At 32.0% G+C, this 72,089-nt stretch overlaps 3 protein-coding genes and 1 long non-coding RNA gene across 5 annotated transcripts; all 4 read right to left on the bottom strand.

The window, feature by feature from the left end:
• Positions 1-4,636: 4,636 nt before the first annotated feature.
• On the bottom strand, positions 4,637-6,033 carry LOC145934350 (uncharacterized). The gene is made up of 2 exons (XM_083034708.1): positions 6,019-6,033; positions 4,637-5,602 (listed from the first exon to the last, which is right to left on the bottom strand). The coding sequence occupies exons 1-2, from the start codon at positions 6,031-6,033 to the stop codon at positions 4,637-4,639; spliced, it is 981 nt and encodes a 326-aa protein (XP_082890834.1).
• An 18,419-nt stretch (positions 6,034-24,452) lies between these two features.
• On the bottom strand, positions 24,453-30,995 carry LOC145933668 (uncharacterized). Of its 2 annotated transcripts, XR_014424911.1 has the most exons (6): positions 30,786-30,995; positions 29,921-30,007; positions 29,351-29,617; positions 28,803-28,961; positions 28,180-28,400; positions 24,453-24,633 (listed from the first exon to the last, which is right to left on the bottom strand). XR_014424911.1 is itself a non-coding variant. In XM_083033632.1 (5 exons), exons 1-5 carry the CDS (start codon positions 30,853-30,855, stop codon positions 28,252-28,254), a joined length of 732 nt encoding a protein of 243 aa, XP_082889758.1. In that variant the 5' UTR covers positions 30,856-30,995; the 3' UTR covers positions 28,099-28,251. The 2 variants fall into 2 exon arrangements, 1 of the variants encoding a protein (XP_082889758.1); XM_083033632.1 differs by lacking the exon at positions 24,453-24,633 and having other exon boundaries at positions 28,099-28,400.
• Positions 30,996-31,189: 194 nt separating this feature from the next.
• Positions 31,190-34,372, bottom strand: LOC145933667 (protein takeout-like). Its single transcript, XM_083033630.1, has 5 exons — positions 34,259-34,372; positions 33,904-33,990; positions 33,376-33,648; positions 32,763-32,924; positions 31,190-31,783 (listed from the first exon to the last, which is right to left on the bottom strand). Exons 1-5 carry the CDS (start codon positions 34,332-34,334, stop codon positions 31,635-31,637), a joined length of 747 nt encoding a protein of 248 aa, XP_082889756.1. The 5' UTR covers positions 34,335-34,372; the 3' UTR covers positions 31,190-31,634.
• A 33-nt stretch (positions 34,373-34,405) lies between these two features.
• Positions 34,406-35,942, bottom strand: LOC145934349 (uncharacterized). Its single transcript, XR_014425016.1, has 3 exons — positions 35,862-35,942; positions 35,528-35,614; positions 34,406-34,437 (listed from the first exon to the last, which is right to left on the bottom strand). It is a non-coding gene; the product is annotated as an uncharacterized LOC145934349 (long non-coding RNA).
• Positions 35,943-72,089: the final 36,147 nt, after the last annotated feature.

The raw sequence follows: 72,089 nt of genomic DNA, 5'->3' as shown, positions 1-72,089 counted from the left end.
ACCGCCAACATTAGCATTATCCGATGGGCACTACGGGGAAGTTGCTGGTCGGATTTTGCCCATCGTGTGTGTGTGTGTGTGTGTGTTGGGGCAGGGATATATGTTCGTATTTAAAATTGTGTATTTCTGCCTCGTCTTCGGATGACCTTTTATGGGAAGATGGCTGCATGATTTTGAAAGACTACCAACCAATTTCCAGCAATTGGAAGCAGCCCTACATCGAATATGGTTCGAAATTCTGCAAGCCACAATTAGAGCCTGTATTAATATGCGTGAGCGCCTGCAAGAGGTCATCCGAAGACGAGGCAGAAATATACAATTTTAAATACGAACACAATATCCCTGCCCCAACACACACACACACACACACACACTTGCAATAATTTTTTTGACGAGTATATTAATCGCGCATTAAATAGATGGCAATAACTAATAGAAGCAATAATAAAAAGAAGACAGAATATTCGTGTTAGAGTCTGTTGCTAAAATCTCAGAAAAAATAATTCGAGTAGCGTGCCCTTGCATGCTAATTCATTCTTCGACTTGTGTTTATGCAGAACGAAGAGTAGTATATCATTTCCACGTTTTCTTTCGCCGGCATAATATTTTATATTCATATAACGATATAAATTCTAATCGATACTCCGATTGAGGCGCTTAATCCTATAACTTTCATACGGATGTCGTTTCATTGTTTACGAGTCTAGCGACGGCGTGTTTACGGTATATTTTACCGTTTCAAAACAACCAATAAAACTTATACACTCTGTTCGCCACGCTCGATGAGCTTGTCGATGGCTAACTGAGAATAGCCTGCGACACTGCAACCAGAACTGCGGCTTCGCGCCGTCATTGCAACCGAAAAGATGGTGATCAGCTGCATCTGAGGTCGATGTCGCGATAAAAAGGTAGCCTCGGCGGGTTGCCAGGGTCGGCTAGTTCAAAAATATCGACATTAACTGCCGATTCGTCTGACTGAGGGACCAAGGAAGGGAACGCCGCGTTCGATGTTATGAAATGGCGATCGTAAATAGCGAGTTCGCGTCCCAAGCATAAAACCCGAACGAGCCGACCGAGCTTAAGGCAGAGATAGCCGTTTATAAAAAAAAAAAAAAAAAAAAAAAACAGCAGCAGTGCTTACAAGCATGGCTTTATAAGCGTTATGCGCATATATCAACCACGTTAACTGCCGATATAAAATCCAAGGAAAAAGATTCTGACACATGGAATACGTGCCGTTCGACTACGTGACCCGAGTAGATAGTGTTACGTTATTGCAATTAAATAGACGACGTTCGTCTCGTGTGTCAAGATGATTTATTGCCGCTAGACGAGTCATTTTCATCTCGTGTCATTAACACTTTACGGTGCGCGACTTGCCGGTCCAGATTGCATCGCCGGCGGTATTGTGGCAACAATTTTTCGACTTCGTTCTGCTACATTACGCGACTCGAGTCCCGAATCTCGGCCCGAGGCGCGATTTATCGTCCCGCCGATATTTCAGCCAAAAAGGAGCGCGGTACCACGTCCGCGAATCCGGGGAACCAACGTTTTTCGTTGCCTTTCCTCGAATAATTTCGTGACATTTATTGTTCGTGACTGCGGACGCTCGTAAACAGCGAAGCCTTATTTCGTATAGGTATATCTAAGAGCGTGCTATAAAGCACAGCTCATGAAAAGAATTCCGCGCTCTAGGATACGTTTAATGATGGATCGTAAAGGGCGAGCAGTAAATGATAATGATAGCGGATCGTTCTATGGAAACGTTACTTGCTGCAAATATCTTGGCAACACGAGACTAATTTCTGTTTTTTTCCCCAGTGCGCCTTACGTAACGCGAGAGGGGGTGCTGCGAGAGATGCCTCGGAATCTGCGTAATTAAGCGAGGGTCTCGCGAATAAATTTACATCGTCTGTAAATCCTTCACATTAGATAAATGCTCACAATTAGCTACGCTCCTGCTGCGCTCCGCGCGTTTCGAATTCGCGAAGGAGGTTTTGTTTTGGTGATTAAATAATGTTTCACAAATGTTATATACATATATATATGTATATATATATTTTATATATGTATGTATATCATTGCATGGAAGAGCGTCCCTGTACTATTAGCGATATATTTACCTACATCTATTAATTATTACTTAAATTATCATATATGCGAGCAAACGTTAATTATAAATCTGTGGTAATCAACAAGCTCTACGTTAATTAAATCATTCAATATTCAACGATCCCTGTGTACGAATTTTTCGTGAACTATTTGTGCAAAATAACTTCCACACTAACATCAAAGACGAGGAAAACTTTTCGAACTTACGAAATCAACCAAAATATCTCTGTTTCATTATTATTGAAAAATTATATAGGATTTTTATATAGGATCTGAAATTTTTAAGTATAAAAAGAGTTAAAGCATCACGAGTAACATATTAAATAAACTCTATTAACTTTAATAATACGCTCCATACTTTTTTCTTTGCAATCTTTATCTTTATATGATTCGTACCGAGCTACTTTTTTGAAAAAATAGTAAGAGATAGACTTCGGAATGATATCAGCCACGGCGGTTTAACGACACCGTAACCCTGGCCGTAGAGGTAGAAGGAATGCACTTCATTTCTGGACGGGGTGCATAAACGACCGTTCTTGTACCTGGAAAAGCTCGGGTTAATTCAGAGGCCCGGCGAAAGTCGTAAAATAGTGCGTGACTACTGGTCTTCCTGCAAGGAAAGGAGAGAATGCGCATACGTATACCTAAAGTACATGTGGGTGTATTTGCAGAGCGTGTGGACCTTTCTAGAGGAACCTCCGTATACCGACGTGTGTGCTCAATATCTGTATATACTCAAGTATACAAAATGTCTCAAAGTTACATATTTTAATTTATATTATCTTCTTTTACTTTATTTAAAGAATATCCTTTAAATACAAAATAATAAATTATATAATTTGTGTTTCTCAATAATTCAATTTTATTATTAAATATCTCAGTTACAAATTTTATGTTTAAATTCTATTAAAATAGAGTTCTTTCAAAATTAAGAGTAAAATTTTTTGTTAGCTATTTGTACTCTGGTTAAGTTTTAATTTGCTAAAATCTTAATTTTTAATAAAAACTTAGAATTAAAAAAATTATTTATATATATATTTCTGTATAAATACATGTATGTATGTGTAAAATTATATATGGTGATTTTGAGACGTCCTATATACATAAAGTCTAATCTTACCATGGATTTGGAGGGTAGGATTCTACCGTGAGCACGTACATCTTCTATGACTACAGATACCATTACGAAGATGACGGTAGGCAACTGAAAAAGCACATAACTATTTAGGTTTTTTATGCAAGACGCAATTTGCCAAACGTTGTCAATAGGACATAATGTTAATATACAATTTCCTATATGTATTTTTTCCTATATAAATTTTTATGGTAACTCAAATTAAAAGTTTTAATTTGCATAAATTTGGCTTGTCAGAAAAAAAAGGCAAAATGAACAAAAAACTAAAACATAAGAGCAAAAGAATTTGTGTGCTTAATTTTATTAATATCACAGTAATAATCATTAATATTTTCTATCAGTTATTTCATCTTTTCGCGATATTTTTTTATAAAAATGATCCAGACGCGTAATGCAAGCTAGAAAGGGCGAATCGAGCATACTCGAGTAGAGACCTGAGATCACAGCCGGAGGCGGTACGAAACGGTTATGTGGTTGTCGAGTCTGCTAAAGCACAAGGTCAAAGTTTCGGCAATTTGGGATGCGATGCGGGTAAGGAGGTAGCAACTTTAATCACTTTCGAATCGGAGTAAATCTACTCGCGTATCTCAAACCCGCAGGATCATGTGGCGTGTAGTTATTGCTTTACTTTAGAGAAAATTCAAGTATAAGAATATCATATTAGGAAAGGAACGATCAATGATAGTTATAAATTAACAAATCAGATAAGTCAAATTTATTTATTTCCAAATATATATAAAACAATATACAATGTTATGTGTACTTATAATTATATTTGAATTTATTTATAATTATATGTAATTATAATTATATTTAATATTTAATTATAATTATTTTTATAATATGCAACACGGAGATATTTTTTGGCATATTTTCGTGAATATATAAAAGACGAAAAATTACAAATAATTAATCATAACATTCCGTTTGGAATACGAGTCAGCTGTAATCTTATAAACTATCATCTTAAGAGAATTATTGGCAACTTTTTTAGCTTATGCCGAATTACCATAAATTACCATAGAAAGTATCAAATATAGATTCTCATCTTTATCGCACGCTTTACATAATTATTTATCTTTTCGGCACCTCACTTAACATTATGTTACTTTCACGTTCTTAAAATGCACTACTTTCTCTTTTCCTTGTCATCGTCGAAAAACGCGAAAGTAAATACTGATATATGATATAGCCCAATCTCTTTCGTTTTGCGGTTTTAAACGGAATTTTTAATTGGAATCATAATTTCGCGTTGTGTACAAGCCTAATAAATATCAAGTGAAATGCAGGATGGGTGTGACTCGGGCCATGTATACTGTATGTTCTGAGATTTCGAAAACGGTAAATGTATGATGTATCACCCGCAATAAATTTCTTTGAATGCCTAGCTTAAAAGAATTTTTTTGCCGGTACCGGATATGAGTATCCCTCGCCGGATTGATCGCTCAAATTAAGTTCTGAACCCGGTAGACCCACAAAACCAACGGACGGATCATTACCGTTCGCGATATCGCTGGTTATGGAAAATCCGGAGTTGGCTTCGCCACCTAGTATAGGTCCGGCTCCTCCATTTACTTGTTCAATCTGGATGGAACCAATTGGTTGGACGGTTTGAGCAGGCGAGACAGGATACGAATCGGAACCGATCTGTAAGGGTTGAGAAAACGATACCGGAACCGGATGCGGAACTGGGATTGGCTGCGGCACTGGTTGCGACACGTGCACGGGTTGAGGGACCGGCACTGGTACGGGACGAGGCACATTAACGGGGTAAGCTCTAGTGACGAAGACTGGGACCGGATGAGGTACCGCGACTGGAACAGGACGCCTCACTTCGACAGGTACGGGATGTGGTACCGGTACGGGGATCTTGCGAGTGACGGGATAAGGTTGAGGCACGGGAACTGGCACTGGGACCACGCGATCCACGATAGTTCGGTGAACATGATGTACGGGTCCATGTCCATGTCCTCCACCAATACTATAACTTGGTGCGTATAGTCCATTGCTTCCCCCGACAAATCCGACTCCAGGACCGATTCCTACACCAATTCCATTCCCGTGCCCATATCCGGGTCCATATCCAGGCCTATATCCGGACCCATATCCGGGCCCATATCCGGGTCCGTATCCAGATCCATATTCGGGTCCATATCCAGGCCCATATCCGGGTCCATATCCAGGCCCATATCCAGGTCCATGTCCATGTCCATGTCCATGTCCGTTCCCATATCCGTGATCATGCAATACAATTTCATTGTGACCACTGCTCGGTACGAAACCTCCTTGCAGAACATGTTTCCTCTCCGATACATACGCATCACAAGCGATGATAGAGATAATCAGCAAAGAAATCTGTGTGAAAATTAACGGTTTGCAATTACTATCCAGAAAGATATTATCAAAACAGAAAATTAATTTTACGGAGGCATATATTTATCTATTACATATATTACGTTACATATATTACGTACATATATACATACATTTATGTATTTGAGATAAATTGTTACTAGTAAAAGATTAATTAAAAAAATTAAAAAATAAACAAGATGTAATATACATATAATTAAACAAAAATGTATAATATTAATCGTATTAAAATGTATTTAATAATGAAAAATAATTGAACAAGATAAACTGCATCTTTTTACTTGATATTATACTGATATTTGTTATAAACAAACACTACAATTTTATATCTTATTTTGATAAATTCGTGCTGATATACGGATGTTTAAAAATTTGACGAAAAAAATTTCACTACTCACTAGGAACGCCCTCATGGTGAACGTGCTATGAGAAGGTGAGACTCTGAATGTGCTTCATATCATCGATTCGTCCGTTTTTATACGGATGCCCAGACGACATTTTACTTTCACTAGATATTCACTGCAATACGCCCTCTGATCTGGACCCATCACATTCGAAAAAACTTCTAAACTTCCTTAGTTACGTAACTGATCACACAGCTCAAATATTGAGAGGCAAAGAGTGAGAAGAATATTCATAAGTGATTTTGACAACGCGCGCCCGTTCTTCGTCAAATCATATATAAAATTTGTTACTTTGATAAATTTAAATTTTTATTAACATATTTATGAATATGATATTAAGTGATTTATATTTATATAATACAAACAAAAATTAAGGACAAATGAATTTTTTCTCTTTAGAAATTAAATCAGATTTTTATACATACGTGTAAGCCATACAGTTAAAATAACGCTTTCATTTGTTCATATGATGCAAGTGAAAAGATTTATTGTTTCCATTGTGTTGGTTATTATAGCAAGTTTTGTTAATTGGATGACACTGTGTAGGATTGCTATCATCAACAGTATTTTTTCTGAAAATGTCATTTCCACGTAATACGATTGTTTTCAATGTCCACCATACAACAATACATATTTACAGAACGCAAATATGTTTCACAGACATGTGTCAGATTATACAATTTTATCGATTATTGCGTTTTCAATAGAAGAGAAATCGTATGCATTGAAGAGTTTTAAAAATTGACGAAATTTATGTATCTCTTTGAATATAAATAAAATATTAATGCAGGCAGGTTGCCAATCAAATTATACATCTTATTATATGTCTTCTTATACGTTTTAATTAATAAATGCGTGATATACGTATCATTAAAGAATCGCCTTCCATTAAAGCATAAAAATCTTTGTAAATGTATAAAGAGTAACAAAAGCCAAATTTTATATAAAAATTGTGCTTTGCTCTTTATTATTTGGAAGAAAAGAGATAAATCTTTCGCTGTAAACTTCTTTTGAAACGGTATACATGTGGAATCTACAATAATGGGTACAGGAGACGCGTTACTTAACACTATAACAACCACCTGCATTAATACCTTTCTCTAGTCACTTTATTTGTCGCGGTCAACCGGTAATTGCTCTTTTACTTACAGTTCAGACGTCGGTAGTGCGCTAGCCTAGGGCAATAAATCGGTAACCATACGGCGACAATTAGCAACGTCTCGTTGAGCGCGTTGTGAGAACCGCGCGCCGTTTCACAGTCGTAATCCTAATTTCCTTACTTGAGAATTAATTGGACTCACCGCATAACGATCCAATATTTCTGTGAAGTATGTATAGTTCAAACATAAATGAATATTATTACGACATTCTCTGCATTTTAATTTATTTTTATGCATTCTCTCTTTTAGAAATATAAAATGTAAATTCGTGGCACACAATGCGAGTAATTTTATTAAAATATCCAGTTCTTTAGAACATTTTCTTACAATAGAAAATAAAATTTTAATGAAATTAGAGCTGGTGCAATGTAAAGCAGATAATGCCAGTTTAATATTATATATATATATATTTAACTTTATATATATATGTGTATATATATATATATATATATATATATACACACTACCGTCAAAAAGTTTAAGACCAAAATAATTTGTAAATTTAATTTATCATTTCTTCCCAAAAAATAATGCAAGCTATTTTTACTTTTTACATGATCTTCTAGCTATTAATAAAAGAAAGAAACAATCAGCGGAATGTCATATTTTAACGTGTAAAAATAAATTATTTTCGCGAGGATCTTTATTTATTACTTTGGTCTTAAACTTTCTGACGGTAGTGTATATATGTCTATTAATTAAAATAATTTAATATAAAAGAAAGTCTTACATGTATAATTAATTAATGAATAAGTAGAAAATTAGTTAAAATAGATCTGTACTGTATTTTCGTAGAAGCTGATTATCGAATACTGATGCATTAATTATATACGAGCAATATTACTATATAAATATTAATTTTTAAAAATGACAAACATATACAAAACTTTCTCATAAATCAGATAGACTATTACGTTTGAACGCGCGTGATAAACGCACATTTTGCTGCTAGCCAAATGCCTTTTTGTAATTAGTAATTTCCATAGAATTTTCACTAAGAGTCCCCTGCTAATAGGCACTGTGCCGCCAAGATTTATCCACGTCATCCTTTTTATTCAGGTATTCGCGAGCAAGCTGCCGAGAAAAAGAGCAGAAAGTAAATGGAGACATATTCCTGTAGGAACGCGCGAAGCACAGTCGATGCAGAGCGGGAGCTAATGTCAGAGATTAGAGGTAATCCGTTCTCGCTGGCAATCGTCGAGGAGGATCCTTCTCGTTCGCAACCGGCGCAGCTTCAATCTAGATACTGCAAGCACTGTCGCAGCGCCAGAAGTCTCCTTCCACCTTAACCGGGAACTGAGGGTCCTTCCGTCCCTTTTTCGCCGGCAGATACATTAGAAGGAATTACGAAAAGAGCGTTTCGAGTGACGCGAGCATTAAGACCGCGCAAGACATGGCACCAGCGGTAATTACACTAATTACGGAGTCGTTAGGTTTCTTTATAAATACTGCACCTTTCCTGCATCGTCTTCTATTTTTCTCGCAAGCGCTTCGAAGACGACCGCAGAAGGAGTGCACCAACAGCTTTATGGAAAATATTTTGTTCCTCTACGATTCTAGCCTCTCACTCTCTTATAAGTTAAATCAATGAAAATGTCTCTGATTAAAGTAGTGACATAAAATCTGACCGAAAATGAGTAAGTGATTTTCAATGAAAACATTCACACTTTGCTCCTTCGTCTTATATCTTTGATAACAACATAAGATTTCACTGATACTAATTTTATTTGACACTAATTCTATTTCATAAATAAATTCTTTTTTGCATTTACTATTATGAAAGTTAAAATATACATTGACACGATACAATGCACAAAAATTTTGTCTTTTTTTCTACATTACGATTTTTTAAAATAAAATTACATAACAACTTCCTATACTAAAGAATAAGTCCAAAGCATATAATTATAATCATCATTGAACATTATAAATAAAAAGAGTTCGAATAAATTAAATATAAACAAATAATAAAATCTTATTCTTCGTTTAATTTACAATTGATTTAAATTAAAAAGAAAGTTAATTTGTAATTTACAAATTCATTGGTATATTAAAAATTCAAAAAAAATATTACCTTTAATCAAAGTTCGAACTATCTTCACATTTTATATATAGAATGTCTGTGAATATATTATTTTGAATTAAAACATGCAGAAATTCTGGTCGTTGACCATTAAAGTAGATCTTTTTCATTCAGATTTAAATTTGGTGGACACACATCGTAAACTTTCGTGTTTCTCCACTTTCACTAAACCAGTCTCCAAGGAAATCAAAAATATGCACCTGTGAACTCTTCTTTTCTCTTATTAAAATCGACTGTGATGTTCACCAAATACATGAATAATTAATCTCGATAATTAAAACGACGACTGTGTTAAATCGATTACCATTCACGAAATTCAATGCAGTCGTAATTTAGACACGATTTCGCTTATAAAAATATTGGATATCTTTCAAATATTCATATATACATATATATGTATAAGAATTGAAGAGAAATATATATATATTTTATTTCAAGTTTGTGGTGATAATTTTAACAGTATTATATAGATAGAGAGCTTATGTTTAAAAGCAATTTTTTTTATTTTTCAAGCTATAACAAATCTCACTCTCTTGAAAAAAATAAATATTATACTTGTTTTAAATTACTTTACAACGGAAGTTGAATAAAATTGCAGTATCAGAATGAGATAGATTGTACAAATGCTTGCTTATAAACACAAATTTAATATTTATTATATAATAAACACATTTAATATTAATTTAATATTATATAATGTGCCAATAAATCAAGACACTTATAAATTCATCTTCTAGAAATGCGTTTTCTATAAATCAGGGACGATTACACGACGAAATATTGCGCGACGCTTTCGGGAGCGCCTTGACACGATTTCCATTCGTCAGGAATAACGTACTTTCGTTGCGTGCTCAGAAGTTCGTAAACCTCTTTCGCGAATTCGTACGACGACATTGTTTTACGACGCTCAGGATGGTAAAGAGATGACGACGAGACGAAGAAGCGATGGGCGTCGTCGAGTGTTTAGAGCAAGTCTAGAGGAGAGAAAGTTTACGGGAACAACTCGATTTCGCGATCGCCGAAAATAAAATCTTTCCTCGCCGAGTTTTTCGCGCGAATCTCGAGCGCATTCTCGTGTGGTCCTGACATTCTAGGCAAATTGCAACCGCCGACAATCAAACTTATCCATCGTGCGAGATACTGTAAACACGGCGGGGAATCTCGGCAACACGTCCGTTTTCATTGTCAGGGAGATTCGATCTTGGCGAAAACGATTTTCGCCGTGAATTTTTAAGTATAACGAGAAAAACTCGCGCTCCAATCGCTGTTCCTCGACATTTGCAAATGTGTGTAATTCATACTGCAATTATCTGTTTACAAAATCCTCCGCCGACATTTTCGATTTGAACGCAAGCTGCTTCGGCTATAAAAATCGCGAGCGACAGTAAAACGGGATTGCCGAGATGTAATAAAGTAAAATACTTTGCAAAGATAAACAAAAGTTATAGGTTTACCCGATTGCAAATATCTAATATCGATACTGAAATTGTCTTTTACTCTTGCAAAACATCGATCAAATTAACAAGATCGAGAGAAAAATGTACTTTGCAGTATCATAAATTTTCTGTAAAATAATTTGCATTTGTACATATTTTTAAATCCGACTGCCATAATGATTATTATATGTTTTATTTCTTTTTCAACTATTGTAAATTTATTTGAAAGCATTTGTGATTGTTTGATATTATCTATTTTTTTATCAAATGTAAAATGAAGTATAAAAAATATATAGAATATTTTTAGGAAACAATATATTTAATTTTGTTCTTCGTAGATAAATTGATTCGAGAGGGCATCGTATTTTACGATTATGTCATGGTGTGTGGTTGAGAATCTTAGAGACTCATTCTAATAAAAGGATGTACACGTATAAATACGGCGCCGTCTTTGCAATTTGGGAATACTCGCTTCTATACAGTTTTTTATCGGGTCTGCACCGCGAATTGGTTGGTCTCGACGTAAGAAGCGGCAAGTTTTCGTAAATTTGCCAACAACTCGCGGAATTGCTCCATAACCGAAATGAATTCTAGGACGCTGTTGCCATCGGGGAGGATTTACAAAGACGGCGTAGAGCGCGACGCGAACTTGCATCGGCTGGTAATCGTATTAAAAGGGGTGAAGCACCCAAGATCGAAACTTTCGCGAGCAAGGTAACGCGTAAGAAAGACGGGAGCAAGAGGGAGATAAGCGATAAAAGGGTGAGAAAGACGGAGGAGAGAAAATAATGGAGAAGAAAGAGCCCCGACGAGGAACGACAGACTTGCTCGCTTTGAGTCCGCGCCCTGAGGACTTCTTTCAGGAATTTCGTCATGGCGGAGCCGCCCATCGTTTTATCCGTCGTGACTAACGGAGCGTTAATCCTCGAAACGAATCGCTAAAAAACAGTTTATTTTACGTGGCACGGAGTTCTCAATATTCTTTTACAAACGAGACTTGACGATACTCGATAAAAAGAAGAATGTAAGAACGGATATTGATTCTTTAATCGTTTAAACCGGAGCCGAAGAGAAATATCTCTTTTAAAATAATATTTCTGTGCATTGGTGAGAAAGATATACATATATATATTTTACATATTCTCATATCTCTTTTATATATATGTATATATATAAATATTTGTATGATTATAGAATTATAGAATTTTATATTTACTATATTATTAATTTTTATTATTAACGATTTTTCTTTACATTTTGGTAGTTTATTGTTTTTACTCTAATGCAACTAAAAATATTTATTTTATTGTAATTAAAGAAGCTCATATTTTTAAATAAATGCCGGATTATGCTTTTTATCTAAAATTGCTTGGAAAAAATGTTAATTTACGCTTATAAATTATACGTAACGAAATCTTTAACACATTGTTGATACTCCATAATTAGTTGTATACATTTCGCATTAATATACGTTAATTTCTTCCCCGATGCGACGAGTAAAGAGATGCTCGTGGGAAAATTCGGGAAACTTTTGGCGAGAGCCCGCATTCTCTCTCTGGTGTTATACCGTTAGAACTCGTTACAGCATCTACTATCATGAGAGCTCATTGTCAAGCTCTGCACCCTAGACATCGTGGACTGATGCCTCAGCTTAATTGGAGTGTTATATGTTCCGTTTTCCCTCAGTCGTTCCTTGCTTTTCTCTTGTTGCGTGAGCACGAGCCGTGTGCCAGCACCCGTCTCTAAACTTGTCACAAATTCGACGAGGTGTTGCTATCTCCTAGATCTAGAATAATTGTATAAACGTTTAACTTCTATCTTGCAACTCATTATCTAAAGCACGGACTTGGAGAACGCGAGAATCATGATCTTACAACACGATGAAATAACTCTTGGCGCAAAGCATTATATTTGTAAGCAAATTTTGCATTTGTATTTTTAGTGTCAGATGATTAATGCTAGGTACACATGCAATTAACTTTTTAATTGTGATTTGAGACGCAAAAAGTATAGCTGCACACTCTTTTTTTATGCACAACGTTACACAATGTGTTGTGTATTTCACATTTGTTTATAATTATTAAGAAAGAAAGTAATTATTTTTTGAGTAATCAATTAAAAATACATAATAATCAAGACTATTATAATATACGAGATCTGTTTCTGTTACTTCTAAAGCAAAAAGAAAACTCTTGAATACAACAATTAAGATTTGCAATTATTGTAATATTTTATTATGTAAAAATATTTGTAAAATATCTCAATATTGCCAACTGAATGATGATTTATTGTTGCACAGAAGCTAAAAGACATATATTAATGTTTTTAATGCCACCAACAGAATTTATAATAAAGAGAGTTATTTTTATGTCTAAGAAAAATTATATTAAAAATTATGAATAAAAAATGTATATAATAATCTTATTTCTTATTTTATTGTTTTTGTTTAGATTGTTTAGAAATTAAAATAAAATAAAAATAATGAGATCATTACGTTTTCTCGCAAACACAGTACCAACATAAATTGACGTAGGTATGACTTTTTTTCAGCACAACCCTTAGCGTATTTTCAACCGTTTGAAAAGAGTAAAAAAAATGTCTCGCAGACGCATAATTAAAGATTCGACACGAGTCTGAAGATATCGCTTACCTAAAAGAAGAAAAAAGAAAAATGTCGAAATTTTTCGGCTGTGGACTCTTTAAGGGCCTACTACGGGTCTACAGAAAAGAAGAAGTACGTTGTGCGACGACAACTCGTTTTAATTAAATGTCTGTAATTACGTTTCCCGCTAATTGCCGCGCACTGCCTTTAGGAGTGTTATACCTTTCGGTCAAAAGAAAATTGAGATCTTGCCAAACTTTTCATCTGGCTCTGTTTTTTTTCTATGTTTAGAACAGTTCGCAAATATCAGGTTTTTTTTACAGATGTTTAAAACGTCAGGTCGCCAGCATATCTCATTTTGCGCGTTACATAAAACAAATTCTTTCAAATAATTGAATTTGTACGTGTACAGAATAAAAAATTATAATCAAATCATGTGATATATATATTTTCAATGATTTGTGTGAGAATGGCTTGTTAATAATTTAAATATTTCAATTCTTAAGTATTATGTTAATATCCTCTCTCTTTCCTTGTCTTTCTCTCTTTCTCTTGGCTGTTTCAAGAGACGAAATACATAAGATTACATGGAGTGTTATATACCGTTCCGGAGTCTCCATTCCAGAGACAACACTAACTTGGATTCCATTTAACACTCTAGATGATACTATTCTGCTTCGCTTCCTTTCTTCATCGATCTATTACGCGTTCTATGGCGTACAATTACCAGCAGAAACGGACTGGTTTGCCTTACTACGTGCATAAACTTACTCTTGCATTAATTGTCGGAAATAATACCGTTCACGCTATAACAACTAAATCACGAGAACTGCTTCCACCATTTGTCGATCGTTAAAATGCTCAGACCTAACTCTCAATCATTAATGCTGAAATAGCTATCATTAACATCTCTCAAATACTTGTTTATATGATACAAAATACAGATTTTGAAATTATTTAAATATAATAAATGATAATAGAGAAGATTAATTTGATGCATATTTTATTCATCGAGAGAATTTGGAATAAAATTGCAAGACGACACGACATATTTATTGGAAGAATTAAGATTATTTAAATTATGAACATACTTCAAATGCGTTTTATAGCTAATTTATTAATCTTGCAAGGTTCAGTAGGTTCACGCATGAAAAATGAAGCCAATAAATATGCATTTAGAATATTAAATAATCCATAGCAATAAGTCTTGATAAATAGAAACAACTTTTACCTCGTGTGTCGTAGAGATATAGGCGACATTGCGTGACTGCTCAGAGCAAATTAAATGTTAATTCATGGATCCTGGAATTCGTGAGACAACAGGAAACTGAAATTAAAAAAAAAAATTCAACTTGTTAGATCAATTCTGTATACTTATACAAGTTTGATTATTTTTTATAAATTATTTTTTACTTACACGCCAAAAAAGAGTACCATTCTATTAAATATTATCCTCAAATTCTTGAGGATGTTTAGTGTTCCACAAAATTATAGATGATGCGACACAATTCTCGAGAGGTCGAAAAGGTAGGGGATTAGGCATACCAAACTCGTTCCGAAGAAGCAGTCGAAAGTGCAAGCAGATATTCATGTATGATCGACCTCCGAAATGCGGAAGTTCACGAATTCCGCATAATTTGTGAAAGTAATTCGCACAATTTGCACACAGTATCCATCGATAATCACATAGTTTCGTACTCCAGGATCGACCGCATTACACCGCATATTTGGTCATACGTATAATAGCAGCCTTTATTGAAAGCAACCTCGAACACATAATTAATATGATTAGATAAATCATTTTCGTTTCGTACAATTATTGATATATGTACATATATCTTATGTAATAACATATATGATAATATGTGTTTTATAGTGCGAGAATTATTGTCTCGCCTTTTGTTACAAACACACAAAACAGTACACTATTGTTCATTTGTTGTATGTACATTATTTTGCACAATAAAAATTATTATCAATCTTATCATTATTGTTATTGTATAATGTTTAAGTATAATTTTAATTTTAAACGTTATATGACAAGATATATAAGATATAAATTTATATATCCGATTAATATTTTAAATATATAGATCTCTAATAAAATAAAAACTGTAAACATTTATTAATCAAATACAAATATTTACCAGTTTTTATTTAATTAATTGATTTCATGCATAATCTGCAAATATTGTAATATTATCTTACAAAAATATTTTTGAAACTGCATTTAAGCGACGACTATTTATGGGGTCACTGAGTTTTGTAATGATAAAAGCGTGTAGAAACCCGTTTCTTGGTATATGTTTTATCGTAACAGTGGGGCGCGGAAAGTTATTTAATTCTGCGATAACAAGCGGAAATGTTCATAGAAAGCGTTGGTCTCAAAAAAGGAAAATGCGAACCCGACAGTATTTTAATATAATTTATGGGAGATAAAACCGCCCGAACGCGCTAAACAAAGTCTTCTAATGTTATATATACAGAAGTCATCTTTTGAAGAGAAATATAGTAGTCCCAAAAAGTATGTGAATCTATTTAGAGTTTAGCGAATAAGGTAAATGTCTTTTTATAAGAATGTATATAAATTTAAATTATATAGCTGAGAGGAGATAATTAACAAAAGAGAGAATGACGCAAATCACATCAGATATGTCACCAACTTTTGTACATTCTGCCGTATTACGGATCTTTAGAATGTAAGAAAAAATTCGATCAAATATATTTCGCAAAATCGTAATATTTCTCATTTAGCCAATCTTTCAGGTTTTCAGTTTGACAAACTCAAGAACGCTTTTTAACTCTGGTTTCCCAGGAGATTTTCGCGCAGTAGTGAAACGTTAAAAGGGTTTCGCAAATGTTCTTGTTCAGCATGCGAAATGTCAGATATTTCTTATGTCAACATACTTAAAATGCAAATGGCTAACGACAATTTCTGAAAAAGTACGCTGTTTTTAAACACATTGCACAACAGTTTTTTTTTATAAAAATTGGCGGAGAAAGTATCAAATTTATATTACAATGTCATTTTCATAATAGAATACCACATCTTCCAAATATAAGAAAAAACTTATCGGAAAAAAAGTTAAAAATCTATTTAGTGTGCGTTTTGTTATAGGTAAAGTAGTTGAGATTACTTGTAAATCTTTTATAAGACTAATTTTAAAATTTTTTAGATTGCTGCGAAAATTGAACAGTATCACTCAATATTATATAAATTTTTCAGATAAATATTTTCCTGAATTGTTGAAAGCTTTTACTTTTTCTTTAAAAGCCATAAATATAAAATTATCAATGCAAGACAATATTAGTAAAGCGATTCGTGGATATTGGCTGAAATTGTTGATGTCAGAATTAATAGCTTAAAAAGTAACGTGCTCTATTCAATAAACGAGATAAAGCAGATATAATAAAAGTAGAATGCCTTGTGCGATGTCCAAGAAGCCGGACACCCTTAACGGGTTTTGAAAGACATTTAATCGATTTAGAGACTCGTCCTTTCTTTAACTCATTCTTTCCAATTTCCGCTAACCGTCCATTTCTCTCTTTCTCTTACTTTGTACTTTCAAGGAGTCTCGTTTCTTTCTGCGCATCGTTCAGTAAATCCTTCAAAGGGGATCGTCGTATGCTGGGGCATAAAGGCGCACCGGCACGAGCTTGTTTCCGGTGGTGTGCAATCTTAAAAAGATACGTCCGAAGATACGTTGCGAGAATTGCTCGGGAGGAAACTCGAGTTCGGGAGCTTGGTTATATGTATATAAGATAATAGTCGCACGTGGGGTCTTGGGTAGGACGAGGTGGCCTTTTCTCAGCGACACCCAAGGGACAGATATATTATTACTAAAGGGTAGGAAATTTAGGAGCCGCGAGCCCTCGATGAAGTGCAAGGGACTGTGCGGCGGAGAGAAAGGGCCCCTGGAAAAGGGACGGATGATACGCATATATACTTGTGATAGAGAGAGAAGGCCACAGGACAGCGGTGGAGGGTTTTGCATTAGTAGAGTGCGGTAGCCACATTGCTCCTTTGAGACTAAGGCGGTTCGCGGTTCGTGGTTAATGCGTTTGTTCCGGGGAATCGATAGAGAACGTAAAACCGACGACGTGCCACGGAATTACGTCATTCGCAGTATGTACAGATGTTTTAAAGTCGTTATTATACTTTGACGATGCTATCTGCTAAACTCTTTCTTTCTTCAAGATTGTCTCGATGAAGCCTCGCCCACAGCTGCGAAGATCGCACCTTTCAAAAGCGAGTTAAATGAAATTAGGAACTTACTTCAATTAACAGTTAGTGTGCTTTATTGACAATTTTTTTATTGTGTCAGAGATAATTGGAAGAAAAACAACTCGCTCGCATGCGGTGTTAATAAAAATTCTTTCTAATTTTGCATTCTTATTTTATCGCATACTCCGCCCTATCATTTATTATGATGTAATTTGAAGTTTCTTTTTCCTAAACAAACAAGATATATATATGAGATTAGGTGACGTATTTTAAATTAAAAACTCGCACTTTATTACATTTACATTCGTTCAAACTTGCATTACTAATTCTTCTGGCCATTATTAAAGGAGCTCCTTTCAAATTATCTTATAATTTTTCTTTGTGATATGTTTCTTTTTTATCTAATTTTTCCGCTTGTTTATTTCTTTTATTAAACTTTTTTTTATATATAATATAAACATTTTAATTAAAATCTTAATTTGAAATTTAACTGCTTTAATGATTTATTAAATTCTAACTGCATCCAACTGTGTTATAATTTGTCATACGATCTCTATTGTAGTAACAAATAAATTTATTTAAAATTTTAACTCAGTTCCTTAGTATTAGACGAACCATTAAAACCCAGTTATTTTTTAAAATATGAATATAGATTAATAAAATGAAATAATCCGAGATGACTGTGAGAATAAATGTACCACACGTAGTATCAATCGTAAATTGTCATTATTACAGTAGTATTGTTTAATACAAGCGTAATAAGAAAAAGAGAATTGACTTTGTAAAGTATGTCGAATGGAAAATTTTTATATATAAATATCGAACAATTCGTTGTGTGCTCGACGTATTATATTGAAGATATCGATCTGGGATAATGTCGTCTCTCTTTTCCCTAGGGCCACATTTTGAAATGCGTTTCATCAGTTTCGCTGTTCTATGATTTAGTGCTGTGGTCTTCCCGGAACTGCTCGTAACGGAATAAAAGAAAATGTAGAGTGCAAATAAAAGCTACAATAGCGAAGAGATGATATGTGAATATTCAGATGTCTCTTGCGAGATATTCTTTGCGAGTCTCGCCATTCAAAGTAATGTTATACGTTACACAAAGATATATTCGCTTTGTTGCAATGTCAATGCGCGAGAAATTTAATCTAGACGTCGTTGTAACCAGACATATCAAACGTGAAAGACACTGCTTTTCCTTGCTGCCTTCTTATTCATTATACTAATTGTTGTTCTGTGTGCAATTCTTACATTCTGCATTGTACTGCAATTGTATTATAACATGGAGAAGAATATCGTTTGTTTTAAGAATAATATTATATAATTTCTTCTCTTGTATATTTTTTATAATTACAAATTAATTTTAATAGATTACTAAACAATATAATTCTAAATTTTGGTAAATTGATAATTGATAAAAAAATACATTGAGTTCTCGCTTTATAGCTTATTATCGAACATGCAGGATTCTCCCTAAAGATTTAACATCTACTTCTCGAAGCCTTTTACAACCGTAGAGGGTTTCGAAACTCACATAAACTTACAAACCCCTCCACATTACTCCCTAGGGCAATTCTAATTTTTACAACGTCAGATTTTTATGACCCACGGGTTGCCCAAGATCGCAGTTTCGCACGTACGAACAATTTCGATGGTTTTTCACACAGTTCAAGGTGAACAGCATTGAGTATCGAATCTTTACAGCAGTTTCTCAACTTGCTGTACACGTTCGATACTGTGATAGTCCGAAAAATTTATATGGCCCACATTTATTTTCAAATAAATTTGTTATTAGATTTTTTTCCATTTCCATTTTTCCATAAGAAAGTTATAATGACACTGTCCGTTTAGGTATAATAAATGAAAAACGAGTTTTAAAACAAATGTAGAGAAGCTTTCAGCTTTCGATCAAATAAAGGATTACTTTTAATTGTGAATTACTATTTTTGAAACGTCACATAAATGTTATTTGCAAGTCTAATTATACTTTTAATATACCGTTTCATTCGTTTTACAAACCTTTCCACAAGCTTTGCTACACTTGTTTTAAAACTCTTTTCTCATTTACTATAAATGAATAGTGTCATTATAACTTTTTTATGGAAAAATGGAAATGGAAAAAGATAGAATAGTGAATTTATTTGTAAAAATAAATGTGCTTCTTATAAATTTGTCGGACTACCACAGTATCGAACGTGCACAGCAAGTCGAAAAACTACTGTAAAGATTATCCGCACAGGGAGGTCACGATGTAAAGAATGAGAATAAAAAAAAGATGAATTATAGAACAAAGTTTTATTTTTTTGCGAAAAACGTGTGTGGCTGTTATGAAGGGTTGACCTAAAATAAAGTATTCGATATTGAATTGATTTACATGTTATAATATATGTCAAACGATATATTATAGATTTTAGCAATAAGATAAATTGTGTTTATAGAAACAATAAAAATAGATATAATCTTGAATTTGCGTTTTGAATAAAATCTACGAACAGTTTTTATGGACAAGTCAGATAGTTTGCAGTGCAAATATTAGTTAATAATATCAAATATACATATATCAATTTTGTAAAATATTTTAATATAATCAGACATAAAATTACACAATTTTTATTTTAAGGAACAAGAATATTTTTTTTATATTATGCGATTTTTATTGAATTTCATTAAAATATCTAAAAAGAATTATCCCGGTTAAATTATCGAAATGTTCTTCGTCAAAAAATTGCGCTATCATCTCTTACGGAGACCTATATCGTCTGTTTAATCTAGTTCTCGCGCTGAAGAATTATTGTCACTGGTTAAGTGATATTCTTTTGATTAATTTATGGACGAACTGCAATAAAACATAAAGGAATAATATAAAGGAATATAAGATTGTTACTATATATTATTGCTTATAAATCTTGATATCAAAAAGTACGTACAAACGCGAAAATATGCATTTCTATTATATACATTTGCAAAATTTTAAATATTTGATATATTGGTTAAACATTGCATAAAATAAAAATAAAAAAAATATAATTATTTAGCAATATTTACTTATCAATGACAATATATACATATATAAAAATATAAAGATGTTGGGTTTAATAATTAAATAAAGTTTCGGTTATGGTATAAATCGTAAGAGATAAATATTGATAATCGCGTTTGCCTCATATTAAAGTGGTCACCGATTTTCCAAGAACGTATCTCGTCCTTACAGCTGGAAAACACGTCCATCCTTTACGCCGGCGAACTCGCGCTCGTTTTGTATCCTTCCGCTCGCTGCCAGGGTGAAACCCTGGGCCTCCCGTATCTCCCGAGAAATAAGTACCATGGATAAGCTTAAAAATGGTGAATTTCCCGAGAATATCCCTCTGCCACAACGTGCAGCCCATCTATCCTGTGTTCACGTAGCTGTTTGCGCTTATGTATATCATGCACGTCTTCCAAGATACCTGCGAAACATTGAAGCTATACGATGATTTGTAATAGAGAGGGATTAATACGTGTACGCGCTTTTCGTATAAAACTGGCCATTCTTTATTAACTAACACCAACGCGTTTAGTAATCAAAATTTCAGGGAACGATCAATTATACATACATATATAATGGAACAAACCCGAAAGGAATACAAACATGTTTTTACACACATTATATTTTCTTATTTTAATTTTAAAGATCGTATATTCACTTGATTATTGAGATAAAATTACGTGCGCGAAAATCTGAAGACACAAGAAATAATGCATTTGAAGAGTTAGTAGAAAGTATCTTTGTGTTATGCATTTATGTACTGAAAACGTAGCAACGCCATCGACAACCCTCTTCACGAGCGAGAGAAAGCGCGCTCGCGACATCCGTACGCGTTTAATGTATAACCGCCCAATTAGCACCAATTAAGGACACCGTCGGCGGCTGTACGTCGAGACGACTCCTCGCGAAAATTTGTTTGCGCGAGACGGCAGCGCGTGGTAATCCCCGCTTGACACCTACAAAGGCGCGACGTGTTAAAGTGAAAGAATAACGGAGTACCTAAATATTTAACCGCATTAATCGCGACATGAATAATTTATGCGCTTGCACGATCGCACGAGCAACGCGACGAGTGTTACAAAGTGTAAATGGCGTGTTCCATGACCTCCTTCCGTCGATGGTCCATGAGAGATCAAGCATGTGTTCAGGAGCGAGATAGATCGATGAAGAAAAGAGCGAAGAGGAAAGAGAGAATGACGGCAGACTGGACGATGGTCGAGGGTTCAACTGGACGACGACTATAAAAGCTTGATTAATTAGCCATGCCGTTCAGACGAAGCGAACGTGACGTTACTCCGCCCAATCGTTACGAATGCTGTCGGCATTCCTCTTTTCGCAATACTTTAATTGTCGTTCTATGCCACTAAGAATTCAAAGAGAACGAAGAGCTCGTGTCACCAAGAACGACATTCGATGATGATCGCCAAGAGATGGAAAAGAATTGGGTCAGTTAAGTAGACAATTATTGATGTCATTTGGCGATTCTGAGACAAAAATGCATCATGTATAACGTACATTTATATGCAACGTTTGTTGCAGAAATTGCGTTGTTTCTTTTTATTTGATATTTTGTACAGTGCAGTAATTGTGTGCAATTAATACTTATTTATTGTGAAAAAGTTTGATTAAAAAATTATTTTCAACTACTAAAATTCTTCTAGGTTTTACGCTGACGTTCCAATCAATCGAGTTAATTTAAAAAAAAAAAAAGGAATGAAATATGTTGCGTCGCCACGAAAGATGCCTTATGTAAATGTTCGGTAAATGCACGCAAAAGTACCGTCTGTCCACAGGGACCAACCCGGCAAATTAAGATTCACGCGTCTACCGACTTCGCTCTGGCCGACACGCGATCGATGTTTTCACTCACGAACCTTCCGCATCCTGGTTTGCCACATCCGATGGAGAGGATACGAAATCTTGTCTTGCTTATTTCGATCTCTTTATGATTTTATTATTTTCTTTTTTATGATAGATCGTGATTAAATTAATTCGGTCAATGGCAAAGAGAAAACCACTTTAAATTAATCGCACTTATTACGGATTAATTGCACCTTGTCACGCATAGTCGGTATTAACGCAAGTCTCCACAGGTAGTCGTGTATTTATGATTTATTCAGTTACGTGACGGAACTTGATGGTTTCCATCACAGCGGAGTATCGGTCTTGTCAATCTGAGCCCCGCTTGTCGAATACGATGCAATACGAGCTAGAGTTGTTACGTCGAGTTTGCGCGATGAAAACTATTTTATTTACAAACATATTAAGTGTGCATATGCATGTTTTCATACTTGTTTTTTAAAATTCTTTTTCCTTAAAAAATTGATAAATCAAATAGATTCATACAACAAAAAATTTATTATATATAGAAGTTAAATTGTGTATGCTTTACGCTTGATAAATTTATAATTTATTAAAGTCTAACGTAAATATCTTCGTGTTGCGATGCTGCACAATAATCGATGACGAATAAATAAAAAATATAAATAAAATGAGTTAGCATCTTCGAGTCGGGATTTGTAATTTCGTGGAGCTGTTTATTTTGGATCGACAAATCGAATTACGCAAGTTTTTGCTGATGACAAATCTTCCTAAGAACTTTAAAATTTTTGAAGTCGCTTAGTCGCCCATGAAAATTGATGGCGGTAGATTCCTGTTCGCGCTGAAATTTGTAACTTTGTGCGTAACGATTTTTCTATACATAAAGTGAAGATGTATGACTTCTACTAAATCTGCTGGTATATTTCCTTCGAATGTTTTAGGTTTAGGTCTATAAAATTCGAAGTCACATGAAGTTACTCGTAAAAGTTTTATACTAACTTTCAATTGAAAATATCCCTTTATATAATGTGTATAGATAGATTTTAAAAAGATTTGATAATTTTATTTTCTCGTCTGTGTCTTTTTATCTACATCAAGATTATCTTGAATCTATACTATCATGCGCCTCCCATTTGACAATTTTAATATATCGTTTAAAACATTAAAAATATTAAAATATATGCTAATTCTAAGTTTTGTGCAATCAATTTATTGATGAAAAATAATCTCTTTGTCATTATAATTATTTTAGATTAATATGACTTAATTATTGTAAAAGTAATTAATAAAATATATCGGCATTATATTGCAAATACATTTACATGACATATATATTTTATTTTAGTTAACTTTAAACAGTTTTCAATAAATTTAAGCGTTGTTATTGTTTTGATATTCAAAATAAGATTTTAAATGAAAGGAATAATTATATAAATCATATAATTATGCGGATGTGATAATTTAATAAAATATAAACGATGAAAGCGCGTATTTTCGGAAGTGCAATTGATTCACTTTGACTGCATTGCAAACTTGAATAATTATTAAATAATTCAATTGCCCTTAAAAATATAATTATTAATCATATGGTATCCGAAATTGCGGACTTGAATATTCGAAGCGGATCGGGATTTAATCACATGAAGATCAGAATCTCGAATGCTTATTGTCACATAATATATCGTAATTAATAATCGTAATTTCAAATACACAATTCCAGAAAGCGACACGCTGACAATTCGAGTCAAGACAAGTCAAAATCTCAAAAGAACTTTTGCCATATTTTGTATATAGATATACGATATTACTAGTATCTAAACGTATATTGAGACAAGAAACTTTTAAGATGTGGATTCGATTTAAAAAAAAATTTCAGAGAGATTGTAAAATATTTTTGAAAATTTCTTATTTTTAAACGCATTTTTGAACATTTTTTTTATAAATAGCTATCACTTCGATACAACGAATCATTTGATCACTAATTGTAATAATTGTAAAAAATTATCGCATTTTTCAAAGGCTAGACGACTTTATGTATTATATATTTCAAGTAGAAATTAAAGAGACAGTGAGTTATAAATTATCATTTTATTGATATAATGAATCAGCGATAATTGTTTTCTCAGTGACATTTAAATTTAAGCATAGTGTTGCGTCGTTATTTACATACTTGGCGGTATGTTAGTGAGGCGAAGTGGGGTGCGTTCTTCTACTAACAAGAGATATTGAGTAGAGGAACAAGCCAAGGACTGACCTGCAGAGAGACGAAAAGATTATTATTATTTGATCAACATACGTCAAGGTGTGTTCTATTTGGCACAGCCTTCGATCTTTGATAGTAATTCCATTCAATCTTCTCAACAAACTAGTTTTCCTTACAAGCACATATACATATATGTATCTGTTGCGCTATGAATTTTTACCGATTTAAATATAAGATACCAAATATTTTCAGATTGAAAGAGCAGGCAATAATACACGAATTGACTTTAAATAACAAAACATTGTAATATAAATAATTAGTTCAAGTAATAAAATATTCCGTTTCACTTTATTTTATAGTATGTTAAATATTTTGTATCGCTAAGGATTTAATTATGATACGATGTTTAAAATTCGTTTTTTTGCGGCATATATATAGGTATGCCGCAATGAATAATTTAAGTTTCAAGTAATAGAAAATGATGATATATATCGACCATTAATTAATAATAAATTTATAATTAAAAATAATTAAAAATAAATTTATTTTGAATTATATCACGCATACAATAATAAATTTTGATTTTGCCATATTTTTGCATGATCTATTGTGTCTTAGCGAGCCATTAATTTGACTTGTTTGATATTGCATGGTATTGTATAGGCTTAAGTTGCCAATGTCATTTTAATATTTTTCGGTTATTAACAAAACATCGCAGGTACAGAACAAATCGACTTTGGTCGAACGGTTTCGCGATATCTTTAATTAATAGATACAGCTGTTATTAACCCCCATATTTATCAACCGCGTATCACATAAATTTGATGTTTATACATCGCCGTAATTTGTCAAAATGCACATTTCGTGAGATTTATTCGTTATTCTCCCGCCGCAATATATATAATAAAGTGTACGCGTCGTGTGTGATTAATATCGGGAGTATTGTATAAAATGCCACATGATCATCATATTTGACTGATTAGTGAGTGCTCGATTGTAATTAAATCATATTTTCGCGAGTGAGAATGCCGTATGAAGAAGCAAAGAACGAACATGAGAGAAGTAAGTCCGAGGTGACATCGAGTGACAGCTGAGCAAGCACGAGAAAAAGCATAATTTATTTAATTTATTAGTTACATCTAAAATTAATTGCCATAAATATCTGTAGTAGCATATTATATATATTCAGGTTGTTTGTGATAAAGATTGTGCCAATACTCGTTAGCAAGTAGAACATAGTAAACTGAACAGAAAAGTACTTTTTATTTTGAAACTTACGTAATAATTAATAAATTAATAAATTAATTAATTCACTAGGAGCAAAAAGAAACAGTCATGTTTCGCGATTACTAGGAATGCGATAAAGTATTGAGATTAATAATGAAGTTTAATTATGTATTGTGATAGTAACTATATACTGTGCTCTACCTGCTCACGAGCGTTGATACAATCATTATCGACCCCCTATATAATATAAACAGAATATATTCAAACTGCAAAAAAATAAATAATTGCTATTAATGAATAAAACTCTTCAGAAAATATATGAATATGTTATAAAGCATAGAAAAATTCTAATAAAATAGTCCTCTGCTTCAAAAAGAAAAAATCTTAAAAAATGTGTTAACATATTTTCTATCGGGCATCCGTGAAATTATGAAAAAATTAATTATTGCCGCTAATAATTAAAATTCATTAAAAAATAAAAGAGCATGTTTAAAAATATAGAAAAATATTAATAAAATGATCCTCCGTTCAATAATAAAAAATATTGAAAAACATGTGACATAACATAATATTATACTCGATCCTAAAATTACGAAAAAAATTTATGGCTGCTAATGATTGAAATTCTTTAAAAATGAAAGAGAGCTGTTTAAAAATATTAATAATATGGTCCTCCGTTTGATAATAAAAAATATTGAAACAATACGTGACATAATGTAACGTAAAGGATGACCATAAAATTATAAAAAAATTAAATATTGCCGCTAATGATTAAAACTGTTTAAAAAAAATAAAAGAGTGCGTTTAAAAATATAGGAAAATATTAATAAAATAATCCTCCGCTCGATAATAAAAAATATTGAAAAAGCACATGACATAACGTAAAGGACGACCATTAAATTATGAAAAAATTAATTCTCTGATTAAAACTCTTTAGATAATGAAAGAATATTATATAAAACGTAGGAAAATCAAAAATATAAGAGCCCTTTTTTAAAAGTATTTTAAAAAGTAAAAAATCTTAAAGAACGCGCGTATATAAACAACGTATTATTATATCATTTACTGAACGTAGGAACTAAATGTGGGAAATTCTAGATAAATGTTCTGTTTTAAAAATGAAATAATTTAAAAAACATGTTAGCAACATAACATCTTTTACAGGGTGTAAAATTATATATAAATATTATTTCAATAATTGTCGAAAATTTCTATTTAATCAGATTATTTATAGAAGAGAGATGCGCATTATATCGAGTGTTGAATTATTTTTAATCTAGATTTTAAATGAATTTATATAAGTTAATGGGTGAGAAACCTATATAAATTTTTACATATTATAAATAAAAAATATATACACATATATTAAAGAAAGAAATGTATTAAAAATGTTTTCCTGATATTTATCGTTTCGTGAATTAGTAGATTATTTTTCACAGTATCAACAAATTTATCACGTAATTTAATGAAATACCCATTAACTTGTTAGAAACTATAGAAACTTGTTCACCGAGATTCAGTCAATGATTTTCGAAAAAAGCGAAATTTAGTTTGGTCATTGTGCACCGCGAGGAACTGAGAGTAAGCAGTTATATAACGAAGATGGCGTGGCCCTTCCTAAAAGTTTATAACTTTATTACGGATATTCCGGGGAGCCCGGAAAGAATTCCCTGATGCGAAAGTTTGACAACTTTCCGCGCTCTTGGCGCGTATTTCAACTTTCTCCTCTTGACTTTCCGTCCGCAACAAAGTCCGTGCCTCTTCATTTCTCTCTTGGTTTCTATCTTTCTCACACGCTTTCTTTTTCCGATTCTTTTCGCGAGATATAACGACAAAAATATCAGCGCGCACGGAGAGGAGGGGAGAAACTATACTCAAAAGAAAGCGATCTTGATTTCCTGTCGCGGTTGAAAATTGCATGACCGCGTCCGCGTTCGTATACATGTCGGATCTCGAGTGTAAATTGAACGAGCAAAGTTTCGCACGATCCTTGTTTGCGACCAATTAATCCTTACGAGGAGAAGGAAATAGCGCAAGCGTGTACGACAAACACGACACCGAATGCGGCACTCTTTGCTGAAGTTGCAGGAGATCAATATTCTTAATCCTTATCTTCTAGAAAAGTCCATTTCGCGAAATTAAAGGAAAGAGTTGGAGTTAGCAAAACCAATTTACGTAATTGAAATCCATGTGCTGTTGAAGTTACAAATCAAAAATTTGAAGAAAACTGAAAGATTGTTAAAAAAACCTACTTAGAAAATTAACGTTATTAAGTGAATGGAGCATGTATGTGTGTGCCGAAGTTTAATAGGTAATATTGTGCTGTTCAGTATACAATATTTCTACTTCCATCTAAATATCTAATCTAACCTTAATATATTTTAAGTTCTTTGCGGAGTCTGGTATTCCTTAATATATGCTGGAGTGGCAAATGTTAAAATTTTATGGAAATAATTTCGAGAAGGAAACTTTCGAGAAAAGACGATTGACCAAGTCGCTCAACCATGAGTCCCATATTTCGGATGTTGCTGGTAACATCGCGCGATATAGACTCGGCCAGTATTCATTCGCAAAAAACATTGCAACATCATCTGCAAATAAAAATTTATATGTAATTAAATGTTACGTAATAAAAAAAGCAATTAAAGAAAGAAGATGTTAAATATGTAAATGTATGTAAAAAAATAATCTCTAGCTATGCCACACATTTAATATTTGTTATTTGTAATTACATTATTACATTATTACAAAGTAGTATTATGTTGAAATAAGTGATTGAAATTTAGAAATACTTCTAAATAATTTTAAAGATTAGAAAAGAAATTCTCTCTCGATTTAGTTTATAGAAAAAAATGTCAGCTTAGATCTTGCAATTTATTCTTAAATTAGTACACCGTCATATCGATATGTTGTCTGACAATGAATTGTCTTGATTTGATGTATACATACACACAGACACATATAATATGAATAATATATTGTATAATACTTACTCAATTCTTTACTGCCATCGAACAAATTGTTCAAATAAATTTTCATATTTCCAACCGAGGGAAGGCAATAGAAATGTTCTATAGTCCATGTATCATTTGCTACGTGTCCTGTTAAATCCCATGTTGCTCTGACATCTTCTAAAGTTAGATTAAAGCTTCCTGTCGCATAAATTATAACGGTAGACATATAATTATCATATAATATTTTTCACACTTAATATAATTATATAGTAATAATTAAAAAAATATTAAGAAAAGTCATGACTATTTACATATTTAAGAATGATCAATTTATAAAGTGATAATTATTAATTTTATACTAGAAATATAATAATGTATTTGTATATACTGTTACAATCTGACGCAGCTATTATAATTTTTTTTATTGGTTTATAATAAAATCATGATAATATAAATTTAAATATTAAATATTATACAATATATATATACATAAATTTAAATTCAATAATTTTAATTTAACTGTGTAATTTGACGTATAATTAATTTTTTGTCGTTGTACATGTTATGCTATGTTGATATTTTCGTACCTTTTCCACCCATTCTAAATCCTCCTACTTTTCCTTCTGCCTCACAGTCACCATCAATAAATATCCTCGGTATTCGTGTATCAATTTCCAAACGAAAGACATCATTGAGAAAATGCGCTCTTACAGCCGGAAAATTAGTGTTCGTTAAACCTTTGATAACAGAATTTCTTATGATTATTGTTCCATGTACTTCGCCTCTATCAAAATTAAAGTTGCCCTGTTTGTAAGACATAGGATCCAAAGGTGGAAAGTCAAATTCTGGAAGTCCTATTAAGAATAAAAGAATTAGTATTAATATCAATTTTTTGATATATATATAAAAATGGATTAATTAGAATATTTTAAATCTTTTTTATTTTAAATAGATAAAATTGAGTTTATTTATGAAAATTTAAATAACTTTATAGTTACATTTTAATTAGTCATTTTTAACATTATAACGCGTTACAACAATTGTGTATAAAATACATATAATTATTTATTATAACATGCATTGTATGTTAATTTTATTTTTAAAAAGATGTATAAGTAAAAATGATAAAATATAATTAAATATTTTAAGAAGAATACCTTTAATAAATCGTGGCCATGATTCTTGTATCGCAAGTTTTAAGCAATTGGAATAGTTAGGAGAACTCCTCTTGCAGATGGTTACAGCTGAATAGAAATTATAAAGATACCTGAGTTACTGTAAATGAAAATAATTTAAATATAATTGAAACAATAAGTATATTTGTATGTTACCAATTGTGCATGTAACGTGTGCATAGGCACGAAATAAAAAATTCTTTTTTATTTTTTTTATTCTTCTATATTTAATCATAAGTTAACAAATGTTGTTGCATTTGTAATATGCATTTTGTTTGCAATATTCAGAACACACACACACACACACACACACACACACACACACACACACACACACACACACACACACTAACATTCGTGAAAATAAATGTGAATGTCAGTGTGTATGTGCAATTTTTTTATTTAAAAAAATGTAAATGTTTAACAAGTAACATTTTACAATAATAACACTTAGAATAATTATTATATTATTTCTTCAGATATATTATTAAACGCACAATCGTGATAAATATACAATTCTGTGGAGTGTCAGATTTTCCTTTTATTTATTATATAAATTGTTTTCTTTTCCTTTTATTTATTATATAAATTGTTTTCTTGAGAAATCATTTATTATCTCTTTTATATACTAATAAATGTTTTTTCTGGTTTTTGATATTTTCTTAATATCATTATCTTTATACGAAATTTATATTGATTTTTTACAATAAATTACTCTTTATAAGAATATACAAATATTGATATATCAATTCGTCGTTAATGCACAAATATTAAAATATAGAAAATTCTTACAAAAAATCAAGTGTAAGAATAAGCATAATTACACTTGTAATATAAGTTAACTTACGAAGCTCTTCTGCTATACATAATCCAATCGCTACAACCGCACTGAACACACTAAGCGTATAAACTATCATCTTGTTTATCTACTTTTCTTGCGAATAGTTCTATCAGGTATAAACGCTAGCTTTATATAGATTCTGCTCTCAAGGTTTCATTGATGAAGTCACATTTTAATTAATGCTTACGCAAATGATAAAAAAGTCAACCTTGAACAATTTACATCTTTGATCTTCTGATCAATTAAAGAAGGCATGTTATTTCAAAGTATACATTTTCAAAGTTAGTCTGTGTATTATGTATCCATTGTTTCGAAGAAATTTTTAAAAAATATGTATGTTCCTACGTCTAGAGAGAAATCGATCTGTTATTAATCCATTAAAGTTAAAACATAAAAAATTTTAAGATTTAAATAAATATGTTGATGTAATAACTTTAACGATTTTTCAATATCTAACTATTAATTTGTTTTACCTGGTTTATAATTAGTGAAATTTTTTTCTTCTATTTTATTTATCAATTTTTATTGAACAAATTTTTATAATTAGAATTCTATTGTTTGAAATGAAGTATTTGTGTTTTTCTAATTTAAATTAATTTTTTTCAATTTTTCAATTTTATATTCTTACAATCTTTCTTGGATGCAAATTTGTAAAATATCCTATATGTGCTTATATAGTATAGAATATTATATATAAATCTCTCTAAAATATGTAAGAAATAATATTCTGTTTTTATTTCATATAAATCAGAAATATCTTCCTTTATTACTTGGCATTACTAATTTCAGTATTTATAATCGTTATTATCTCAGTTTTATACACATGCAGAGTTTGCGCTTTGTTAATAATGACTTTTATGGGAATATTTGCGAGAGGGAGAGGTTTGACAAAACACGATTGCAAAAATTAGTAGCCCAATGGTCTATTACGTCGATCAATGTTGGTATCAACCTTCGATATAACGGTGGCCAAAATTCGTTCATAAAAAGTTCAACAAGATCATCTATAAATAAAAAATTTATAAATAGTAATATTCTAGAAAAGAATCGGGTAAAATAATAATGTCATATAATATCATATAAATATATAAAATAGGTAAATATATAAATTAATATATAATATATAAATATAAGTAATATATAAATTAATAGATACATCTCACCACACAATATACATATATACATATAAAATTAAAAATTTGATTAATTGGAAATATGAGATTTGATTACTTAGAACAAAGAAATCTTTGTTTTTTGTTTTAATTAAAGATTGTTCATTAAAGATTGAATCTATATCGGATTTGATTCATCAGGACAAAAGGAGTAAATATATTTCTTTCTTCTGATTTGTCTTATGTATAATTTCAATTTTCAATACGTAATTTTGATGCCAGATTTATCTATTTATTTGATGTGTTTATAACTTTATTTTCAACTGTTTTAAATCTGTTTTAAAATATTTGAATAAATAAATAATAACACAAAAAATATTGTATATTTGTTTAGTTAGAAGCTTATAAAGAATATAAAATTTATTTAAAAAATTAATTCTAATATAACAACGGAAAGACAATATGTAAAAATATCTTAAATACATCTAATATTTTAAAAATATATATACTATATATATATATATATATATATATATATTAATTTAACGTAAAGCTACAGATGTTTAGACTTAAAAAATTTTTTTTATAAACAATATTTATCAAATAACTTTATTTACTTAATGACCAAGATTATATGTCGTTAATTTTTAATCAATTGCAAAAGAAACTCATGATAAATTAATTTTTTATTTTCTAGACAAATCGTTGCTCTATAATAACACACACATTTATTCCAAAATTAAATTAGCGTAGCATTAGATTTTCTTTTTATTAAATTCTTTGTACTAGATTAACACTTTATTCAGTATGTTGGAAGAGTAACATAAAAAAAATATATGTGAAGTTATATTTGATATAATTTAATACTTACTAAGTTCTTTATTTCCTTCAAAGTAATCGCTGATATGGATTTTCAGCTTTTCAACTGTTGGATTTATTCGAAAATGATCTAAAACTAATAATGTATCATTTTCTGCATGTCCTGTTATATAGGCTGATGCTCTAACATTTTCTACGGTTGTATTAAAACGTCCTGTTCAAGAAGTTATAATAATAAGATAACAGAAAGATGATACTATATTTTAAATAAAATAATAATAAAATAATAACAATTAAAAAATTATAAAAAGGTTATGTAATTATTTATTTTATATTAAGTAATAAAATAAATATTATAAACAAAATATAAATTTAAAATTAAAAAATTATTATACATATGTGTATATGTGTTTGTTTAAGTGCACACAGATACATTTATGTATACTGTAACTGTAATACTTGAATCATACAAAATCTTGATTGGTTCATATAGAAATGATAAAAAATAATTTAAAAAATGACAAAATTTTACAAATTTTTCGTTAAATATGTAATTTGATGTATGATTAAATTTTTTGTCGTGGTAAACACGGGTAAATTGAAAAAAAAAAACTGGTTTTCTTACTCTAATTTATGCAAAATGCATTTAGAGTTTATTTTCATACCTTTGCCACCCATCCTGATTCCTAAACTGCCTATATAGCCTGTTGCATTACAATCACCATCAAGAAACAATCTTGGTATTAAAACATCACCTTCGAAATGATAGCTGTCATTATGATTGTACACTCCTATACTCAAGAAATGCATATTTTTTAAACCGGTAATAATGATATTTGACACGATTAGTTCTCCATATAATTCCCCTATATTAAATGCAGCTTTGCTATAATCATAGAATAATGGATCTAAGGATGGTAAGTCGATTTGTGGATATCCTATCAAAATAAATAAATTAATATTAATACTTTTTGATATTTTAATGGTTTAAATAAATGTGTTTTAAATATTTTTTACTTGATGTTAAAATTTAATAAATTTATAAATTAATAGAAGTGTATGTAATATTGTAGTTTTGTAAGTATTTTTAATGTTAGAGGATTTTATATTAATTATATGTATAACAATAATGGATAATTTATTTATTAAAAAAAGATATATATATATTAAAATATTAATTTTTTAAAATATACCTATAGCAGCTTCTGGCCATAATTCTTCTACTGTAGTTTTCAAACAGGCGATATAATCGGTCGAATTTTGTTTGCAGTGGTTTACAGCTTTGTAGAAATAAAAATCCAGTAAAGTAATGGTAATAGCAAGAGATATATATAATTTATGTTATTATAGAAGTTATCATATAGTATATAAAGTTATTATATAAAGAGAATTCGAACATAATTTAAATTATAAGCAATTTAGAAGAATATTTTCATATTATCAATTATGTATATCATAGAGTTATAATAAATCAAGATTTTTTTTTCATATCTTTTACTATTTTGACAAGCAATAAAATATAAAGAATCTCAAAAGTTAAATACTTACGAAGCGGACGAACTTCTTCCGTTCTGCACAATACAGACGTTGCAACGTTGAATACAATAAGCATATAGAATATCATCTTGTTTATTTAAACTCTCTGCTAGGAATAATTTGATTTATTTGCAAACTTCTCTTATATAGTTTTCGCTCTCAAGATCTCTTTGATATTATTAATATTGAAGCTGCATATCATTAACATGTGACATAAAAATGATTAATTCTTATAATACTTCATGATCAGCTTTTTGCTTAAATTTGTTTTACACGTTATGAATGCTGCGATAAAATTTCATTGATTATTTTATATGCCGTATAATACAAAAGAATTGAGATTGGAAGTACATTCACATATATAGTTTTTTATATATTAATAATAGTAATTATAGTATTATTTTTATAAAAAATATATAAATCGAATATGTAACTAGAAGCATTAAATAAATAGAATCGAGTTTCTTTCGGAAATTTTCTTATAATTTCTTTGCTAAATTAAATTTTAATTTCGAATTAATAAGAAAAAATAATACTACTATTTATAACGATGTTCTATTGTTTATAATAAAATTTGTTATCTTTATTAATTTAAATTGAAATAGAAAAGCCAGAAGTATTTTCTATAACAGTATAAATACAATAGAAATTATTTTCATCGTAGATCGTATTGTATTATGGATGTTTTTTTTCTTTATAATCTAACAAGATAATCAAGAGAGAATAAAGACAATAAATGAAAGAAACAGCATAGAGTTTATAACAATTATTGCAATACTGTTTTTAGTTATACAAATATATGGAGTATGGAAACGAAATGTGAACTTTTATCTTATAGATATGTATCTTCTTGCTATACATAATTCAATATTTAATGAATAATGTGTATGTGTGTGAAAAAATTTGATCTAGGTAATAATGTTGTTTTTCTCGGATATTTCTTTTTTGTTAGATTCTTTTTGAATGCTTATTTCTCAGATGTTAATTATGATGATATGTTATCTAAGGCTGATTCTACATTAGTCGCAGTCGTAAGAATCGTAAGAAATTGACCAATTACAGTCTATTATTCTTCTATCGCAAGGAGAATTCTAGTACAAATCTATTTAATTTATAATTAGTTTATAAACGTTTATTCACATTATTAATTTTATTAATATTCTTACATTATAATACTTTATAGCAATTGTGTATATAAATCAATGCGTAATTCTAGCTCTTTGGAAAAATGTATAAATCAAAATAATAAAATTAATTACTATAAATATATATATAATATACCTTCTACAAATTGTGGCCATAATTCTTTTAACGCGACTTTTAAGCAAATCGTATAGTTAGTTGAATTCTGTTTGCAAGTGGTTACAGCTGAATAAAAATAAAAACAGAGTTAAAATAATTAACAGTAGAAATAAAAAAAGTGAGTTTAAAATAAAATAATTTGGATATAATAAGAAAATAGATTAAATTTTTTATAAAGAAAATATGTATTTTTATATTATATATATGTAATTATGTCGCGAATTTGAATTATAGAATTTTATTTCCCATTTACTTTTCCCGTATTTCATTAAATAACATTGAAATATTAAAGAATTTTAAAAATGAGACTTACAAAGCATAAGTTTTTCCGCTCTACAGAGTATAGATGTTACAATGCTAAATATACTAAGAGCGTAGAGTATCATCTTGTTTAATAAATAGTTCTGCCAATACTTCAATCGATTGTAAAAATTCATTTTATATAGGCTCTCTCTCAAGATTTTTTTTCTATATAAAATAATAATAGATTATCAGCGTGCTCTTTGAAATGAACAAAAAAGTCAACCTTGAATAATAATGTACTAATAAACTATTAATTCTATCGATTATTCACTTTGTATAATTTTGTTTCTCGAAATTTTTCCGACAATACAATATTAGCCTTGACGTATAAGTGAAGAAAAATGTTAACATCGGATAATTATGTGTTTTATTATTCTGATCAAATTAAAAAATATATTTTATTTCTCTGATTCTAAAAAAAAGAAGCTGCATATTTACATCTTTTGAAAGATAATTTTAAATAATGCACATATAAAAACTATGTTTCATGGATTTATTAACATAAAAATTTCAAGAATTTAGTATAATTATTATTATACGTAAATAATTACGTAATCTATCACATAATTTTATTAGTTTATTTTATATGATGTATTATATAGAAAAAGCTGCATAAGAATTCATCTACATATGTAATTCTTTATAAAGGAGTATGTTAAAAAGTGGCCGATTTTTGCCCTCAAGCCGGCATGTAAAATTTGCATTGTTTCGTATAGTTTTTGGCCGTAGAATGACGTAGTGACATTAGTTTGCTGTCAAAGTGTGGGGAAATTAGGTAAAAACTTAAAAAATTAGCCATTTATGACCCCTATTTCTAATACAACAAACTTGTCACAAAAATGAATATGAGGATGTATTCGCTGACGCATATATTATATCTTTTCTTATGCATTATAATGAGATATATACATATAATATAAGGCATTAGCGCGGTATAGTTTTGCCTTTTATGATACAACGGAACAATTTAAGACAAGATTAAATTCTATGTCAAAATGGACGACATAAAATATAAAAATATGTTAGTAAAATAGATAAAATATTTGCATGTATATATATATATATATATAAAATAAATATAAATTTGTCTGGATACATGACGCAATTAAATCGAAGATTTCCGACTTGATATACATCTGTGTCGACAAATTTAAAAACATGATTTTTTTTACTTAAATTTTATGGAATGAAAAGTATATGATGTGCATAAAATTATATGAAAAAATATATCTGTGTCAAAGCAGAAAGAAAACACAAAACGTAGCGAGAGCGCCAGATTCTTTCGCCGCTAAGAATATTATGGTATTATTGAGAATAATAAATCCCCGAGGATGAGCCGGAATTAATTGCAGGGCCGATTGCAAGCAATTTACGACACTGATTGCAGTCGAGATGAGAACTATCTTGGGAAAATCTTTCGGACGATGGAAGAAAAGGAACGGCTCTGCTATCTTTCTCTCTCTCTCCTCGTCTCTCTTCTTCTTTGAAGCGCGGATTTGAATCTACGTTTTACGGCGCAATTAATTCCCCAAGGAGAGTTGCATTTCTTGCTCCGTCGGGGTAAGGAAAGGGATTTGCGAACGGCAAGGTTCCTGCAATCCCATAGGAACACGGCAACCAGACAGGGACAGAGTTAGCGCGAGAGAGGGAAAGAAATGATGAGAGGGAGAGTGTTGCAGGATGCTGAGGAAAATACCAGCGTGAAGATGGCAAACCGTTTCTACAGGCTAAAGGATACACGATGTCTCTATGCCAGTATTATCGACGACCACTAAGCGCTTCACTTTATCTCTGTTACAATCGTGTAAAGTTAATGATTTAAGAACGTGTCCGCGGAATTCATTTTTCTGGGATTGAAAAGAAGCGATAAATATAAGTAATGAATTTCTTATCAAAGTGGTCGAAAGAAATTTACGATAAGAGAAGCGTATTTTACCATTGCATTTATTAAAAAAGGGTCAGCAAATTGTTAATATTATTAAAACTTAGTGCTTGCGTACACATTATTGCATTTCATCTCTTGACATTATCATAATACATATTAATATAAAATATTAATATTTCTTTTTTCGCAAATTAATGTGACTTTAAAAAAAATAAGTGGAAAAGAACTAGTTTCCTTACGATCGATTTGTTTCGGATTTCCCTGCAAAATTGAATTATAACGAGCGCTCCATAATCCAACAGCTTCGCAAAGCTCAAGATGTCAAAAGGATTAAATCATTCAATCGTGCCGTTCTCATATGAAAGCGCATCGGAGCCACACTTTTCTCAGGGCGATGCCGATATAATTTGCAATTCAGGAGATTTCTATATCCGTGCACGCGGATTCGGAGGGCACGCCGGAGACCTGTACCACGTATAGCGCAGGAGCCTTGGCATCCGCCTTTTGCCAAGCTCACGTCGCAGCTTGTGGGACAAACGGGAATCTACCGACGAGACACGACGTGTCGTACCAAAGGAACTTCTTATTCGCACGAGGAGAAGTACCGTCAACGGAGCCGCTTCTTCTGCTCGCTAGGGAAATCCGATACGAAGTCTATCCATGTATATTTGAAGATCGGTACACGTTGCCCGATGCTGAGGCAGAACGTGTTGCGCGGAAGACAGAGGTAGAAATTCCTCGATCTATTTACAGTTATTCGCCTCTCGCACCATCAGTCTGTCTGAGAAGATTTTGATCTGTCCTGTAATATATAATCTATGAACAAAACGCACAATCTTTCAATATATTCATGCGGATGATATAATAGTAGTCCTTGTAGAAGACAACTGTATGTGCCATTTAAATCAGGGTGATGTTTGTGGAACTTTTTAAATCCTTAATCTTTGATAGAAATTAGGAAATTTTTTACAAGTAAACAGTATTATAGTTTTATATGTGTATTATTGTATATATTAGTATATAACGCTTTTTTCTTTTGTTGTTGAAATTTTATTTCTAATTTAAAATTTCTATAAACTTATAAATTTGAAGATTTTTATTGTCAATCAAATTTACATATACATATGTACATATATTCTATGGAGTGTATTAGATAAAATAATTCTATGGAGTGTATCAGATAAAACGTTTAAGATGTTTAAGAGAAAGAAGAGAAAATAAATAAAAGTCACATAGTAACAAAAAATAAATAAATGATAAATAATTATTATTTCTCTCTCTTCCTCTCCCTCTTCTTCTCTTTTATTTATTCAAATATTTTAATATGTTTAAAAGTTGCTCTTTAACATTTTAAATTGCTAATTAATTACGTGATGAAGAATTTCTCTTGATTGTTTTATGTGATGTTCGCCATGCTTATATTATTTAATTAATTAATTCAGCTGTCGCGTCTAACGAAGGCTATTATCCGGTGAAATCTTATCGTTATCAAGCTTTCCCCCAATATCATATGGTGCGATACATTTCCTTCTGCTAGGCATGTTCGTTGAGGCACGTTGCTTAATTAAAAATGTTATTCACTGCGATTGGGTGGGCAAGATGTAAGATCCTTCCAGAAAGAACCCCTTACATCATTTGTCAAATGTTGTAGGAGAGTTCCACGGAGAGATTACGAAATGAAACTAATTAAGAAGATAACGGGAAGATTGTATCTCGTGCTCCCCATTACACATCGTACTGACGAAATACGTCTCTCTTTTTGAAACAGCCTTGCATTCGTTATACCATGCCATTTTTTTCCAAAAGACTACATGGAGTGATATTTAATCTTGTCTTATCTGTCTATTCCAAATCTATTTTTTAGTCTGTTGAGATTATCTCGTTCGTACAAAATTTTTAAATTATATACTCGGTTCTTTCTTTGGGAAATTGAGGTCATAATTTCCAGCTGAATATAACATTTTGGTTTAATAATTTTTCTTTGAGACAAGTTTCACTAAATCTAGTTAAGTCGTTATAATGTCTTTAGATACAATTTGCAAGAGAGAATGATTAATATTCTATTTACTATAAATTTTTGTTTATCTTATTATTAAAAACAAAAAAAAAGATTTAAACACTTTTTCTCGATAAAATAGTAATTCTATATGTATTATATATGTTATATATAATGATGTTAAAAATACAAGTATTGAGATTATTAAAATTTCCAATTTCTTTAATAAAATTAATATTTAGAATGCGTTCTATTGTAAATAAACACGAATAAAATAAAAGTATTATACTATAGGATAATGTCACCAATAGTCGGACACTACCCAGTACTCGGACATGTAACATATTTAATTGCTGTATTAATTTCAAATTAAATAATCGTGTAATTAAATATAAGTTTTCGCTACAATGAAACTGTTTTTTATCAGTATTAACTGTCTTTCATCATTATTTTAATGATTTCCAACTACTGATAAATTAGTCAAAAATTGAAAATTTTATTGTATTTTAATTTAATAAATAAAAATTTTATTAACAATTTTACACTAAAAAAATTGTTGAAGATCAAAAAACATAATAAAATAATTTTCGAAAACCCGAATAACTTAATAATTAGTAAAAGGAATTGATTAAATGTTATACATTCTTAAGTGTCCGACTATTGGTGTCATTACCCTATTAATTTTCTTTTATTTCAATGATTAAGCAAATCTTAATTAGGCAATAACTAATGAACGACGCACAAAGCCTGCTGATTGATAGTTACACTCAAACAATATTTACATATGCGCGTTGTAGCGAAAGCTTAATTAAGCTCACGTTAAGGCAAAGTCTAACCCGAAATGTCGCCAAAGTCACATGCACCTGCCTCGAAGTTCCCCCTGAGAAACTGTCCCCTTCTTCCCCCGATGGCTCTACGCGCGTCGCGTGCAGCTACAGTAAACCTCGTGCCAAACTTTCCACCGTGCGGTGTGGCTGTTTACACGAATCCGATTTAATCGAATTCTCCTAATTCGGCGGTGCGTCCTCGAAATTCCAAGTCGATCCTGACGAAGCCGACTGCAACGAAGGCAGCCGTCTCTTCATGTCACTCGGCCCGTTGCCACAGTTTGCCGAACAATGAAGATTGGCTGGTTCGACAAATTCGGCGAGGGTCAAATTTGCATGTTGTGGACTTAGGTCCAAGAGACGCACAGAGACACAGAGAGTAAGAGAGAGAGAGAGAAAGAGAGAGAAAGGAAAGACCGTGATGCGGATCGGAGAGGTGAGCAAGGAACGAGCCACGGACCGGGGCGAAAGGGCACGTTTAACTAAACTATAGCGGTAACGATGGAATAGTTCGAGCTCATAGCTTACCACCGAAGGTGTGCGGTACTTTAGGCAAGAGGGTTGGGGATGACGAGGGCGAGGCGCCAAGCGTGTGGAGCTGTGAAGAGGAGAGAGACTGTGGGGAGGTTGGGACTGGTTGCCAGTGGAGAGTAGAGCTAGTACTACCAGTTAAGAGAGACTATAATGGGAAACTTCCCGAGACCTCTGCTACGGCAGCAGCCAAGTCTCGTCGTTTCGCACGCGGTAGGTGCGCTTTCCACCTACCAGACTCGCGCAAGCACGGGGCTGCATGTCATACTGCGGTCGTGTTTCCGGCGGTATACGCCGGGTATATACGAAGTCGGTCGAAGCGTACGTGTATGTTGCTATACGGTTAGGTGTCGGAGAAAGAGACTCGACTCCCGGTCTTGGCAAACTTGAGACTTTATTAATTCATTAGCTTCTCGCTTCTTATTAATACCGAGTTAAGCAAGGTGAGCAATACCATATATTTTCCAAATCCTATATATTTGTTTTCATGGTCATATGAGTTGGTTTGTAAAAAATGCAATATAGTTAGTATTATTATAAAGTTTTGTCAATCGAATTTAGTCGACGAGACTTTTCCAATTAGTAATTTGAATAAAAGTAGAGAGAGATGGAAAGAGAAGAAAAGATAATAGGGTTTAATATAATTATTGTCAGAAATAAAATAATTATAAAATAATTACAGATGTATTTTGAGAGAGAAATAAATCTTTACGTTATAATCTCTAACACTCGTGTAGATATTAAAATAGCTATTGTTAACTTAATTAATTGATTTATTTTTATCGTACATTATATAGTCGAGTTAACATCTCAAGAAATGTAAATAAAATTTCGTAGATTTTTTTTTCATGACCGACATATACATATATAATAGCACTTTACCAACAAAGTATTTCTTTGGTATGTAAAGTATCGAGCCCTCTTCTCAATTCGATAATGGTGCATTTCAAACTTTCATTAAGCACTTAAAAATAATTTCATTACCAACTTGCTTGATATGCAAATCAGGCGCTATCTCGAAAAGCTTTTCGAGTTATATATTTCAGATCTACTTTACGTATTAATCGAAGAAAATTACAGTTGTAGTATTTAACAAGAAATGAATATTTTTATTATTCTACTTATTATTAATTGGATATAATCATAATTGAATGTTTGCAATTGTAGTTAATTTTATTTATAAAAAGCTATACATTAATTCCGATAAAAATATATTTTCAAGATATTTCAAATTTTAGCATATCCTATACTATATACTATTTTGTGTAAAAATGAGAAAAAACTAAAAGTTTAAATGTAGAAAAGAACAAAGTATAAAAGATGTTTTTTGAATCAACGGTTGATTATTCATTCTCGATCTGAAAATAAAGGCATTGTTAAACGATGACTCAATATTCACAAACGTTGCATAAGGTCATATAAGTTAATCAATTATACACAAACTTGGGTATACACAAGCTATGCGTCTTTGCCTAGTTTGGTACTAAGTATAGTACCTCAGTTAGCTCGGTTTGTCGATATTGCGGCCGTAAACAAACGACAAATTCCATTAGCGTTGAGTGACGAATACCTGAACTTTGATCGTAAATAAGCGTCGAGATCATGATTTATCTCGAATCGTTCATGTCTAAAGTGTTATGACTAACATGTAACAAACATTATGTAATCAGTTAAAGGAAGAAATTATGGGTAAAAAACGGATGATGCAACAAAAAACATATTAAGGAAGTAATTTATTAGAAAACATAAAAAGATTTGCATAACGTGTATTTTTTATTCTGTTACAATCATAAATAAATTTTACTTTACTACATTTTTCAAAGACTTTTCAGAGTAAAACCTACTCATTTTAATCTTGAATGGAAAGAAGAGAACATACATTATTTTATTATTATTATCATTATCATCATTTTGTCATTATTAGCGATTGGGTCATATAAAAATATGTTCCTAGAAAGAGCTGAAACAGCATCTCGTATATCATATTCTCAATTTCTTGATTCGAGGAGAAAATAGAGCGTGCCGCGCGCGCAATCAAGCGCATCAAGAGAGGTACGAAAACAACGCAATCGATTACCCGCTGTCGCAGTATATCTCGATGATTGCTGGGAAGACGTATCGCATTATACGATGGCTGTTAAATTGGGGGATATCCGCAGTATCCGTAATTTCCGCCTTCAGGAGGCCGGAGCCGCGCCGATGCTGCACAGAGAGAGAGAGGGAGAGAGAGAGAGAGAGCTTCAATCCCTCCCGATACCGTCGATATCCATAACCATACGCTCTGTCGAGTGGCGGCTCGCGGTGTACTTCCTAGACAGATCAATTTGTACGTCTCCTAGATCCCTGGATCGTAGATGAGCGTGTAATTGGGCTGGCCCAGATCCGCATGCACGAAGGCGGCTTATATACGGAGGGGATAGGGAAATATAGAAGCACATCGGTATCTATGGTGTTAACCGAGCCGTGCTTCCAGCCTGATAGGTCGCCGAATAATTACCCAAGCGCTACATTCAGCTTAATAGTCGCATCATCATTCGATAAACATGTTATTATTGGAAGAGCGATCGTGTGTACAGCTAGACGGCCGGAGAAGCCTGAGACTATGTCTACTCGTGCGAATGGATGGCAATCGCGCGCGCATCGTATGATAATCGCGCTCTATATGATGATTTTAGTCCCGATATCGTGAAATTTCTGTATACGTGTCATTCGTAATGCTTGTCTATCTTAGACTACTCACTAAATTGATCGTAGATAACTCGTATTAAGAATGACACCGGTTGCGCCGGTCTGTCATAACTATTTTCTTCTCCTTACTCCGTTGCGATGCAACTTTCAGCGCGCGTTAATTTGTCTGTTTCTTATTGCCGAGCTTTTAACGTAAAATAGTTTTTAAACAAAGCAAAATATTGTTGAATTAACGTCCGTATTTAAGAAGACTGCTTTTTTTACAAGAATATGCTTGTGCAACAATAAGATATATGCATACTTATTTTTACATCAAAACAGAATTTATTACTTTCAAATAACAATAATATTTAATTAACGCAACGTCATCGTATTTAATAATAATTGTCGAGTACAGGATATTTAAGATAAATCATTTTTCATTTATTGTAATATATTCAAACTATCATGTGCCTAAGATACCAAAAGGCTGTATGTTCAGCGCTAATGGTTGACTTGAAAAGAAGATGTGAAAAATGTTATATAGCCGAAGGCTGTTATAATATCGGTATAATGAGAATATTTTCGGCACAGACAGGATAATAAATAACGACGGAAGTGGCTTTTTTCTTGTCCGCTGTAGCATGAAACAAGCACAATGTTATCTCGTAGAAAGGTTCGTCGCGGTAAACGCCAGTTTTCCTTTCGGCTCATCCTGGCCGCGGAAATCGCTATAGAAACGTGACGGCGTGACGGCGTCGAGGATAACGCGATAACGAGCGGATAATCTCCCACAGTGAGCTGACTAAACAGTGATTACACCCTTAACTTCTCGCCTTTCTCGTACTCAAGAATTCGCGCCGCGAAGTTTAATGGCGATAAACGGCGACAGTTACACGCCCGGCGATTCACTTTCCTCGCCGACCATCCGTATTACCGATATTATTCATCGAATAGGATTTCCACGGTGAGCCTTAGTCGCTCATACGAATAATTCATCAAATTGGAATCAAGCATCTACGCGGAAGAGCAGGATTATACTCTGAGATTTCCGTAGGGAGGTAATAGAATATTCATTGCTTTCCTAGGAAAATGCGATCCATAAAAAAAATTTATAAGCTTATTCTTTCACTGTTAGCTCTCTACGTATGTAAAATAATAATTGAAGCTTATATCAATATCATAGATATTTAATTAATATCGATATATAAATATAATAATATACATATCAAGAGAACTACATGTTTTAAAAAATTTTAGATTTTTTAGTGTCTTGAGAATTTTTAGAAAAGAACGATTTTTTTCTATAATGTTAAAAAAATTTCGAAAAAATTATTTTTTGAAAATTTTGAGAATAGCAAAATTAGAAAATATCTTTAAATTCTGAAAATTCTTTGAAAAATTTTAGGCGATAGAATGTATTTATTTATTAATATAGGATATGTTGTCTAATAAATGGAGAGAGATTTTCTGTTAATTTTTTCAATTATAAATAAATAAATATGATTTTTTTTTTAAAACGACCAATAGAGTCAAGCACGAATTTTACAATTATATACAATTGAGTGGAGTAAAGCATATATATCATTTTTTTCTCTTTTCGGCTTTATTTAGATTTGGCGCTTTGCGCAATTTTGTATATTTACAAATGCGGAAGGATAATTATAATCGATTGTGACCAATTTGTGCGCCTACATTGTCGTAATTAATTTAAACAAGTAAATATTTAATTATTTAATGTTGGTTTGTTTGTGGTAATAATATATGATGACTGAATTATAAATGTTATAATAAGACCTGCTAAACTAGTCATTACGCTATTTACTTTATATAGTATTTTACTGTATTAAATGTATTGTTAAATCTGCAATTGAGGTATGAAATTGCTATTTTAAAAGATATTTGTTTCACGCATTATTTAACAAGTTTGACATTTTAGTATTTTATTTTAACTAGAACAACACAAGCGCGCGCTACGCGCGCGCCATTCTTCGGTTTTGTTTATTAAAAAATAATATAAAATTTGTTTAAACTCGATTAATATTTTTTCATAGAAATCAACTGATTAAAGCGTTAATTTGGTAATTAAATTTTAAAATAATAGTATATGTAATAGAAATTATAAAATAATGTTATAAATAAAATGTTATAGTACATTAAACTCTATTAATATTTTTTTACAGAAATCAGCTGATAATTGTGCGCCGTATGGGGTCCGCGGTTTAAAAATATTAATTTTCAATATTTTATAACGACAAAAATTAATCTTTCATATATTTTATCAGTACATTGTCTGCACATTTTGATGGTACCATCAGCATACCAGCCTACAAACTTTTTGATCTAATATACGTAAAATGAATCCGCGCCGTAAGGGGTCCGCGACATAAAAATTTTAATTTCCAATTGTTTAAAGCGAGCCAAATATTAATCGTATATATATTTCAATAGTGTATTGTTTGCAGATTATTTTGGTAGCATAAGCATATTAGCAATACTACTATTTTAATCTAATAAACGTAAAATGAATCCGCGCCGTATGGGATCCGCGGTTTAAAAATTTTAATTTTCAGTATTTTAAAACGCGACAAAAATTATTCGTTTACATATTTCAACAGTATATTGCCTGCACATTATGATGGTACCATCACCATACCAGCGTACAAACTTTTTGATCAAATATACGTAAAATGAATCCGCGTCGTATGGGATCCGCGGTTTAAAAATTTTAATTTTCAATTGTTTAAAGCGAGCCAAAAATTAATCATAAATATATTTCAACTGTACATTATATGCACATTATGATGGTACCATCAGCATACCAGCGTACAAACTTTTTGATCTAATATACGTAAAATGAATCCGCGCCGTATGGGATCCGCGGTTTAAAAATTTTAATTTTCAATTGTTTAAAGCGAGCCAAAAATTAATCATATATATATTTCAACTGTACATTATATGCACATTATGATGGTACCATCAGCATACCAGCGTACAAACTTTTTGATCTAATATACGTAAAATGAATCCGCGCCGTATGGGATCCACGGTTTAAAAATTTTAATTTTCAATTGTTTAAAGCGAGCCAAAAATTAATCATATATATATTTCAACTGTACATTATATGCACATTATGATGGTACCATCAGCATACCAGCGTACAAATTATTTGATCTAATATACGTAAAATGAATCCGCGCCGTATGGGATCCGCGGTTTAAAAATTTTAATTTTCAATTGTTTAAAGCGAGCCAAAAATTAATCATATATATATTTCAACTGTACATTATATGCACATTATGATGGTACCATCAGCATACCAGCGTACAAACTTTTTGATCTAATATACGTAAAATGATTCCGCGCCTTATGGGATCCTCGGTTTAAAAATTTTAATTTTCAATTGTTTAAAGCGAGCCAAAAATTAATCATATATATATTTCAACTGTACATTATATGCACATTATGATGTTACCATCAGCATACCAACGTACAAACTTTTTGATCTAATATACGTAAAATGAATCCGCGCCGTATGGGATCCGCGGTTAAAAAATTTTAATTTTCAATTGATTAAAGCGAGCCAAAAATTAATAATGTATATATTTCAACTGTACATTAAATGCACATTATGATGGTACCATCAGCATACCAGCGTACAAACTTTTTGCTCTAATATACGTAAAATGATTCCGCGCCTTATGGGATCCTCGGTTTAAAAATTTTAATTTTCAATTGTTTAAAGCGAGCCAAAAATTAATCATATATATATTTCAACTGTACATTATATGCACATTATGATGTTACCATCAGCATACCAACGTACAAACTTTTTGATCTAATATACGTAAAATGAATCCGCGCCGTATGGGATCCGCGGTTAAAAAATTTTAATTTTCAATTGATAAAAGCGAGCCAAAAATTAATAATGTATATATTTCAACTGTACATTAAATGCACATTATGATGGTACCATCAGCATACCAGCGTACAAACTTTTTGCTCTAATATACGTAAAATGAATCCGCGTCTTATGGGATCCGAGGTTTAAAAATTTTAATTTTCAATTGTTTAAAGAGAGCCAAAAATTAATCATATATATATTTCAACTGTACATTATATGCACATTATGATGGTACCATCAGCATACCAGCGTACAAACTTTTTGATCTAATATACGTAAAATGATTCCGCGCCTTATGGGATCCTCGGTTTAAAAATTTTAATTTTCCATTGTTTAAAGCGAGCCAAAAATTAATCATATATATATTTCAACTGTACATTATATGCACATTATGATGGTACCATCAGCATATTAGCGTACAAACTTTTTGCTCTAATATACGTAAAATGAACCCGCGCCGTATGGGATCCGCGGTTTAAAACTTTTAATTTTCAATTGTTTAAAGCGAACCAAAAATTATTCTTTCATATATTTTAACATTACATTGACTGCACATTATGGTGGTACCATCAGCATACCAGCGCACAAACTTTTTGATCTAATATACGTAAAATGAATCCGCGCCGTATGGGATACGCGGTTTAAAATTTTAATTTTCAATTGTTTAAAGCGAGCCAAAAATTATTCTTTCATATATTTTAACATTACATTGACTGCACATTATGGTGGTACCATCAGCATACCAGCGCACAAACTTTTTGATCTAATATACGTAAAATGAATCCGCGCCGTATGGGATCCGCGGTTTAAAAATTTTAATTTTCAATAGTTTAAAGCGAGCCAAAAATTATTCTTTCATATATTTTAACTTTACATCGACTGCACATTATGATGGTACCATCAGCATACCAGCGTACAAACTTTTTGATCTAATATACGTAAAATGAATCTGCGCCGTATGGGATCCGCGGTTTAAAAATTTTAATTTTTAATTGTTTAAAGCGAGCCAAAAATTAATCATATATATATTTCAACTGTACATTATATGCACATTATGGTGGTACCATCAGCATACCAGCGCACAAACTTTTTGATCTAATATACGTAAAATGAATCCGCGCCGTATGGGATCCGCGGTTTAAAAATTTTAATTTTCAATTGATTAAAGCGAGCCAAAAATTAATCATGTATATATTTCAACTGTACATTATATGCACATTATGATTGTACCATCAGCATACCAGCGTACAAACTTTTTGCTCTAATATACGTAAAATGAATCCGCGTCTTATGGGATCCGAGGTTTAAAAATTTTAATTTTCAATTGTTTAAAGAGAGCCAAAAATTAATCATATATATATTTCAACTGTACATTATATGCACATTATGATGGTACCATCAGCATACCAGCGTACAAACTTTTTGATCTAATATACGTAAAATGATTCCGCGCCTTATGGGATCCTCGGTTTAAAAATTTTAATTTTCCATTGTTTAAAGCGAGCCAAAAATTAATCATATATATATTTCAACTGTACATTATATGCACATTATGATGGTACCATCAGCATATTAGCGTACAAACTTTTTGCTCTAATATACGTAAAATGAACCCGCGCCGTATGGTATCCGCGGTTTAAAAATTTTAATTTTCAATTGTTTAAAGCGAGCCAAAAATTAATCATGTATATATTTCAACTGTACATTATATGCACATTATGATGTTACCATCAGCATACCAACGTACAAACTTTTTGATCTTATATACGTAAAATGAATCCGCGCCGTATGGGATCCGCGGTTTAAAAATTTTAATTTTCAATTGATTAAAGCGAGCCAAAAATTATTCTTTCATATATTTTAACATTACATTGACTGCACATTATGGTGGTACCATCAGCATACCAGCGTACAAACTTTTTGATCTAATATACGTAAAATGAATCCGCGCCGTATGGGATCCGAGGTATAAAAATTTTAATTTTCAATTGTTTAAAGAGAGCCAAAAATTATTCTTTTATATATTTTAACTTTACATCGACTGCACATTATGATGGTACCATCAGCATACCAGCGTACAAACTTTTTGATCTAATATACGTAAAATGAATCCGCGCCGTATGGGATCGGCGGTTTAAAAATTTTAATTTTCAATAGTTTAAAGCGAGCCAAAAATTATTCTTTTATATATTTTAACTTTACATCGACTGCACATTATGATGGTACCATCAGCATACCAGCGTACAAACTTTTTGATCTAATATACGTAAAATGAATCCGCGCCGTATGGGATCCGCGGTTTAAAAATTTTAATTTTCAATTGTTTAAAGCGAGCCAAAAATTATTCTTTCATATATTTTAACATTACATTGACTGCACATTATGATGGTACCATCAGCACACCAGCGGACAAACTTTTTGATCTAATATACGTAAAATGAATCCGCGCCGTATGGGATCCGAGGTATAAAAATTTTAATTTTCAATTGTTTAAAGCGAGCCAAAAATTAATCATGTATATATTTCAACTGTACATTATATGCACATTGTGATGGTACCATCAGCATACCAGCGTACAAACTTTTTGATCTACTGTACGTAAAATGAATCCGCGCCGTATGGGATCCGAGGTTTAAAAATTTTAATTTTCAATTGTTTAAAGCGAGCGAAAAAATTATTCTTTCATATATTTTAACTTTACATCGACTGCACATTATGATGGTACCATCAGCATACCAGCGTACAAACTTTTTGATCTAATATACGTAAAATGAATCCGCGCCGTATGGGATCCGCGGTTTAAAAATTTTAATATTCAATTGTTTAAAGCGAGCCAAAAATTAATTATATATATATTTCAACTGTACATTATATGCACATTATGATGGTACCATCAGCTTAACAGCGTACAAATTTTTTGATCTAATATACTTTAATTGAATCCGCGCCGTATGGGATCCGAGGTATAAAAATTTTAATTTTCAATTGTTTAAAACGAGCCAAAAATTATTCTTTCATATATTTTAACATTACATTGACTGCACATTATGGTGGTACCATCAGCATACCAGCGTACAAACTTTTTGATCTAATATACGTAAAATGAATCCGCGCCGTATGGGATACGCGGTTAAAAATTTTAATTTTCAATTGTTTAAAGCGAGCCAAAAATTATTCTTTCATATATTTTAACATTACATTGACTGCACATTATGGTGGTACCATCAGCATACCAGCGCACAAACTTTTTGATCTAATATACGTAAAATGAATCCGCGCCGTATGGGATCCGCGGTTTAAAAATTTTAATTTTCAATAGTTTAAAGCGAGCCAAAAATTATTCTTTCATATATTTTAACTTTACATCGACTGCACATTATGATGGTACCATCAGCATACCAGCGTACAAACTTTTTGATCTAATATACGTAAAATGAATCTGCGCCGTATGGGATCCGCGGTTTAAAAATTTTAATTTTTAATTGTTTAAAGCGAGCCAAAAATTAATCATATATATATTTCAACTGTACATTATATGCACATTATGGTGGTACCATCAGCATACCAGCGCACAAACTTTTTGATCTAATATACGTAAAATGAATCCGCGCCGTATGGGATCCGCGGTTTAAAAATTTTAATTTTCAATTGATTAAAGCGAGCCAAAAATTAATCATGTATATATTTCAACTGTACATTATATGCACATTATGATTGTACCATCAGCATACCAGCGTACAAACTTTTTGCTCTAATATACGTAAAATGAATCCGCGTCTTATGGGATCCGAGGTTTAAAAATTTTAATTTTCAATTGTTTAATGAGAGCCAAAAATTAATCATATATATATATTTCAACTGTACATTATATGCACATTATGATGGTACCATCAGCATACCAGCGTACAAACTTTTTGATCTAATATACGTAAAATGATTCCGCGCCTTATGGGATCCTCGGTTTAAAAATTTTAATTTTCCATTGTTTAAAGCGAGCCAAAAATTAATCATATATATATTTCAACTGTACATTATATGCACATTATGATGGTACCATCAGCATATTAGCGTACAAACTTTTTGCTCTAATATACGTAAAATGAACCCGCGCCGTATGGGATCCGCGGTTTAAAAATTTTAATTTTCAATTGTTTAAAGCGAGCCAAAAATTAATCATGTATATATTTCAACTGTACATTATATGCACATTATGATGTTACCATCAGCATACCAACGTACAAACTTTTTGATCTTATATACGTAAAATGAATCCGCGCCGTATGGGATCCGCGGTTTAAAAATTTTAATTTTCAATTGATTAAAGCGAGCCAAAAATTAATAATGTATATATTTCAACTGTACATTATATGCACATTATGATGGTACCATCAGCATACCAGCGTACAAACTTTTTGCTCTAATATACGTAAAATGAATCCGCGCCTTATGGGATCCTCGGTTTAAAAATTTTAATTTTCCATTGTTTAAAGCGAGCCAAAAATTAATCATATATATATTTCAACTGTACATTATATGCACATTATGATGGTACCATCAGCATATTAGCGTACAAACATTTTGCTCTAATATACGTAAAATGAACCCGCGCCGTATGGGATCCGCGGTTTAAAAATTTTAATTTTCAATTGTTTAAAGCGAACCAAAAATTATTCTTTCATATATTTTAACATTACATTGACTGCACATTATGGTGGTACCATCAGCATACCAGCGTACAAACTTTTTGATCTAATATACGTAAAATGAATCCGCGCCGTATGGGATACGCGGTTTAAAATTTTAATTTTCAATTGTTTAAAGCGAGCCAAAAATTATTCTTTCATATATTTTAACATTACATTGACTGCACATTATGGTGGTACCATCAGCATACCAGCGCACAAACTTTTTGATCTAATATACGTAAAATGAATCCGCGCCGTATGGGATCCGCGGTTTAAAAATTTTAATTTTCAATAGTTTAAAGCGAGCCAAAAATTATTCTTTTATATATTTTAACTTTACATCGACTGCACATTATGATGGTACCATCAGCATACCAGCGTACAAACTTTTTGATCTAATATACGTAAAATGAATCCGCGCCGTATGGGATCCGCGGTTTAAAAATTTTAATTTTCAATTGTTTAAAGCGAGCCAAAAATTAATTATATATATATTTCAACTGTACATTATATGCACATTATGATGGTACCATCAGCATAACAGCGTACAAATTTTTTGATCTAATATACGTTAATTGAATCCGCGCCGTATGGGATCCGAGGTATAAAAATTTTAATTTTCCATTGTTTAAAACGAGCCAAAAATTATTCTTTCATATATTTTAACATTACATTGACTGCACATTATGGTGGTACCATCAGCATACCAGCGTACAAACTTTTTGATCTAATATACGTAAAATGAATCCGCGCCGTATGGGATACGCGGTTTAAAAATTTTAATTTTCAATTGTTTAAAGCGAGCCAAAAATTATTCTTTCATATATTTTAACATTACATTTACTGCACATTATGATGGTACCATCAGCACACCAGCGTACAATTTTTTGATCTAATATACGTAAAATGAATCCGCGCCGTATGGGATCCGAGGTATAAAAATTTTAATTTTCAATTGTTTAAAGCGAGCCAAAAATTAATCATGTATATATTTCAACTGTACATTATATGCACATTGTGATGGTACCATCAGCATACCAGCGTACAAACTTTTTGATCTACTATACGTAAAATGAATCCGCGCCGTATGGGATCCGAGGTTTAAAAATTTTAATTTTCAATTGTTTAAAGCGAGCGAAAAAATTATTCTTTCATATATTTTAACTTTACATCGACTGCACATTATGATGGTACCATCAGCATACCAGCGTACAAACTTTTTGATCTAATATACGTAAAATGAATCCGCGCCGTATGGGATCCGCGGTTTAAAAATTTTAATTTTCAATTGTTTAAAGCGAGCCAAAAATTAATTATATATATATTTCAACTGTACATTATATGCACATTATGATGGTACCATCAGCTTAACATCGTACAAATTTTTTGATCTAATATACTTTAATTGAATCCGCGCCGTATGGGATCCGAGGTATAAAAATTTTAATTTTCCATTGTTTAAAACGAGCCAAAAATTATTCTTTCATATATTTTAACATTACATTGACTGCACATTATGGTGGTACCATCAGCATACCAGCGTACAAACTTTTTGATCTAATATACGTAAAATGAATCCGCGCCGTATGGGATACGCGGTTTAAAATTTTAATTTTCAATTGTTTAAAGCGAGCCAAAAATTATTCTTTCATATATTTTAACATTACATTGACTGCACATTATGGTGGTACCATCAGCATACCAGCGCACAAACTTTTTGATCTAATATACGTAAAATGAATCCGCGCCGTATGGGATCCGCGGTTTAAAAATTTTAATTTTCAATAGTTTAAAGCGAGCCAAAAATTATTCTTTCATATATTTTAACTTTACATCGACTGCACATTATGATGGTACCATCAGCATACCAGCGTACAAACTTTTTGATCTAATATACGTAAAATGAATCTGCGCCGTATGGGATCCGCGGTTTAAAAATTTTAATTTTTAATTGTTTAAAGCGAGCCAAAAATTAATCATGTATATATTTCAACTGTACATTATATGCACATTATGATGGTACCATCAGCATACCAGCGTACAAACTTTTTGATCTAATATACGAAAAAGGAATCCGCGCCGTATGGGATCCGCGGTTTAAAAATTTTAATTTTCAATTGATTAAAGCGAGCCAAAAATTAATAATGTATATATTTCAACTGTACATTATATGCACATTATGATGGTACCATCAGCATACCAGCGTACAAACTTTTTGCTCTAATATACGTAAAATGAATCCGCGCCTTATGGGATCCTCGGTTTAAAAATTTTAATTTTCCATTGTTTAAAGCGAGCCAAAAATTAATCATATATATATTTCAACTGTACATTATATGCACATTATGATGGTACCATCAGCATATTAGCGTACAAACTTTTTGCTCTAATATACGTAAAATGAACCCGCGCCGTATGGGATCCGCGGTTTAAAAATTTTAATTTTCAATTGTTTAAAGCGAGCCAAAAATTATTCTTTCATATATTTTAACATTACATTGACTGCACATTATGATGGTACCATCAGCACACCAGCGGACAAACTTTTTGATCTAATATACGTAAAATGAATCCGCGCCGTATGGGATCCGAGGTATAAAAATTTTAATTTTCAATTGTTTAAAGCGAGCCAAAAATTAATCATGTATATATTTCAACTGTACATTATATGCACATTGTGATGGTACCATCAGCATACCAGCGTACAAACTTTTTGATCTACTGTACGTAAAATGAATCCGCGCCGTATGGGATCCGAGGTTTAAAAATTTTAATTTTCAATTGTTTAAAGCGAGCGAAAAAATTATTCTTTCATATATTTTAACTTTACATCGACTGCACATTATGATGGTACCATCAGCATACCAGCGTACAAACTTTTTGATCTAATATACGTAAAATGAATCCGCGCCGTATGGGATCCGCGGTTTAAAAATTTTAATATTCAATTGTTTAAAGCGAGCCAAAAATTAATTATATATATATTTCAACTGTACATTATATGCACATTATGATGGTACCATCAGCTTAACAGCGTACAAATTTTTTGATCTAATATACTTTAATTGAATCCGCGCCGTATGGGATCCGAGGTATAAAAATTTTAATTTTCAATTGTTTAAAACGAGCCAAAAATTATTCTTTCATATATTTTAACATTACATTGACTGCACATTATGGTGGTACCATCAGCATACCAGCGTACAAACTTTTTGATCTAATATACGTAAAATGAATCCGCGCCGTATGGGATACGCGGTTAAAAATTTTAATTTTCAATTGTTTAAAGCGAGCCAAAAATTATTCTTTCATATATTTTAACATTACATTGACTGCACATTATGGTGGTACCATCAGCATACCAGCGCACAAACTTTTTGATCTAATATACGTAAAATGAATCCGCGCCGTATGGGATCCGCGGTTTAAAAATTTTAATTTTCAATAGTTTAAAGCGAGCCAAAAATTATTCTTTCATATATTTTAACTTTACATCGACTGCACATTATGATGGTACCATCAGCATACCAGCGTACAAACTTTTTGATCTAATATACGTAAAATGAATCTGCGCCGTATGGGATCCGCGGTTTAAAAATTTTAATTTTTAATTGTTTAAAGCGAGCCAAAAATTAATCATATATATATTTCAACTGTACATTATATGCACATTATGGTGGTACCATCAGCATACCAGCGCACAAACTTTTTGATCTAATATACGTAAAATGAATCCGCGCCGTATGGGATCCGCGGTTTAAAAATTTTAATTTTCAATTGATTAAAGCGAGCCAAAAATTAATCATGTATATATTTCAACTGTACATTATATGCACATTATGATTGTACCATCAGCATACCAGCGTACAAACTTTTTGCTCTAATATACGTAAAATGAATCCGCGTCTTATGGGATCCGAGGTTTAAAAATTTTAATTTTCAATTGTTTAATGAGAGCCAAAAATTAATCATATATATATATTTCAACTGTACATTATATGCACATTATGATGGTACCATCAGCATACCAGCGTACAAACTTTTTGATCTAATATACGTAAAATGATTCCGCGCCTTATGGGATCCTCGGTTTAAAAATTTTAATTTTCCATTGTTTAAAGCGAGCCAAAAATTAATCATATATATATTTCAACTGTACATTATATGCACATTATGATGGTACCATCAGCATATTAGCGTACAAACATTTTGCTCTAATATACGTAAAATGAACCCGCGCCGTATGGGATCCGCGGTTTAAAAATTTTAATTTTCAATTGTTTAAAGCGAACCAAAAATTATTCTTTCATATATTTTAACATTACATTGACTGCACATTATGGTGGTACCATCAGCATACCAGCGTACAAACTTTTTGATCTAATATACGTAAAATGAATCCGCGCCGTATGGGATACGCGGTTTAAAATTTTAATTTTCAATTGTTTAAAGCGAGCCAAAAATTATTCTTTCATATATTTTAACATTACATTGACTGCACATTATGGTGGTACCATCAGCATACCAGCGCACAAACTTTTTGATCTAATATACGTAAAATGAATCCGCGCCGTATGGGATCCGCGGTTTAAAAATTTTAATTTTCAATAGTTTAAAGCGAGCCAAAAATTATTCTTTTATATATTTTAACTTTACATCGACTGCACATTATGATGGTACCATCAGCATACCAGCGTACAAACTTTTTGATCTAATATACGTAAAATGAATCCGCGCCGTATGGGATCCGCGGTTTAAAAATTTTAATTTTCAATTGTTTAAAGCGAGCCAAAAATTAATTATATATATATTTCAACTGTACATTATATGCACATTATGATGGTACCATCAGCATAACAGCGTACAAATTTTTTGATCTAATATACGTTAATTGAATCCGCGCCGTATGGGATCCGAGGTATAAAAATTTTAATTTTCCATTGTTTAAAACGAGCCAAAAATTATTCTTTCATATATTTTAACATTACATTGACTGCACATTATGGTGGTACCATCAGCATACCAGCGTACAAACTTTTTGATCTAATATACGTAAAATGAATCCGCGCCGTATGGGATACGCGGTTTAAAAATTTTAATTTTCAATTGTTTAAAGCGAGCCAAAAATTATTCTTTCATATATTTTAACATTACATTTACTGCACATTATGATGGTACCATCAGCACACCAGCGTACAATTTTTTGATCTAATATACGTAAAATGAATCCGCGCCGTATGGGATCCGAGGTATAAAAATTTTAATTTTCAATTGTTTAAAGCGAGCCAAAAATTAATCATGTATATATTTCAACTGTACATTATATGCACATTGTGATGGTACCATCAGCATACCAGCGTACAAACTTTTTGATCTACTATACGTAAAATGAATCCGCGCCGTATGGGATCCGAGGTTTAAAAATTTTAATTTTCAATTGTTTAAAGCGAGCGAAAAAATTATTCTTTCATATATTTTAACTTTACATCGACTGCACATTATGATGGTACCATCAGCATACCAGCGTACAAACTTTTTGATCTAATATACGTAAAATGAATCCGCGCCGTATGGGATCCGCGGTTTAAAAATTTTAATTTTCAATTGTTTAAAGCGAGCCAAAAATTAATTATATATATATTTCAACTGTACATTATATGCACATTATGATGGTACCATCAGCTTAACATCGTACAAATTTTTTGATCTAATATACTTTAATTGAATCCGCGCCGTATGGGATCCGAGGTATAAAAATTTTAATTTTCCATTGTTTAAAACGAGCCAAAAATTATTCTTTCATATATTTTAACATTACATTGACTGCACATTATGGTGGTACCATCAGCATACCAGCGTACAAACTTTTTGATCTAATATACGTAAAATGAATCCGCGCCGTATGGGATACGCGGTTTAAAATTTTAATTTTCAATTGTTTAAAGCGAGCCAAAAATTATTCTTTCATATATTTTAACATTACATTGACTGCACATTATGGTGGTACCATCAGCATACCAGCGCACAAACTTTTTGATCTAATATACGTAAAATGAATCCGCGCCGTATGGGATCCGCGGTTTAAAAATTTTAATTTTCAATAGTTTAAAGCGAGCCAAAAATTATTCTTTCATATATTTTAACTTTACATCGACTGCACATTATGATGGTACCATCAGCATACCAGCGTACAAACTTTTTGATCTAATATACGTAAAATGAATCTGCGCCGTATGGGATCCGCGGTTTAAAAATTTTAATTTTTAATTGTTTAAAGCGAGCCAAAAATTAATCATGTATATATTTCAACTGTACATTATATGCACATTATGATGGTACCATCAGCATACCAGCGTACAAACTTTTTGATCTAATATACGAAAAAGGAATCCGCGCCGTATGGGATCCGCGGTTTAAAAATTTTAATTTTCAATTGATTAAAGCGAGCCAAAAATTAATAATGTATATATTTCAACTGTACATTATATGCACATTATGATGGTACCATCAGCATACCAGCGTACAAACTTTTTGCTCTAATATACGTAAAATGAATCCGCGCCTTATGGGATCCTCGGTTTAAAAATTTTAATTTTCCATTGTTTAAAGCGAGCCAAAAATTAATCATATATATATTTCAACTGTACATTATATGCACATTATGATGGTACCATCAGCATATTAGCGTACAAACTTTTTGCTCTAATATACGTAAAATGAACCCGCGCCGTATGGGATCCGCGGTTTAAAAATTTTAATTTTCAATTGTTTAAAGCGAGCCAAAAATTAATCATGTATATATTTCAACTGTACATTATATGCACATTATGATGGTACCATCAGCATACCAGCGTACAAACTTTTTGATCTAATATACGTAAAATGAATCCGCGCCTTATGGGATCCGCGGTTTAAAAATTTTAATTTTCAATTGTTTAAAGCGAGCCAAAAATTATTCTTTCATATATTTTAACTTTACATCGACTGCACATTATGATGGTACCATCAGCATACCAGCGTACAAAGTTTTTGATCTAATATACGTAAAATGAATCCGCGCCGTATGGGATCCGCGGTTTAAAAATTTTAATTTTCAATTGTTTAAAGCGAGCCAAAAATTAATTATATATATATTTCAACTGTACATTATATGCACATTATGATGGTACCATCAGCATAACAGCGTACAAATTTTTTGATCTAATATACGTTAATTGAATCCGCGCCGTATGGGATCCGAGGTATAAAAATTTTAATTTTCCATTGTTTAAAACGAGCCAAAAATTATTCTTTCATATATTTTAACATTACATTGACTGCACATTATGGTGGTACCATCAGCATACCAGCGTACAAACTTTTTGATCTAATATACGTAAAATGAATCCGCGCCGTATGGGATACGCGGTTTAAAAATTTTAATTTTCAATTGTTTAAAGCGAGCTAAAAATTAATCATATATATATTTCAACTGTACATTATATGCACATTATGATGGTACCATCAGCTTACCAGCGTACAAACTTTTTGATCTAATATACGTAAAATAAATGCGCGGCGTATGTAGACCGCGGTTTAAAAATTTTAATTTCCAATATTTTAGAACGAGCCAAAAATTATTCTTTTATATATTTCAACAGTACATTATCTGCACAATATGATGGTACCATCAGCATACCAGCGTACAAACTTTTGTATCTAATATACGTAAAATGAATCCACGCCGTATGTGGCTCGCGGTTTAAAAATTCAAATTTTCAATATTTTAAAACGAGCCAAAAATTATTCTTATATATATTTCAACAGTACATTATCTGCACAATATGATGGTATTATCAGCATACCAGAGTACAATCTTTTTGATCTAATATACGTAAAATGAATCCGCGCAGTATGGAACCGCGGGAAAAAAATTTTAATTTTTAATATTTTAAAACGAGCCAAAAATTAATCGTATATATATTTCAATACTGTATTGTTTACAAATTATTTTGGTACCATAAGTGTACCAGCGTACAATCTTTTTGATCTAATATATGTAAAATAATTCCACGCCGTATGGGGTCAGCGGTTTAAAAATTTTAATTTTCAATATTTTAAATGAGCCAAAAATTAATCTTTTATATATTTCAACATTACATTGTCTGCACATTATGATGTTAAATGTTCTACGACTTACACAGGCCTTAATTTTTGAATTGAAAGCCTAAACGTTTTTTGCGAATATTAAGGCCTGAGTAAGTCGTCCAACATTTTCTGAGGTCCTATTTTGTAGATCTTGAAGAGACCTTTAAAACGCGCCCAAAGAAAATGTTTTACTACTTACACTGGCCTTAATTTTCGCAAAAAACATTTAAACTTTGAATTCTAAAATTAAAGTCTGTGTAAGTCGTAGAACATTAGCTGAGGACTCATTTTGTTCGTCTTAAAGAGATCTTTAAAAGATCCTTACAAGTTCGTCTTGAAGAGATCTTTAAAAGAACGTTTAAACTTGGAAAGATTAAGGCCTCTATAAAGCCTAAACATTTTCTGTCGGCTCGTTTTGTAGCTCTTGAAGAAATCTTTTAAAGATCTCTTCTATAAAGCCTAGAACAGAAAATGTTTTAGGCTTTATAGAGGTTTTAATCTTTTCAAGTTTAATCGTTTATATCGGGAAAATTCAGCAAACTATAATATTAAAATAGCAATATATTGTGAATAATATGTTGTAATACCTTATCCTTGATTAATATTTTTGTTACAGAAATCAGCTGATTAAAACGTTAATTTGCTAATTAATTTTTAAAATAAGAATATATGTTATAACATTAAAAATAATAATTTGTTTTAAATAATGTATATTATAATTCCTTAAATTCGATTTATATTTATGACAGCTATCAGCTGATTTCTGTCAAAAAATATTAATCGCAGATAAAGCATTATAACATATTATTTATAAAATTATTATGTTAATTTTCTTAAAATATTTTTATTTTAAAATTTAATTAACAATGTAATGCTTTAATCTTCTGACTTCTGTCAAAAAATATTAATCAAGTTTAAACAAACTTTATATAAAAACATCATTCTTTTTTATATAAAATCGATGAATGGCGTAGCGCGCGCTTGTTGTTCTAGTTCTTTTTTGAAAAAGACATATTTAGTCGATTCTCGCAAGTATTGTTGCCTTTTTTCCGCGAAAATATTAATCAAGTTTAAAGTATTATAACATATTATTATTTTATTTAATTTTATTTTGGTCAAACTGCTAACTGTTAACCCTCGCGATGACAGTCTTTCGATGCTACGAATATAACACACAACGCGAATCGACAGAGAACCAATCAGCATTGCGGAAAAGAGGCAACAATACTTCGAGACTTTCGAGAATCGACTTAACATGCACTTTTTAGAAATGGATATATTGGAACATTTGAACATAGGGGACAATCTGTTTTTTGTTATAAGCGAGTAATGCACGCAATATTCTTATTTAATATATATATATATCACACACACAGAGAAAACTTTATTATCTGTATATGTGTTTATCGCGAATTTACATAATTAAGGGTTAGTGAAAATCACTAAGAACACTTTTCCAACTTGTGCCACTAATCGAATGTTGATGATGCGTCTATATATATGCACTAGCGGATCCTGACGTCGATAATTTTGGATGGGGGGGGTTGCAAAATTATTTTATTTAATATTTTTGGTTTCATGATTAGCTTTTACTCCAGGATCAACGACGTCGATAGCTCTTTAATGTTTGTTTTTCTTTATTTATATTTTTTAAACAAATTCAGCAAAACTGTTTCTTTTAATTTGCAAGGGGGGTGGAGGTTTAACCCCCCAGGATCCGTCAGTGTATATATGTAATGGATTTTTTTCATATTAATTTTAATTTAATGAATTGCCGTCCTCAAAAAATGTTATTTTACAAGTGTACATATATTTTTTCATTTTAATTAATATCTCTAATATCTAATTACATGTATTTTTACGTAATTTGGGAAACATTAAATTTTTTTAATGCTATAAGATTCGATTGCATAAAATGTGATATTACAGAGTGCTTTTTACTGTTCTCTTTTTTTTCTTATTATTAGCATTATTGAACTCTAGTCTCTCTTTTTCTTGTTGCTCGTTGGATTCTGAATTTATATAAGACCAGGAGGGATTTGATTTTTGTATTCTACATTCAAAATAGGTAAATAAAAATGCTGTGCAATTGTGATGTAAAATCGATGCAAAAAGTAGAGGGTCGCGACATCGGGGAGATAAGACACAATGCCCTTTCTCCGTACGATCGCAACGGGATGAAAAAACATTTCGTTTCATATCATTACGCATATTTATCGCCTGCGTTCGAAACAGCCGCTTGTCCTCGGTAAATAATGGCTTTAGAGCCGTAGTACGCGTACACGCGCGACCGTCCCAGTTTTCTCCAGAGTTCGCGTTGCGGGAACAACAAATAAATACATCGGCGAAAAGTAGCTCGGTGTAGCCAAGTGGCAGCCGTAAATAAGGAAAGTTGTGGCGTTTATGGGTCCGCATACTTGTACAGAATTACGCGGACCGGAGCCAGTGCATTGCGCTGCCTGATGCTGGTCCGATCATGGGGACGGTATCGCAGGGTGCCAACCCCGGCAGAGAGGGGTTGGTAGTGGCACATCGCTTTCGTAAATCGCTCGCGCACGTCCCCTGTGTTACGCGACTCTTCGCTGAGATTCCGCGGTGTTGGAGGCATACCGCGCTGGTGGCTGCCGCCGTGTTGGGTATTTCACGTGTTTTCCATGCAAGCGGCAAGATCGCGATGCGACATTGCAGCATCTCGGAAATGGGTCAGGGGAAAATTGATGATAAGTGGCGCAATGTATTATGTACGGGAGATAGCAGACACACACACAGCGAGTCGCTCGAATGGTTTTCATTTCTGCTATTGCTTTTTTATAGTGATTTTTATGTATTAAATTCTATACAGCGTGAAAAGAGAGGACTGTTTTATTTATTGTAAAAATGTTAGAGATCTGAAAGGAGAAATTGTTTGGCTGCAAAATGTGAGATACAAGCTGTAATACTAATTGTGAATAAATGTTGAATTGAATCATCATCATTCATCTGATGACGTAATATTTATTATAATTATTTTCTGATATATTTATCTAAGAAATATAATTTTACTACAGTGCTTATTATGCATGTGATGTGGAGATTATGAATAAAAATAATGTAAATTAAAATACAGGAGACTGTATATTCATATAAATGCCAATGTATATTATTACGAGCGCGTATTACATGACTAAGTCAAAGAGTAGAAAAATGGACAAATACGTGCAGTTTTCTTTGAAATTTGTATCACAAACTTCTCTTGTTTATAATATACGCATAATTAACACAAAGCTTTTCGTATTGTCGTTCGTAATACATCATTCAACTCCATGTAAAATTTACATTAATCTTAGATACATATATGATGGTACATTAAATTTGTTACAAAGAAGCGATTCAGGAAACGCAGCTTTCTAATTAATCGTATTGTTTTCAAAAAATTCGTGTTTTTTTCTATGTGAAATCGAACAAATTAACTGACTTACTTTGAAAGATTTATGTTAATATTGTGTATATTATACATATAAACGATAGAAGTTTCCTACAAATTCAAAATGATATGCATGTATAATGCAATCATATAATCGCATGTTTCAAGTAAAAACCCTTTGCATAGACAATATAAATTATAACTTATAATTATGAAAGTTTTGCAATTAATTTGAAGTGAACGCGCTTCCTAGGATAACCGCGACGGTACAAAGAATCGCGGAGAGAGTTTCCAGGGAATCCGCGTGCAGTTTGAGCCGCAGTAAGGAAATTTCTTCGATTGCACGCAACGTGGCAAGAAACGTAAGAGACGTAAATTTTGTAAGTGTTCATACCGCCGCGAGGTAAAACATCCCCCGCTCGCGCGTAAGTAAATACGAGCTGCAGGGTGCGCGGACAGAAACAGTAAAGCCGGAAAAAGGGAGAGATAGAGAGAGAAGGGAAGAAAAGTTCGACCGGTACAAGTTGAACCAATATACTGCCGCGGCCGACTAAATGAAGGAACTTAAGTGAAAAGTTTGCTCGTAACGTACGAAAATACTGCAGTGCCTACGTATTGAAAACACGAGCGAAATACCTTAAGAAAGTTGCGAGCGGGGGTAGCAAGGGGATAAGGACGGTTACGGGCAAGACGTCGCTTGTCTTTCCCCGGGTTTCAACGCGTGAAGGCGCCGCGCCGCGAGAAAATTTACATCTTCGCTACTCGGAATACGAAACGATCCTTCACGCTGAAGATTTCGGAATCCAGTCGCGTTACTATAGTTTCTGTAAAGAGCGGACTTTTTAGCATTCCACTAGCGAATTTTGCTCGCGCGCAATGGATAATCAGGGAATGCCTTTTATTTCTCTTTATGCGACCGATGCAAACGGTAATCAATAGCGGTCTTATAATACTCATTTACAAAATTGTTGTGCAGCAAAGTGCATAGACGAGTTATAATTTGATTTATTATATTTAAATCGAGAAATTTTTTTATTTTTATAAATTTCAAAACGATCGGATATTACTGAAGACTTACAAAATTTTTAATTTTTAAATTCAATTAAACATTAACTTGTTTAAATTTTTAATTCTTTTTTTAGAATGAGAGAAAATATAATTTTGTATTTTGAATAAATATTTGAGTTAAACGCGTTTGCTGTAAGTAGTATAAGTATACGCTATAAGTAGTGTAAGTAAATTATTAGATATGTTGCACGCATGTCATACAGGAAGATTAATTTTGTCTCTTGGGAAAGATCAGGGCGTCCTTTCCACTTACGTAAATCGCTAGGTGCTCATCGAAATCATGTATGATCCATATGTGGTATATAACTGGCATGTAAGTTCTCACCCATGTCAGATTCCTGTTTTCTTCCAATTTCACAGGCACGCTATTTGGGCATTAAGCGTGTGCAGGTGAACACGTGGTTTGCTGCCAGATGTGCACCTCGTTGTGCCGCACCTGGATACGCGCTGTAAAATCCCACATTACAGAGATTTAGGGGTATTAGTGAGACGTATGTATGACTGGAATAACATTGTTATTATCCAGTAATAATATTGTCATATTTGCGGCTATTTTGAGCTATTGCATCAACCGTGCGTATCGATATTTTGACAACCACAACTAATATTTAATGGATTCTTAAATTAAAAAAAAATTGATTAAAACACTTTTAAAGCTATTCATAAATTAATAATTTTTAACATTAATCTCCAAATGTTTAAAAGTAATATGTATAAATGCAATATCGATTATTACAATCTTTTCTATTCAAAATATAAATTAAGATTACAATTTTAAGAATTTATTGATTTATTTATGTCTCGAGATTTATAATCCTTGTACTTGATAAAAAATTATCGAATTGTTTAAAATTATTTAACGATTAATTAAATCGTGGAATAATTTTAATTCTGTTTGAAATAACTCATAGCAGCTTTATTTTACTTATATAAATGCATACATATATTTTTAATCGCTTTAAACGAAAATTATAAAAATTTTTTTAGTGGATGCATTTACAAACAATTAGTTCTTTCTCACGCGTAAAACAAAATTAATCTCGCGCGCAATAAGAAGGAAACAGAAATTAAACGAATCGATAAATCAAGTTTCCTTCTCTATTTGTAATCGTAGAAGCGGTAACGAGGGTGCAGTCACCGCATAATAGCTTGCGATAGAATAGTCGTTGTATTTCTCCCTTGTTTCATGAGGTGTATACCTTACGATAAGATTTCGTAGCCAAGGGATTCCAGCAGCAAAGTCAGATTCACAGTTTATTTTAGGTGAGATCTCAGAAATTAAAATGTCGTGTATCTAAATGCAGGTCAATTTAACCGACGAAAGCAGATGCATCGGTGTGTAATTTATCGTAAGACGTGCCGCAACATTATCATTAGAAAATAGAGAATTTTATTTGAAATGGATAACAATTTTTTCTCATGTTTAATCGTCAGAATTTTTTTCTGATTTATTTTCCGAAGACAATATATTGCTATTAAAATACTAATGCGAACGCAATATAACATTTACGATTGTACACTTTCCAAACACAAAGAGGACTCTAAAAACCTCGTTTGCTGCCTTTTGGCGAGCACCTGTACATCTTATCGCGCGCAGCGTCGTAGGAAACGACCTGGGGGACAAATGCGAATTGTCGATCGTTTTCCCAGCGTGCCCACGATTTAAGCAGGATAAATGTTCGGGTTCTCCCTGCAGGAAAAGCAACAGTAGTATCGCGCGAGCCGGTGGTAATCGCGTGTCTCAACGTAGGTTTACGAAGATTCGCAACCTGGAAACGAGTGTAAATGCGGTGTCGCGGCTAATATCGCGCGTGGTCTATAAAGAACGCGAGCTTCGGGACTTTAGGCTCTCCATGCAAGGTACAGCTGCAATTCAAAGGCGCAGAATGCCGCAGTTATTGCACCCGCATAGCGACGCGAGAACGGACACAGCTCTTTCTCCCTTCGTTTTTTCCTTTTTCTCGATATAAATCAACTCCGGCGCTACCGTAAACTTTATTTGAAAGTACCGAGAGAAGATTTAAAGCCGTAGACAAAAATAATCTTGAGAAGGAGGAAGAAGGAAAGCGGACGGCAAAGTGGTAGGAAAAGCAGGCAGAGGAGGAGAGAGTAAAAGGAAGGACGAAAAGTGCGACGTAGAGGAAAAGAATGAGAGTTTTCCCACGTAGATGGGATACGAAGTAAAGTCGATAAGATGTATTGGACCGTGAACAACATTGGTTGTGGGGCTAACACTTCTTTACGTTCGCCAAGGTGAGGTGGAGAGGACAGGGATCGAAATTGCCATACCTACTGTTACCACCAGTCTCCGCCTTATCCACTAAGGCGTACCTCCGTAAATGAAATCGAAAAGCTACAATTGTGCACTTAAGCACAAGCGATAGCTGCATTTCGCTTATATGTAATACCTTCTAACCGGCCGAAAGAAAATTTGAGAAAATACACGGGCTAGAGCTCACGAAAGCAGTAATAATATTTTATACCGTATCGAAATTTTCTTTTCCACCACAAGAAATAAGTCTAAGCAAATAAATTTTAAGTCATAATGCAATTAAGTAATACTATTTATTTTATTTTAAAGATTCAACCACACAAGTCTTTAAATTTATAAGAATTCTATATATATAAAAATTATTATTTATTTTACATAAATAATTTATTCTAGAGAAAAAAATAATAAGAATATAGAAAATTGTGTTATATTAAATTGCACATATATCAGTTTAAAAATAAGATAAAATTTATATTGTTTTTTAATGCACTGATGAAAGTCCAAATAAAAGGGATCGAAATGTTCGCTTCTATTTATTTGTAGACTTTAAAATTAAATTTGATCATTGCTTTCTGTTCCATCACAATTTTCTTGACAGACCAAAAGAAAAACAGAAAAAATTTACAAGCCTAGTACTTAGTACAGAATGGTAGCAACTGGTTAACCAAATGCACGTATACAGCTGAGTGTTGCTACTAAAAGATTATCCAGTTGGCCAACGATTAAAATCATTTATAGACTGGGAAAAAATCAATCTCGGAACTTTTCGGACAGACGATGTATGCCTAGCATAAAACAATATAAAGTAAAAATGTTATAAAAGAGTTTCGCACTTTCATTAAAATTACTTAAGAAAATAAAACTAAAAATTTTTTACATCTAAAAAAGTTATCTAATCTTTTAAAATAATCAATATTATTCAATTCTATAGTATTTCTTTATCTAAAATGGAGATATGTAACGTTGTGTAGTTTTAAGTTTTATTTTGTCATACATATATATATATATGTATATATATATATATATATATATATATATATATATATATTGATTGGCACGCGAGGTGTGTTGCATCTTTAAAAGCATACTTTGCAATCTTTAGGATAAATAACTCGAATAGCTTAAGTTCCGCGTGGCGGTGAAATACCAGCCTTCATGATATCGTGCGCCTTTGTCCCTTCAACAAGAACAGCGCAAAGTTTGCTGAAGCGGCATAAGTTGTCGTCAATCTTGGGGTGACCCGCGATATTTGCATAAAGAAACTTTTATACGAGAGAGAGAGGGCGGAAGAGACTACGACCAATTTTCTCACAGCATGTCACATAACAGCATTCTTCGCTTTAGTATCCTTTGATTCCAACGCGTGTTTTTAAAGTGTCCGACCGCACGCATAAATTTTGTATGTTTTGGAAACTTGAGACCTGCCAATGTTGTACATAATAAATTATGCACTTATGAAACTTTAACACATACGTATATATGTTGAAAAAACGAGAGAGAATTTTTATTCTCATTTTTGTTTTGGAAATATTAAAAAATTAATATAACTCTATGTAATGTAATTTCATATATTTACTTTAGAAAATATGATATTGTTATCGAGACATTTATACAGCTGCTTTTTTAATAAATTGGCAATCAAATCTTTCCTTATCGAAAATATTCAAGTTTCGTATAATTTTTTAGAGTTTATAAATTTCTTTTATTTTTTAAATAAAATTTTTAAAATACAATTAAAAATATAATGAATAGTGCGATTTTATCAATTGTTTATAAACGTTTTATCTTATTCTTTTTCTTAGTAATTGTGTGTGTGCACTAGCGGATCCTGACGTCGATAATGGGGGGGGGGGTTGCAAAATTATTTTATTTAATATTTTTGGTTTCATGATTAGCTTTTATTCCAGGATCAACGACGTCGATAGCTCTTTAATGTTTGTTTTTCTTTATTTATATTTTTTAAACAAATTCAGCAAAACTGTTTCTTTTAATTTGCAAGGGGGGGGGGGTTAACCTCAAATCCCCCCCCCCCAGGATCCGCTAGTGTGTGTGTGTATGTGTGCACAAATGTATTACAATTGTACAGCTATGCTGCTTAATTAAGATTATTACAGATTGCTCGCAGCAACACGTAGAATATAAGCTAACTGTAAAATATGATAAAATTCCACGCGAGTTTATGTAGTTCAGCGTAAATTGTTGTCTACGCACCATACCGTTGTGCGTGCTTATAGAATTTTAGGACCTTACACCCCTCTGATATGACGCATACTATACATACATGCACGAGAAAGTCGTTTTATTGCGCATATGGGATGGTTTAACTAAATTACTTTCGCGTAACCGCTGAAGCGGTATGACATAGCCGCATAGTTCACGGATCAAAGGTTACTGCCGAACATTCCCAGCCTTTCATGTGCCGTGGTAACTTTTCGTCAGACGAGCCAATTTTCCAGCCATCAGCGTAATCGTTAATTTTGGTTATCGTCACAGTTTATGCTGTTAATAATTCAATCGATTGTAATCTCCGTAGATATTTGGAAGTCACTTCGTATGGTTAAGGATTTTATTACCTGATTACGCGATGTGATTAAGTTAAATGAACGCTCTCTATCCATCGGTTACACAATTTTTTCATTAAAATTTGTAAGCTGCACTCTACAAGTTTCATCTAAAAATTTGTATTAAATATTTAATTAATAATTGCGAAGTTTATAATTAATTTTTACTAATAAGTATCATTATGCATATTGCATATAGATGCGTGTAGAGTGCATTATTATATATATAATAAGGTAAACTAAATATATAATAAAAGATAAAATATTATCTTCAAAATAATGTCACACATATTATTTTGTCCATTAACGATTTATCATGTTTTATTGTGAATTAGACTAACTGTGATTTGTTTTATAAAATGGAAACGCGAAAATTCATTTTTGATGTTTTTTTATTAACATTATTATTAAAAGTTTAGCGGTATTCATATATGCGCGCACATACAGCGTACATATTGTATATTATCGAAATCTTGAATATCTTTTATATTATAGATGAAAGCAATTTAAAAGTTTCGACGCGATGGATCTATAATTGGTTTTGCTTTGAAACTATGAGAGTCGGCCATTATTAAATTAACGATGCAATACCTGCACTAAGAGGTGCGGTTATAATCCGTTGCATTAAAAAGTCATGAGACTATTGGCGGGACAATAGAAAAACTCAATATGCATACTAATAACATTGGATTACGATACCTCTGTAATGGTGGTCCCTTAGGAAGGGAGCCGCAACTCCATGTTCCATCTACTATGAATTGGACCACAATCTCTGGGGAATTCACTATATAAGATACTATATGCTGAGAAATTCATACAGTTTCTCTCGAAATAATGACGCTTAATGCTGTCTGAGAAACATATTAGAAAAAAAAAAAACGAATTGTCTGTCAATGTTAAAATAGAAATAAAATGCATATTCCGCTGTGCATATTCGAACAAATAAAATATAAAGATTATTATAAACTGAATATAAATTATTTGATAGTATATAAGTATTATAAATTATTTTGATAATTGGACTTTCTAAGCTTATCTTCGACGTCATATAGCTTACAAAATAATACGATAAATTACAGGCTCAAATAATGTTAAGAATGATGATGATTTTAATTATAATTTTAAATATTTCCTATAGATATAGAGCAGATGTAAAATTTCACGACTAATATATTTTACAGTTTAATCAATAGACAAGTATATGTTCATATTGCGTATTTATATTGTGCATTCGTGTACGGATAAAAAAATGTGTAGCTGCGGCTGAAGAAAGCGAATGAAGGTGGAACGCTCATAATGGACAAGGGTGAGACGAGTGGCGGCACAGAAGAAGCACGTACGTGCCAAGATGGGTTGGATGGGGTGGACGAGGGGGGTGAAAAGCCACTTCGATGATGTATCGCGTCGGAAAGCAAAGAAATCGGGGTAATAGGACTACTGAAGTACGTGAGCAAACTCGTATGTGGGTAAGGAGGAGTAGCTCTCTGTAAAGGACGAAGAATGTGGAACCACGGTGAGAGAGGAAGAGAGAGCGTTCGGTGGCTAGGTTGTGTATGCAAGGTCACGGCGACAGGAAAAGGTGCTTGCACCTTCGGACAAAGTCCAAATGCCCCTATCAAGCAATGAAGTTTGCAATAGAAACATGCTGCCCCGAGCACCTTTTGTTGCGGCGTAAATACAAAAGTACGTGACACATGATGACGTGGCGCGAAGTTTACCTTTTTTAAGTTTTGATATACGTCACGGACACAATATCTTTTTTTAAGATTCATCTCTTTCTCTATTCTTTAATTCATTGTTGCAATAGCATCGGAAAGTGAAGATTAAAAATTTCATATATTTGATGCATTTGCAGCAACCTTTGTGGATGTAAAATAATGTAAAACTTTTTTATTTTTGCTATTATTTGATTATTATATTTTTGTAAAAATTAATGATTTAGATTACAAAAAATTACAATTTAAACACGACATTTATTAGTAAAATTGATATATATTTTTTTCTGGTTTCCTGTTTAATATTAATAAGATATGTTTAATTAAAATTTTATTACGCGCATATAATCATTTTTACTTAACGCTTTTATTTATATCATAATAACAATGCGTTAGCGCGATGTATTATGTTTAGTAGGGGCTGTTTTGCATTTCGCATGTATGTCATGTATAACGATATTCTACATATTGCACAATATGACACACGTCTAATAGAAACAGAAACAGAACATGGTATTATAAATGATACATATGCAATGTTCTCATGTGCATGAATGTTTTAACGATTGTCTCCATGGAGTTCGTGGAAGTCGTATG

The sequence above is a fragment of the Prenolepis imparis genome, unplaced genomic scaffold (assembly GCF_030444845.1).
Source record: "Prenolepis imparis isolate NDT839.2.m4 unplaced genomic scaffold, iyPreImpa1.0 SCAF_3, whole genome shotgun sequence".
Taxonomy (NCBI): Eukaryota; Metazoa; Arthropoda; class Insecta; order Hymenoptera; family Formicidae; genus Prenolepis; species Prenolepis imparis.
Note: the sequence above shows the minus strand (reverse complement) of the source record. Positions and strands in the feature narration are given on the sequence as shown.

What these genes read in the sequence shown, in the direction of transcription:
- LOC145933667 (XM_083033630.1), bottom strand. Translation starts at nt 34,334, where the DNA reads ATGATATTCTATATGCTTATTGTATTCAACGTTGCAACGTCTGTATTG. An exon ending in GGAAGAAGTTCGTCCGCTTC is followed by an intron (nt 33,991 to 34,258) that starts GTAAGTATTTAA and finishes ATTTCTACAAAG; the next exon opens with CTGTAAACCACTGCAAACAA. An exon ending in ATGGCCAGAAGCTGCTATAG is followed by an intron (nt 33,649 to 33,903) that starts GTATATTTTAAA and finishes TTATTTTGATAG; the next exon opens with GATATCCACAAATCGACTTA.
- LOC145933668 (XM_083033632.1), bottom strand. Translation starts at nt 30,855, where the DNA reads ATGATAGTTTATACGCTTAGTGTGTTCAGTGCGGTTGTAGCGATTGGA. An exon ending in ATGTATAGCAGAAGAGCTTC is followed by an intron (nt 30,008 to 30,785) that starts GTAAGTTAACTT and finishes ATTTCTATTCAG; the next exon opens with CTGTAACCATCTGCAAGAGG. An exon ending in ATTTAGAATGGGTGGAAAAG is followed by an intron (nt 28,962 to 29,350) that starts GTACGAAAATAT and finishes TTTATGCGACAG; the next exon opens with GAAGCTTTAATCTAACTTTA.